Source organism: Budorcas taxicolor, chromosome 1 (assembly GCF_023091745.1).
Source record: "Budorcas taxicolor isolate Tak-1 chromosome 1, Takin1.1, whole genome shotgun sequence".
NCBI lineage: Eukaryota > Metazoa > Chordata > Mammalia > Artiodactyla > Bovidae > Budorcas > Budorcas taxicolor.
Genome location: NC_068910.1, coordinates 30629506 through 30701594, shown reverse-complemented (window position 1 = coordinate 30701594; position 72089 = coordinate 30629506). Strand labels below are relative to the sequence as shown.

Here is a 72089-nt window from a genome sequence, read left to right as displayed (position 1 = left end):
GATTTGCACTGAAGTGCCTGCCTCTGTACTCTTAACATCTATGCAATAGTGCATCTCTTGTCACAAAAACAAGTGCCACACAGTGTCAAAGGTGTTCCCATAGCACCTACCTAATCCTCTCTGTTCTCTTCTGCTGAACCCTGTTATCTCATTGGATACATGAAGTTGGTGGGGAGAGCCAACTCATTACTTACTAAGTTGTATAAATGGATAAATTTCTAAGTACCTGAGATTCTTTAGTCAGTTGAAAACAAAATAGTGAGCCAATGAGTTGTGAGAAGAGAAAAAAGAAGATAGAATTTCATTAACATTTGTTTCTTATATCATTCTTTTGAAGTTCATTCTTTGTGGTGATTATAATGTCTTTATCCATCAATGCAATAGCATGTGATGTAATTTATAAATAAATATACATATATTAGGAGTGCTTGAGCAAAACTTTTATACTGATGGGGAAATACTTTTCAGTAATTCCAGATTTTCTCCCTACCTGGGCCCTTCACTTGGCATATGCAAGTCAACCTGAAAACATGTATGGTCTCCTTAAAAGTCTATATGTACGTATGAGTTCACTTACTATGCATATTTAAATTCATTAGATCAGCACATTGTCACTAACTGCTGGAATTTATCTCAGACATGAAAGAATATATCATTTTGAGGTTTCATTCACAAGACAAAACCAAAGGCAATATAGCTGATCAATTCAGGGGCTTCCCTCATAGTTCAGTTGGTAAAGAATCTGCCTGCCATGTGGGAAACCTGGGTTCGATCCCTGGGTTGGGAAGATCCCCTGGAGAAGGGAAAGGCTACCCACTCCAGTATTCTGGCCTAGAGAATTCCATGGACTGGATAGTCCATGGGGTCACAAAGAGTCGGTCACGACCGAGTGACTTTCATTTTCACTTTCAATCAGTTCAGAGAAAATATCTGATTGCCTAAGGCAATCCACAAGGTTAGATGAGTGAGCCATTTGGATAGCCATTGAACAAATATTCACATAGCCTTGTGCTAGGTATGGCAGGTGCCACATCCATGTGGCTCTGTTCCCAGGTGGCTGACAGTGTAGCACAGTCATGAAGAGCTTGGATTCCTGGCTTTTTGACCTTGGGCAGGTTATACAGCCTCTCTGTGTTCCACTGTTCTCATTTGTACAATGGACATAATAACAGTACCTACCTCAAAGGACTGTGTTGAAGGGAAAACTAAATTAATACATTTAAAGTACTTGCCAAAGTGGCATCCCCAAGGCACCATATTCTCATTGTTGTGTGTGGTGGCTTATTCTATATGTAAACTTGGCTAAGCCTGGTGCCCAAATTATTTGGTCAAACATTATTCTAGATGTGAAGGTATTTTTGATGAGATTAATATTTAAATCAATAGGCCTTGAGTAAAGCAGATTATTTACAAAGTGGAGGAGTCTCATCTAAACATTTAAAGGCCTCAAGAGAGAAAGACTGACCTCCTCCAGGGAGGAGAAATTCTGCCGGCAGACTGCCTTTAGACTGTACCTGTAACATTTCTTTGGATCTCTAGCCTGCTAGTCTACCCTACCCCTGAAGAAGGGACCCACTCCAGTATTCTTGCTGGAAAATCCCATGGACAGAGGAGCCTGGCAGGCTACAGTTCATGGGGTTGCAAAGAGTTGAACACGACTGAGCATATACTACTCTATGGACTTTCGGATTTGCTAGCGTCTGCAAACAGGTAAGCCAATTCCTTAAAATCGATCTCATGATCAACATACACATGCGATATGTACCTACATTGAGACACAACATACACATATGTTCTACTGGCTCTTTTCCCTCAAGACCCTGCCTAATACACCAGAGAGTATTAAGCCCTTCCTACATATTCTTCAGCACTTCAAATAGGATCTCATTGATTCTTCATAAAAGCCACATGACCCTCATTTTACAAACAAGAAAACTGAGCCTAAGAGAGAGAAGTGTCTTGCCCAAGGTCATGCCAGTGAATCTGTGACAGAGTCAGAATTCAATGCCCTCCCCAACTCCTTCTCCTCAAGTAAGTGCCATCATAGCGTAATTTAAGATTAAAAGGTTAAAAGACTGGTTCTGAGTGGAGTGATTTGTGTTCAGCATACCCACAAGGCTAGGTGACATAGGAATAATTACATGGCTATTTCGCAGTCCTTCCCAAGCTTTTGAGAGATACTCAACGCTAAATAATAAATGCAAAATGAATTTTGCCCATCACTAATTGTAATTCTTGCCTGACTTGAACTGTGGAACTCCTTTAGCGAAGATAATTCACAACACTGTAGACAGAAGCCAACTAGACCTCAAAGAACATGGAGACCATCCAGCCCTCTTAGTATGAGGCTTACCTGGCAAGCTTTCCTGATAGCTCAGTTGGTAAGCAATCCATCTGCAATGCTGGAGACCCCGGTTCAATTCCTGCGTCGGGAAGATCTGCTGGTGAAGAGATAGGCAACTCACTGCAGTATTACTGGACTTCCCTGGTGGCTCAGCTGGTAAAGAATCTGCCTGCAATGCAGGAAACCTAGGTTTGATCCCTGAATTGGGAAGATCCCCTGGAGAAGGGAAAGGCACTCCAGTATTCTGGCCTAGAGAATTTCATGGACTGTTATAGTCCATGGGGTCGCAAAGAGTCGGACACAAGTGAGTGACTTTCACTTTCACCTTTCTACCTGACAAAGGGGAAAAAGGTTAGCATCTTAAGCTAAATTAGACAAGGTTTTAAGAAGACCAGCTGTGGTTTTTGAGAGGAAGAAATACTTTTCTGAAAGAGACCAGGGGATTAGGTGTTTGATAATGGACTTTCAGCACCTCTCTCCGCCATCAGTGGAGCACATTATGGATTAAGCAAATCCATTCAGGTCTCTCCAGTACATAGGACTCTGATTATTGAATGAAGCTTATCAGAGGGTACACCAAAGGCATTCAAACCAGTTCTAGAACCATCAGGGAAAACCAAATTAGCTAGCATTCACAAACAATTTCCTTTTATGTGCAAAGCTATTTCCAAAAAGAAGCTTCAGAGTTCAAAAAAGCTATGAGGGAATATTTTTGCAATCTGTTCCACTGGCTAACAGATAGAATTTAGCCTTCGCTGGTGATTCTGGTCTTTTTAATTATTGGCAATAGCAACACTTTACATTGATATGGTGCTTTTAACTTTAAAAGTTGGTCAGGCTCGTTTATCAGCTGATCTGCTTTGTTGTCCTGAGCTATAATTTTCAACAGATAGTCCAAGATAGTCGGCTAACACATCATGAAAAAGGGCATGCTAAGAAGTGTTGTCAGTGTCTTTTTCTATTTCTAAGCAGAATGCAGGTGATGACATGATCTAAAAAAAATGTTCATATCTGAAACAGTTTATCGAGTCCTCACTGGCATAAGATATGAAAGTAAGTGAATAGAGAATACTTGATAATGTTAAAAGAATGTTTAATATCACAACACATTATAAGTATTAAAATGAAAACCAAAGCCAACTAGGAATGATTGGGGTACTTTGGTGTACATTTCTCTCTGTGAATCTAAGTAATTGAGGATTTACTGTACGCTAATGCTTCTGCAAAATACTAGAACAGAATTAAAAGCAAGGGGCTTAGAACTAGCTTTTGAAAGTTTCATGCTGTGCCTGGTTATAGAAGGATCTTTTGGCTTATAAAACATATTCATATACTCACCATAATAAGTAATAGTTAGATCTGCAAACCCTTCAGCTATAAAACTTGCTAAATGGTGTTTAAAACAGCAGGAGAGCCTTTGTCTATACATCTTGTACTACTGTTTTGAATTGTATGAGATAAGATTATATGGCACAGTTCTAAATTATGTGACAGAAGAAGGCAAAAATTCCCAAAATATATGAGACTTCAAACTTATATTTAGATATTTCACTGTATAAAAAGACAAGTCTGTAAAATGAAATTAATAGAGATATGCTTATGCATGTTTTGAAAGTAAATCAAGAAACTAAGACTATGTGATATGTAATTTCCTACCAGGAATAAGACATGAAGATAAATTAGTCAATGAAAGGTGCCTGTATACATAAAGCATGTACTGGATTATACTCTTTCATGCTTGGAAAGGGCTTCCTTGATAGCTCAGTTGGTAAAGAGTCTGCCTGCAATGCAGGAGACCCTGGTTTAATTCCTGGGTCAGGAAGATCTGCTGGAGAGGGGATAGGTTACCACTCCAGTACTCTTGGGCTTCCCCTGTGGCTCAGCTGGTAAAGAATCCACCTACAGTGTGGGAGACCGAGGATGTTTGAAAAGAAAAACTCATTATCAAATAACTATAAATGGCATATGTCTATATCAGAATCAACTCTTACAAATTTTATACCAAAATTGTAAAAACTTCTTTCTCTCTATAATTAGTCTAAGTTCACACTTCAGTCTTCATCCATAGTATTTCTGTAATTCTCACTATTAAACTGTAGTCTCCTGCATTGCAGACAGATTCTTTACTGTCTGAGCTACCAAGGAAGCCCACTAACTAACCTCTTCCAAATATGGTGCTGTACAGTTCAAGCACAAGTTGGAGGCTTCTTTTGTTTCAGTATGCTCAGCAAAATTACTGTTGTTATTGCCAGAATGATGTCTCCAACTCTCCCTCTATGTATCTTCCATGAGAAGAAAAGACTCTTGTTGTTGCAATGAAAACCAGGTCCATAGCATTATACAGCTTCAGGGATAACATTCACATTTTAGTCTAAATGAATCTCTAAATCGTTTTTGTAGACTATCAGGTAATTGGTGGTGTCCTTGGAGTGATGCAAATCCCCTCAAACTGGCTTAAGCTATGTGTGTGTGCTCAGTTGCTAGGTCGTGTCTGACTCTTTGCCACCCCATGGACTGCACCCTGCCAGGCTCCTCTGTCCATGGCATGTCCCAGGCAAGGATATTGAAGTGGGTTGCCGTTTCTTTCTCTAGGAGATCTTCCTGACCCAGGGATTGAACCCACATCTCCTGCTTAGCAGGTAGATTCTTTACCATTGAGCCACCTACTTGAATTGAAAAGGAACTTAGGCTATAGAAATTACAAATGTGAGGAAGGTTACATCAAGAATACAGAGCTTCCCTCTGCTGTTGGACTTTCTCTCTCCACCTTTACAAGGGCCAGACACCTGCAGTTTCAGCCCTGGCTTTGTTCTCACAGTTCATGTACCTAACAAGACAGACCAGATTTGAAAATCTGAATGCTCCATCACCAGCCAGGTATCCACATGCTCTCAAATTAGCTGTGGACACAGAAGTGGTTTTGTGTGGTCCACTTAGCAAAAGAAAGAATCTCTGAGAAAGGGGTATAGATCAAGTGGGTAAGTTGGCCACTAAGGTATCTGTGGTCACATAGGTAATGCTAGACTTATCAAGAGATTTTATATTCTAAGAACATTCTCATTAGGTAGGAGTCACTGACCCTAAGATACTCCTCTATAACAGTAAACGTGTTCTTCATGAGTAGCTTTTATTATTTATTTTAAAACATTAGCTTCCCCTCCCTGTGAGTGAATTACAATTTCCTGCCCCACTGAAGCCAAATTTGGTGCTGTGGCTTGCCTTAGCCATGAAAATGTTAGTGAAAATGACGTCTGTTACATCTGAGCAGAATCTCTGACTCATCAGGTACTTTTCTCATTGCTCCTTTCCATTTACCAACATAGAAGCTATGTTTTAAAAGTTCTTCCTCTAGCTTACGTCATGGAAAGATGAGCCAGAACCAGATGTGATCATCTCTGCCATTTGAAGGGACTATTTATCCATTAATATTTAATGTAGTTATCTATATGATTGCATTTAGTTATAGCATTTTAGTATTTTTTCTGTTTCCCCTGTGCCTTTTGATCATGTTTCCCTTTCCTGTCTTCATCTGGTTATGTTGTGGAAGTTCTTGATCCTCTAATATTCTTACTAAGACTGTTGACGGTTTTGCTTTGGCAGGCAGTGAGCTTGGACAGACTAAGACTCTGAACTCTCTTGCCTATGAAAGACAGTAGCTCAGATTTCAATTTTCTTCTCTTAGCCTTTCTCCAAACTATTTCAAGTCTGCTCCCTGCATGCACTGTTTAGACCTCAGCGACTTGGGCAAAGTGTATGCCCAGAATTTGAGGCTCCTGTACACTGGCTCTCTCTCTTCTGGGATTCTCTCCTCACTTTCTAGCACGAGAACCTTTGGCTTTTGAGGCCAGAAAGACAGCAGATTTTCTAGTGGAATTTTAGGCCACCCATGCTGTGACTGCAGCCTGATGTCAGATGAAGCCTAAAAGAGGGAAACTTGTGCTCTGATGATCCTTCTTCCTCATTTTGACTCCCTACTGAAATCTGCCTGCTTTTGCTTACTCTCCAGGTAGTTGCTTTTTTATGTATCTTGTTCAGACATCAACCTTATTATCTGCCAGAAAAGTGGTCAATTAGGGACCTACTTTGCCTTCCTGGAGGTAGAATTCTCTAAAATTTACTCTAAGATAGATGTTTAGTGAGAATTAGAAAGAGGCTTTTCTGATTAAAAGCCATTGAGATTTGAGGATATATTTATTTCTGCAATTTAAGTTACCCTAAACAGACTAACTAGCCAGCCAGGGCAATCTGGAATATTACCAAAAATTTCACACTTATACTTGTAAAATCTGTTCAAGGACAAATGAATTTCCCCAAATCATTCTGACTTTATGAGTTTTGCTTTTTATTTATACCATTAAGATATTTTAAATGGAACTCTTTCCTTCTTAATTTCCTCTGCAATCATGAAGAATGATGTCCATAACATTTGAAAAACCTTCTTTATTCCCCATCTCTGCATTCCATCCTTACCACTGTAATCACAGGGTTTGGAGACCAGAAATCAATACCTAAATTGAATGCATATCTACCATACTGTGCCACTGGCAGAATTAGGCCTGGTAAAAATTATGAAATATTTCATTTAAAATTATTGTATGTTTAATTTCTGCTAAAACAGCTAACAAAGAAGGTTAAAGTAGAAGCAAAATTAGAAGTAGTAGAAGTAAAAGCAAATTAGGCAAAGGAATGTATTTTTGGAGGGGTTGCCATTTCAGTGTTTGTTTCCCCTAAAAATGATTCAGTAGAAAGTAGGTCTTTCTTCCTACAATATAGCCAAACAGGTCTTTGGTGTAGATATTGCATATTATATATGATGTTGCCTTCAATAAAAATGCAGGATTCTGATATGCAAGCTTCAAAATTAGATAACTTTCTCTCTCTTACTTGATTAAAATCATGAAAAAAGAAATATATGTACCCACACTTACGAACAAACACACTTCTTTTTTATTCCCTTGGCTGATTACTTTGCAGTCTAGGATCTAACTGGTGATAAAACTTCCTCATTAAAGGCTATAGGAGGGACTTCCCTGGTGGCTCAATGGTGAAGAATCTGGCTGCCTGTGCAGGAAACATGGGCTTGAACTCCTGCATCACAACTGCTGAGCCTGTGCTCTAGAGATGGGAACCAGCAACTGAGGCTGCATGAAGCAATATTGAAGCCCACATGCCCTAGAGCCCATGCTCAATAAGAGAAGCCCCCGCAATGAGAAGCCTCTGCACAGCAACTGGAGGGCAAGCCCTGCCTGCCACAACTAGAGGAAAGCCCACTCAGCAGTGAAGGCCCAGCACAGTTAGACTAAAATAAAGAAACTTATAGGAGACTTATAGATGAGGAGACTCTTTTTGAAATATACCACTGTCTCTGGGCACTGTTGACTTCCATTTAAATTCCAAATCTGAGTGACTGACCGTAGGAGATGTGTTACAGTCATCCTTACAACTTCCTTTTTCCTTGAACACTCATCTATAATTAGTTTTGTAAACAGTCTGGACTCATGTTTCTATAGCTCAACTCACTATTCCAATTTTATTTTATTTTTTCCTTTACATAGTTTCAGCAGATTCTTTCAACCTCTTATTCAACCAGTATTTTTTGAATGGCAACTTTGTGCCAATCTCTGAAGATGCAGGAATGAATAAGACAAAGTTTCAGCCTTCATGGTGTATTCATTCTGGAGGAGAGACAGATGACGAATAAGCACACGAATGATATCATTTCAAGTCGCAGAACATCCTGTTAAGAATGAGTAAAGCAGAGGAATGCAGAAGGCAATGGCAACCCACTCCAGTATTCTTGCCTGGGAAATTCCCATGGACAGAGGAGCCTGGTGGGCTACAGTCCATGGCATTGCAAAGTCCATGGACATAAGTGAAGCAACGTAGCATGCATGCACGTAAAGCAGAATAAAGGGCTAAAAACCCACTTGAGCTTTTTTTTGCCCAGTGATTTCTTAATCTTTGCATCATCACTAATAACCATGACTTTCTGAATGTAAGTAATCCCCACAAAGAGTTTGGCGGCTTACCCACTGGTTGCTTCTACACACCCCAGCTTGCTCCACTGACACTGCTCTAATGAGGACATCAAAAAGCTTGCTTTTAAATCCACTGAACACTGCGTGCTTATTTTCTGAGTTGACTGCTCTGCAGTCTCTGATACCAGTCCTCCTTTCCTCATAAAACTCTCCTCCCTGGGACCATCCCTTATCATGCTTTCTCAGCTTCCTTTGGACTTTCCTCTTCATCTGGCCATCTATTCATTATACACTGGCACCACGTCTAGATGCTCCTACGCAGCGGACAGTGTGTTTTCCCTTGTGAAAGTGCTTGTCACTCAGCGCAGTGAATGCTGTTTGTCTATTTTTCTACTAGACAAGAAGATATTCACTATTGTGTCTCCAGCACCTGGCGCAGTGGCTGACACATAAGGGTCCTATAAATATTTGATGAATGATTGAACAAATCATTTTCAAAAGGGATGATTTTTTCTTTCTTCTCATTGTGAAACTTCAGAGCAGTAAATACCATATAGTTTAATGGTTAGATTTTATGGCTAAGTATAATTTTGGCTCCAGAGCCAGACTGCCTGTGTTTAAATCTCAGCTCTCCCACTGGCCCAGTTTGGAGTGTTGTATGTATGTGTCACTTTGACATATGACCTGCCTCCTGAGAAACCTGTATGCAGGTCAGGAGCAACAGTTAGAACTGGACACGGAACAACAAACTGGTTCCAAATAGGAAAAGGAGTATGTCAAGGCTGTATATTGTCACCCTGCTTATTTAACTTCTATGCAGAGTATATCATGAGAAACACTGGGCTGGAAGAAGCACAAGCTGGAATCCAGATTGCCAGGAGAAATATCAGTAACCTCAGATATGCAGATGATACCACCCTTTTGGCAGAAAGTGAAGAAGAACCAAAGAGCCTCTTGATGAAAGTGAAAGAGGAGAGTGAAAAAGTTGGCTTCAAGCTCAAAATTCAGAAAACGAAGATCATGGCATCTGGTCCCATCACTTCTTGGCAAATAGATGAGGAAACAGTGGAAACAGTGGCTGACTTTATTTTTCTGGGCTCCAAAATCACTGCAGATGGTGACTGCAGCCAGGAAATTAAAAGATGCTTACTCCTTGGAAAGAAAGTTATAACCAACCTAGACAGCATGTTAAAAAGTAGAGACATTGTCAACAAAGGTCTGTCTAGTCAAGGCTACGGTTTTTCCAGTAGTCATGTATTGATGTGAGAGTTGGACTATAAAGAAAGCTGAGTCCCAAAGAATTGATGCTTTTGAACTGTGGTGTTGGAGAAGACTCTTGAGAGTCCCTTGGACTGCAAGGAGATCCAACCAGTCCATCCTAAAGATCAGTCCTGGGTGTTCATTGGAAGGACTAATTTTGAGGCTGAAGCTCCAATACTTTGGCCACCTTATGCGAAGAGCTGACTCATTTGAAAAGACCCTGATGCTGGGAAAGATTGAGGGCAGGAGGAGAAGGGGACGACAGAGGGTGAGATGGTTGGATGGCATCACCGACTCAATGGACATGGGTTTGGGTGGACTCTGGGTGTTGGTGATGGACAAGGAGGCCTGGCGTGCTGCAGTTTATGGGGTTGCAAAGAGTTGGACACGACGGAGTAACTGAACTGAACTGGATGTAGATTTCCTCATCAGAAAAATGAGGTTAATAATAGTCTCCATCTCATAAGGTTGTTAAGAAAAGTAAAGAAGTAGAATAGTTAAAGATATTGGTACATGGTTTGGCACACAGTGTTGAGTAATCATTGGCTATCAACTGTATTATTATTTGAAGAAGACACTTTTAGTATTACCTCCTAAATAATTTTGTAGTCCATTAAATAGGATGCTTCTGGCTAAAAAAGATACAAAGAAGTCCATCCTAAGTGACTTAAACAGTAAGGAAATATGTTATATGACATAACAGGAAGGGGTGAAACTATCAGCCGTTCAAAGATGCTATCGCTATCACGCACCTGACTCTACGCCTCTCTGCTCTGTCTTCCTCACGCTGTGCTGTGCTTAGTTACTCAGTCGTGTCCAACTCTTTTCTACCCTTTGGATTGTAGCCCACCAGGCTTTCCTATCCCTGGGATTTCTTTCAGGCAAGAATACTAGAGTGGGTTGCCATTTCCTCCTCCAGGGGATCTCTCCAACCCCGGGATGGAACCCGCATTTCCTGTGTCTCCTGCACCGCAGGCAGATTCTTCACACATGGAGCCATTAGGGGAAGATGTAACCTTGATTCTGGAGTACCTTGTGATTGCCACCAGGCTGTCAGTGGCGAATGGAGCTGCCTGCTGCTTTATTCTCAACCATCTGATGAGAGGGAGAAGCCACACCTCCAAGCATGAAATGTAAATCTTCCTTTCATTCAGATTGGATCAATCTTACTTGTGAGACCAATCAGAATCCTGGAGCATGGGGGCGTGGGGCACGGGGACAGATGACTTGTGATTGACTCGGATTCACCCCCAGAGCCTCGTCTTGGATTGCATCCCCCTAAGTCAGGAGACATGTACAGTGGTGAATACTTGACCAGAGTGTGGCTTCTATTAGGAATAAAAATAAGGGGAATAGAGACTAACTGGACAACCAGCAATGTTTACGACATGCACTATTGCTGTCAGAAAATGTGGAAGTGAAGTGAAGTGAAGTCGCTCAGCCGACTCTTTGCGACCCCATGGACTGTAGCCCACCAGGCTCCTCCATCCATGGGATTGACCAGGCAAGAATACTGGAGTGGGTTGCCATTTCCTTCTCCAGGGGATCTTCCCAACCCAGGGATCGAACCCAGGTCTCCCACATTGCAGGCAGACGCTTTAACCTCTGAGCCGCCAGGGAAGCCCTATTAATCACGAGGATGAGCTCTAACATGCTGCATTGTGCCTAGAAACTATGTTTCCAGATGTAAAAAGCAAACATATGTATATATTCACTACTATTGATTGAGAGATTATTTTGTGCCAGACACTATGTTAAGTTCTTTACATTTGCAATTTACTTCAAACTTCACAACCACCCTCACTCATTTACTTAATCAAGCAAATATTATTGAACACCAACCATATTTCAGGCACTCTCTAGTCACTAGACACATTAGTCAAAAAAAGACCAACCCCCAGCCCTCAAATGCCCCACATTCTATAAATGGGAGGCTGCAGCCAAAAAGGACTGAATTTCGCTGAATCACAAAGCGTTAATGTGACAGGTCTGGGAGTTGAATATGGGGAGTTCGGCTCCAAAGCCAAGAGTGGACTGTGGCAGGAAAATGTCTACATGGCCCTAAGGGGAATAATATAAATTTGAGAAAAGAGATTAACTGAAATTCAGACATAGTACTGAGCCAATCCTGGGCAGCTGAATTTAGTCCTAAGAGACTTTCAAGACTTGGTGGAGAGTTGACCTTAGAAAGGAGAAGTTCATTTCAGAGGAAGGAAGAAACAGAGGATAAATACAAAAGGGGGTTAGAAGGCTTCTCAGATACAAGGTTCCTGTGACACTTGGACACAGTGCCAGCAAAATTAGCCAAAGAACAGGGTTTGTTATCTTTGTGGGAGTCGTTACCTGTAGTACTGGGCTCATTTCAACCAGGGTTTCTCAACCTTGGCATTACTGACATTTGGAACTGGATCATTCTTTGCTGCGGCGGCTGTCCTGTGTGTTCTAGGGTGTTTACCAGCATCCCTATCCTCTACCAAGTGGAGGCCAATTATACCTCCCCGAAGTTATGGCAATAAAAGTATCTCCAGAAATTGCCAAATATCTCCTGGAGGACAAAATTTCCCTCGGTTGCAAGGCACTGCTTTAAGCCGTTACCTTTTTCATTCAAAAAGCCCTGGATTGGGAAGATGCCCTGAAGGAGGAAATGGCAACCCACTCCGGTTCTCTTGCCTACAAAATTCCATGGACAGAGGAGCCTGGAGGGCTATAATCCATAGGGTTGCAAAGAGCTGGACGTGACTGAAGCAACTTAGCACACACACATACATATACATATACACACTCACGTATATGTGTACATGTATATGTACAAATCACAGAAGAAACTCACTCTACGTGTACATTAGATAAGTTCTTTCTCACTATATATCTGAGTTTCCAGATCTACACACGGAGAAAGTTAAGAAATAAGACATATAAGGTATCTTACATAAGATAACTCCGAAGTTTTTTTTTTTCTTTTAAAATTAGAAATAATCCATGATTCACTGAAAACTTTTTTGAGTTACCCTCCCCCTTAACCAATGATTCAGTTTACAAAAGTGGGATTTGAATCAAATTTTGGAAAAATAGGTCTATAGAATGAAGCATACTCTTTTTCTTTCCAAAAATCTCATTGAGTAACATAATTATTTTAAGGTAGCAAATTGTCATTGATCTGTGTATTTTAAAATTCTACAAGGTGATTGTGCCATCACTGATTCACAGTGACATCATTATCTTCTGAAAGCATTCATGATCAAGTCCTCTATGTTTATTTTACAATTGACATGGCCACAGTCAAAGAGAATATGCCAAGAAAAGGTCAGTCAATGCTGAGGTGAATCCATTTGCATAGAGGAAAAAAAGGAGGAGGCTGTTTCCATGGCTTCTAAGAGAAGCAAAGAGAGAAATGTAAAAAATGAAAACTAGTTTGCAGTGGCAAACAAAATGAACTGGTCTATAAATATTTCATAATTTTAGCCTCATGAAGGCTCATTGTTTGGTGGTTAGCTTTATGATGAGTAATCATGGGTTGCTTTATGTTTGTTTCTAGCTTTTTCTGCTGATCTCTGTACCATCCATATCTGAAATAGCACCCACTAATTTCTTTTTCATTTACCTCATTCTGATATAGAGAGAATATATGTAGGGATGTACTATCCAATCTAAACATATAAAGTACATTTTTAGAGTCAAAGTCTGTAAAAATGAAAAGTGAAAGATAAACACTTCGGTGATGCTTTTCATTAGAAATAGAATAATTTTGAAGATAGCTTCCGGTTTCCCAAGAGGTTGAGAAGGTTCTCCTAGGAGCAGTTATGTTTCAGTTATCTTCTGTCTTGGGAAGACTGTATCACTCATTGGTAGCTGAGGTATGTAGAGAGTAATCCTCTTGGCGCAGAAATGAAGTAACCCCCTGGGCTCAGAAGCGGGACACCCATCTCTTGCTTTTGCCTGTGCACCTCCATCCTCTCTTCCTTTGTTACCATCACCTTTATCTTCCTCAGAGAACCACCTGTTTCTCACCTTAAGTTCGGTTGGTCTGGTAGGCCTACCCTCACATGTCTATCATCATCGTCACTCCTCCATATCACAAGCCTGCCCAACAACACAGCCCGTTGCTGTGGCTACAATGATGGGTTCAGAGACGAACATATAACCTCAAAGGGTCCACTGAAACCCAGTCTTAGGATCTCTGATAAAATTATTGGAGAGAAGGACTTGCCCTTGGTCCTTCAAATTTCCAGAGTACATAAATTCTTTCCCTTTGCTTGAGCCTGCTTGAATTCAATTTCATTAGTCTATTGCTGTTGCTGTTCAGCCGCTCAGTCATGTCCAACCCTTTGCGACCCCATGGACAGCAGCATGCCGGGCTTCCCTGGCCTTCACCATCTCCCAGAGCTTGTTCAGACTCATGTCCATCGAGCTGGTGATGCCATCCAACCATCTCATCCTCTGTTGTTCTTTTCTCCTCCTGCCTTCAATCTTTCCCAGCATCAGGATTTTTGTAATGAGTTGGCTCTTCCTATCAGGTGGCCAAAGTATTGGAGTTTCAGCTTCAGCATCTCTCCTTTCAGTGAATATTCAGGACTGATTTCCTTTAGGATTGACTGGTTTGATCTCCTTGCTGTCCAAGGGACTCTCAAGAGTCTTCTCAAGCACTGCAGTTCAATAGCATCAGTTCTTCAGTGCTCCGCCTTCTTTATGGTCCAACTCTCACATCTATACATGACTCCTGGAAAAACCGTAGCTTTGACTAGACGGACCTTTGTTGGCAAAGTAATGTCTTTGCTTTTTAGTATGCTGTCTAGGTTGGTCATAGCTTTACTTCCAGGGAGCAAACGTCTTTTAATTTCATGGCTGCAGTCACCGTCTGCAGTGATTTTGAAGCCCAAGAAAATAAAGGCTGTCACTGTTTCCACTGATTCCCTGTCTATTTGCTGAGAGGTGATGGGACTAGATACCATGATCTTTGCTTGGTGAATGTTGAGTTTTAAGCCAACTTTTTCACTCTCCTCTTTCACTTTCATCAAGAGGCTCTCGCTTTCTGCCATAAGTGTGGTGTCATCTGCATATCTGAGGTTATTGATATTTTTCCTGGCAGTCTCGATTACAGCTTGTGCTTCATCCAGCCCAGCATTTTGCATGGTGTACTCTGCATACAAATTAAATAAGCAGGGTGACAATATACAGCCTTGACATACTCCTTTCCCAATTTGGAATCAGTCTGTTGTTCCATGTCAAGTGCTAACTGTTGCTTCTTAACCTGCATACAGACTTCTCAGGAGGCAGATTAGGTGGTCTGGTATTTCCATCTCTTTCAGAATTTCCCACAGTTTGTTTCATTAGCACTTGCAGTTTAAAGGTTCCTGAGGGATTCAGAAGTCAAGTTCTATAGAACCTGGAACAGACTATGGGATCGTAGATGCTTGTGGAATGAAGCGGAAGAAGAACTCATGTTTGTTTAAGGATCTGTACGTTGCTGGCATAACTACAAAACACAAGCTAGGAAGTGATTAACAAAAAAGTCAGTGAGTATTTGGAGGGGGACACATAAGGGCTTCAGAAGCACAATGCAGTGTTTAAATGATGAACCTGGCTGATGGCCACAGGGACTTGGGTTTATAGAATTTTTAAATGTACGTATGTATTTTATACTTTCATCTTTAGATTATATGTGTCCATTTTTCTGAAATTAAGAAACTTGTGCAAAACCACAGAGCTTGTAAATGGAGTGATATAGTCCCTAGTTCACTGGGTTGGGAGGATTAAATGAGACAAAGCAAGTAAGGCTTTATGATCCTGCCAGACACATAGAAAGTACTTGAGGGATGTTAGATGTTGGTCTAATAATAACTGGGGATGTCTGGAGACTTATAGAAGATAATGCATTTTAAACATGTAGCACAATTTCTGGCATCTAGTAAGTGCTAATTTTAATATTTGTTGTTATCCTTTTCATCAGAACTAGTTCCTGTGTTTCCCCGACTGGCATGTCTTCTGTAGAAGTGGGTCATCCATGGTGTTTGTGGGCTCAGTGTTTTTGTCCTACCATTCAGGCTCCTGTAGCCTAATACATTTTGTTCAAAAAGGACAAGGGTAGAGATACTGGTCCATGCGCGCATGCTCAGTCGCGCCAACTCTTTGCACCCCAATGGACTGTAGCCTGCCAGGCTCCTTTGTCTGTGGGCTTTCTCAGGCAAGAATACCGGAGTGGACAGCCATTTCCTCATCTTTTGAATTCTTTTCCAGCCTTATGTTTCAAAGATCTTTACAGCAGTGTAGAAAATTTTAAATTTGTGTCAGTACTGTTCCATAGAGGAATTGCTAGCCATGTGTGGCTATGTAAATTTAAGTTAAATTGAAAATTTCCTTCCTCAGTTGTACCAGTCACATTTCAAGTGCTCTGTAAGCGTATGTGACTAGTCATGTTGTCCTGGACCACATGGGTATGGAATTCTTCCATCACTGTGGAAAGTTCTATTGAATTGCACTGTGCTATATGGGGAGTGATTGAAACCAAAACTGGAAAAGCCTAAAACCCTCCATTTATAGAACTGAGAGGGAATGCACTTTGGGAGGAAGGCTTCCTGGCTGTGTCCCAAAAGAGGTCACAAGTGGATGCCTCATCTTGAGTCAGTAATGATCATACAAAGTCTCCCTGAACCTTCAGACTCAGAGCCTGACCTGTCTGCTTCTGAAAAGAGAGAGCAGGGCAGTTATGATAACCAAGCCTCCTTGGTGTGAGTCCTGAAATTAGAACACCAGTCTGTTGATACTGGATATAAACCCTCACTGCCTAAGACCTTAGCACTCAGGCCCTCTGGCTCCCACACCTTCTCCTCCCCTGTTTAAGGAGAGAGCTCCAGCAATCCAGAGTGAGAGCAAGAACAGTGGCTTGTGTGACTGAATGTCCTTTTCACCAAGTTCAAGTGAGACCGGCTCATCACTGGAGACAGACTGCTACATTCCCAGGCTGGGTACCCTCAGGCCTCCTGATGATGGTCAGCATTGCTGAATTATACTTTGAGGCTGTTCCTTCTCTTTCTTTCTTTCCTTCTTTATATCTTTCTTCTCTTAACACCTTATTTTGAAATAATTTCAGAGTCACAAGACATTGCAAAAATAATACATAGAGTTCCTGAGTCCTCTTTACCCACTTCCCCCAACAACAGCGTCTTACATATTCAGAGTCCATTGTCAAGACGAGGGCATTGATGCTGACACATGATCCTTTTCCTTGAATAACGCAAATGTTTTACTGGGTCCTCACAGTGTGTCAGGCATATTGCCATTCATTTCCTGTAACAACCCTCTGCTGTAAGTATTCTTATTATTAGCTCCGTTTTATTGATAAGAGAACTGAAGCTCTGAGAACTTCAGTATGTTTCCCAAGGCTAGTCAGGTCATAAATGGCAGAGCTGGGACTAGACTCCATCAAGTCTGACTCCAGAGTAACATTCTTTAAATACAAATCAATGTTAAAAAATTTTAACAAGCAGGCCTCAAAGGTCAGACTGGAAGGCCTTTCAGCCTTTCACAGCCTACATCTCTGAGTTGATTCAGTGTCTGTCCAGTCTGCACTGCCCCAGTAGGGGGAGAGGGAGCTGTTGACTAGAGCCCCCAATTTTTTTTTCAGTTTTTTAGAGTGTCTTTTTATTGTGGTAAAAGTCACGTAATATAGAACATCCTATTTTAACCATATTTAACTGTACATTTCAGTTAGAGACCCAAAGTTTTGAAACAAATTACTAAACCCAAAATTTGCTCAAACTTTTAATAAATGTATAATAATATTTAATAAAAGTAAATAATAGCATTCAAAATATGAAGTGTACTGCAGGGTAGTTGTCTTTTTCAGACTCTTTAACTTCAAGAGCTTGTCAGTTGATATATCATGACTGATTTTAATTGGGGCAAACATTCAAAGTTTAAAAAAAGAACCTCACTAGGTCTGATTTTGAAAAAAAAAAAAAACAGAAAAATTACAAACACACATTTAGGAAGTAGGTAGATAATAATACAAAAGAATATGCAATGGTAATAGCTGACATTTCCAAAGATTCTTATATATGCCTTGTCCTGCGCTAGGCGCATAGATACTTAGATATGTTACTTCCGTTTTTTCTTACTGTATGATAGCAGCATCATTATCATCTTTGTAATATAATAGCTAACAAGGAGAAAGAAATGGCACCATTATTCTTGCCTGGAGAATCCCATGGACAGAGGAGCCTGGTGGGCTGCTGTCCATGGGGTCGCACAGAGTCAGACACAACTGAAGCAACTTTGCATGCATGCATTGGGGAAGGAAAGGACAACCCACTCCAGCGCTCTTGACAAGACTGAAGTGACTCAGCAGCAGCAGCTAACAAACCAAGGTTGGGTGTATACTGTATGCCTTGCGATCTGCTAAGCACTTTACATAGTCTCACTTAATACTTTCAATTCTTGTTATTGCTACCTACCAGTCATTTTCTGCCTTTTAGGTGGGTATAAGGATGCCCATAGCTGACATTTATTGAGCTCTTGCAATGATGCAGTCAGTGGATCACATGTGTTCCTCGTTCCATTTACTTCTCATTGCAGCCCTCAGGCGGGAGGCATCATTATTCCCATTTTACAGATGAAGAGGCTGAGACTCAGAGCCACGAAGTAACCAAGAGCAGGTGAAGGAGCCCTGATTCATATGCAGATGTGTCTCTCAAGTGGCTAGGGTCTACACTCCACATGCCTTCAGGTTTTAGAAGAGAAGATTTAATGTGGACTGCAGCCCTTTGGAGGGGAGACCATGCACAGCTTTGACTTTGAAGAGTGAATAAGCAGTGAACCAGGTGAGCAACAACCCTACCGAAGCAAATGCAGAAGGGATGCTGGTGGGTGCTGCTACTTGCGTAACCTCAGGAAAGAAACCTGCCTGGTTAGAATTCCAAGGTGAGACTGCTGGCCAGGAAGGCTGGGTTCAAGTCACAGGGAATCTTCCACACTTTTCAGAGGAGTGTGGACTTAATGAGATGAGCTCTTCATTTCAGAAATCAATTTAGGGCTTTGAACATGTTAATGGTAAAACTGTGGCTCTCCACAGAACCATCTGGAAGCAACATGCAGTGTTGGCTGATTCTCATTGCACTCTTCTCCCTACAGGGATACAGCAGGGTTTCTGGCAAAGACAGTTGCCTTCTCTTTCCCATCACAGCTGCCACTGCCCTCTCTGCATGTAAAAGTAAGAAAATCAGGAAGAATTTTATATGGCAGGGTTCTGATCAAAACTTGGCTATTCCACTAGGAAAAAAAGTTTGAAATCTACTGTTTTACACCAACAGTGTATCTGCGTTCAGTTCAGTTCACTCACTCAGCCCTGTCTGACTCTGCAACCCCATGGACTACAGCATGCCAGGCTTTTCTGTCCACCAACTCCTGGAGCTTGCTCAAACTCATGTCCATCAAGTCGGTGATGCCATCCAACCATCTCATCCTCTGTCGTCCCCTTCTCCTCCCACCTTCAATCTTTCCCAGCATGAGGGTCTTTTCCCATGAGTCAGTTCTTTGCATCAGGTGGCCAAAGTATTGGAGTTTCAACTTTAGCATCAGTCCTTCCAGTGAATATGCCGGACTGATTTCTTTTAGGATTGACTGGTTTGATCTCCTTGCAGTCCAAGGGACTCTCAAGAGTCTTATCCAACCCCACAGTTCAAAAGCATCAAACCTTTGGTGCTTGCTGCTGCTGCTGCTGCTGCTAAGTCACTTCAGTCATGTCCAACTCTGTGTGACCACATAGACGGCAGCCCACCAAGCTCCGCCGTCCCTGGGATTCTCCAGGCAACAACACTGGAGTGGGTTGCCATTTCCTTCTCCAATGCATGAAAGTGAAAAGTCAAAGTGAAGTCTCTCAGTCGTGTCCGACTCTTAGAGACCTCATGGACTGCAGCCTACCAGGCTCCTCCATCCGTGGGATTTTCCAGGCAAGAGTACTGGAGTGGGGTGCCACTGCCTTCTCCGTCTTTGGTGCTTAGCTTTCTTTATGGTCCAACTCTCACATCCATACATGACTACTGGAAAAAGCATAGCTTTGACTAGACGGACCTTTGTTGGCAAAGTAATGTCTCTGCTTTTTAATATGCTGTCTAGGTTTGTCATAGCTTTTCTTCCATGGAATAAGCATCTTTTTAAATTTAATGATTGTAGTCACCATCTGCAGTGATTTTAGAGTCCCCCAAAATGAAGTCTCTCACTGTTTCCATTGTTTCCCCATCTATTTGCGGTGAAGTGATGGGACCAGATGCCATGATCTTCGTTTTTTGAATGTTGAGTTTTAAGCCAGCTTTTTCACTCTCCTCTTTCGCTTTCAAGAGGCTCTTCGGTTCCTCTTCACTTTCTGCTGTAAGTGTGGTGCCATCTGCTTATCTGAGGCTATTGATATTTCTCCCGGCAGTCTTCATTCCAGCTTGTGCTCCATACAGCCCGGCGTTTCTCATGATGAACTCTGCATATAGGGCTTCCCTGGTGGCTCAGACGGTAAAGCGTCTGCCTGCAATGCGGGAGACCCGGGTTCGATTCCTGGGTTGGGAAGATCCCCTGGAGAAGGAAATGGCAATCCACTCCAGCACTCTTGCCTGGAAAATCCCATGGACGGAGGAGCCTGATAGGCTATAGTCCCTGGGGTTGCAAAGAGTCGGACACGACTGAGCGACTTCACTTTCACTCTGAGTATAAGTTAAGTAAGCAGGGTGATAATACACAGCTTTGACGTACTCCTTTCCCAATTTGGAACCAGTTTGTTGTTCCATGTCCGGTTTTAACCATTTCTTCTTAACCTGCATGCAGATTTCTCAAGAGACAGGTAAGGTTGTCTAGTATTCCCATCTCTTTAAGAATTTCCCACAGTTTATTGTGATCTACACAGTCAAAGGCTTTGGCATAATCAATAAAGCAGAAGTAGATGTTTTTCTGGAACTCTCTTGCTTTTTGATGATCCAGTGGATGTTGGCAATTTGATCTCTGGTTCCTCTGCCTTTTCTAAATCCAAGTTGAATATTTGGAATTTCACGGTTCACATATTGTTGAAGCCTGGCTTAGAGAATTTTGAGCATTACTTTACTAGCGTGTGAGATGAGTGCAACTGTGCAGTAGTTTGAATATTCTTTGGCATTGCCCTTCTTTGGGGCTGGAATGAAAACTGACCTTTTCCAGTCCTGTGGCCACTGTTGAGTTTTCCAAACTTGCTGGCATATTGCGGGCAGCACTTTCTCAGCATCATCTTTTAGAATTTGAAATAGCTCAACTGGAATTCCATCACCTCCACTAACTTTGTTTGTAGTGATGCTTCCTAAGGCCCACTTGACTTCACATTCCAGGATGTCTGGCTCTAGGTGAGTGATCACACCATCGTGATTATCTCAGTCATGAAGATCTTTTTTTGTACAGTTCTATGCATTCTTGCCACCTCTTCTTAATCTCTTCTGCTTCTGTTAGATCCATACCATTTCTGTCCTTTATTGTGCCCATCTTTAAATGAAATGTTCCCTTGGTATCTTTAATTTTCTTGAAGAGATCTCTAGTCTTTCCCCTTCTATTGTTTTCCTCTATTTCCTGTGTCTGAGATCAGTATACAAATCAGACTGGCTACTGATTAAAATAATATAACACCAAATCCGTGTACAGATCTCTATATTCGAGATCAGTGTACAAATCAGACTGGCGATTGATTAATTTAAAAATAATGTGACAGCTGGAATCCCTGGGTGCTGGGATTAGATTTGGAAGTTTTCATCAGCTTTGAGGACTGTTAGACCCTCAGGAGAGGTGGGGTTCTAAAGCCCCATCCCCTCTGCAATGCTTGGATGAACCATCCAAAACTCATCTGATCACACTCCCTTTCTGCTCCTGTATCTCCACCTATTAAAATGAGGGTCTGTTAAACAGCTGCCCAAGAGAAAATGGGAGAAAGATTGCTGTAGTAAGATCATAAAAGTGTCATTGCTGTGGATCATTGGCTAGGGCTCAGAAATACTTTCATTATGGTGAATTTCATCTATCAGCTCAAAACATTTTACAAGTAAACAAATGAGTTACCAGTTTACCTCCTAGTCTTCTTCAAGTGAGAGTTTATCCCACCAAAAGTAGTTTTTCAACAACCACCCCCGCCCACCAGCCTATGCTATCCTTTTTGCTAATTCATAAGCCAAATGTTGATCATACTTTTATATACGTTTAGCAAACCCCAACTCCGCCAAACTGTGTGAACAGCAATTGACCCCAGTAGACAGAGATCCAGGGTGCTTTAACATGATGCACAATTTCCTGATCCTCTCTCTTACTGTAGGAATGTAAGAACCAGCAACTGTCATGACTCAACATACATGGCATGAATATACATAACATAGTAACATAGTCTTCTGTTTTTTGGAAATGTGTTTATAACTGTTTTGTGGATGGGTTCCCATACCTCAAACAGGTGTAAGTTTGATAAAAGAAACAAAGAAAAAACATCAACAAAAAAACCTGAACTAGGAGGCAGGAGAAGCATGACCTACTCCCAGCTCAGTCTCTCTCTTCCTATGAGGTGGCATCTTTTTATTTCATCCATTTCCTCATCCATAAAGCAAGTTAGAAGAATTAGAGTATCTGAGCATTTCTTTTATTTTTTAATGAGCTCATCTAAGACTGGCTACATGTTCAAAACACTTACTGTAAAGTTAGTGGATTTTTGGTTAAGGCTGTCTTGTGCTCAAGACAGGAGTTTAACTTTGCCTAAAACTTTACATCTGATATGTGCAAAAACTTGTTGTTCGGTCACTAAGTCGTATCTAACTCTCTGTGACACCATGAACTGTAGCACACCAGGCTCCCCTGGCCTCCACAATCTCCCAGAGTTTTCTCAAATTCATGTTCATTGAGTCTGTGATGCTATCTAACCATCTCCTCCTCTGCTGTCCCCTTCTCCTATTGCCTTCAGTCTTTCCCAGCATCAGGGTCTTTTCCAATATGTCGGCTGTTCACATCAAGGGCCAAAATATTGGAGCTTCAGTTTTAGCATCAGTCCTCCCAATGAATACTCACGGTTGTACTCTACCCTAAATATTTTGTAAATGCTCTGTTGAACCAAGTTGGGCTGGTATCTTCTTACAGGACTTCTCAGGGCTTTTAATGAGTCCTTACAAAGTCTTCAAAATCATTTGATTATAAAACTCAATATTTTTCTAAGAAAGAACACTCACTGGTTAATGCTGTGTTAGAGCCCTCAGCCTCCAACCTTCTCACTCTGCTGAACTTTCTGCTTAAAATTGCAAGCAGGATGCCTTTGACAGACTACTTATGAGATCAGAAGTACAAGTCTTACCTTAGACTTCTCATAGATAAACCTATAAAGCAGAAATGTTGACTGCCTCTTTCCTTTTTAAAAAAATTATTTATTTGTATTTATTCATTTATTTGGCTGCACCAGGTCTGAGTTGCAGAAATGAGGTCTTTGATCTTCATTGCATCATGCAAGATGTTTTGGCTGCAGCATGAAAACTCTTAGTTGTGGCATGATGGACCTAGTTCCCTAACCAGGGATTGAACCCAGGCCCCCTGCATTGGGAGTGTGGAGTCTTAACCACTGGACCACCAGGGAGGTCCCTGATCACCTCTTTCCTTTACAAAAAAAAGAAAAAAAAAAAAATATATATATATATATTAATCTGTTCTTTAGGGAACCCTCAAACAGAAAGTCTAGAATTATACCTGTTTTCTGCCACTTTGTTTTTTAAGTCTTGATCTCCCAGTTGAGAGAGAGAAAAGGTTTTAAGATGAGTTTGAGAAAAATTCACAGCATAGTCACTAATTCTTCTGGTTGCTGGTACCTAAATTACTTATGCCAATATTTAATTAAAGCATATAATAAGGAAGAATAACATTGAAGTTTTGGGCATAAAACCAACTTGGGTTGAAACTCAGCTCTACTACGTAGAAGTGATTATAATTCTGTGTAACATGGTTAATCTCTCTGAATCTCACTTTTCTTATCTGTAAAACAGGGATTGTAAAAGCTGCCCCATAGGGTAACTGAGGGTATGATAGAAGATGTGTTGAGATTTATTGAGCTCCAACCATAGGCAAAATATAAGGAAGCTAGCTTTACATTTAGGAATGTAGACTGTTAACTGGTTTGTGCCTAAAATTCCTCTACCTGGATGCCTTATTGTTTCACATCATTTCCCTCAATAGAAAAATAAATACGATTCAAATTTAGAGGAGAAAAACAAATTGCTAAATAAAATTTAGCATAGGATAGCAAATAAATGTTGATCTAAAATAATAGAGAAGTAATTACCTAGCCCTGTTTTCTATCTTAAAAAACAGTCTTTACTGTGTGAGACTTGCTCTTTCTCTCTGGAAAGTACCAGATATGCTACAGATTTGCATAACAATCCCTCCCTTTTAATGAAATATGTGATATATAAGCTTTAGCCTTAAGGCCCTTCTTCAATGCTAAAAATGAATATTAAAGACTTTCAGCACCATAATGAATAAAACTTAAATCTTTGAGAACCCAATGTTCATCCTGACCCCTCATATTATTTCAAATGTATTTTGTACTAATTGTTTTGGGAAAACTCTTTCTCCTAGATTAATATTTCAACTGTTTTAAAATAGGTAAACTTTATTGTACATTATCACTTGAATAGAACAAATAATTTTAGTGCCTCCATAGACAATTGGCTTTCAAGTTGAGGCATGGTGATTTATTTTTAAAAATAAAGAGAAATCATCAGCATTGAAATAGATTAAAATAGATGTCTTACTTAGAATTATAAAAGCAATTCCATTTTCATATGTCACATTTAAAGCACAGTTATTATTTTAAAAAGATATTTCAGACTGATGGGTTTATTAACAAGAAAAGCCACTGTGTAATAATAGTACAGTGATAAAGGATAAAGGATGAAAAAACAAGCAGGATATCATCTATTTTACTTTTCTGAACCTGTCTCAATGAAAATCATTTACACAAAGACAAATGGGACCCAGTTATTAAGTTACCAGGCTCACGTATTATTCTGTAATACTTGGAAGTCTTAAGAATATGACACACAAAAAGTAAGTCATCAAGCAAGCTGTAATCACTTTTAAAACTGGAACTTCATATACAAGGGTCATGAAAGAGCTCTTCATATATACATATATATATGAAAAGGTTTTAGACCCCCAGCTCAAGACAGCAGATTAAGCATACATTTATTGCCCTGTGCCTCAAATTCTACTGACAAATATTTATTGAGCACCTACGATGTACCGGGCAATTGAACTGAAAATACGTCTAACAGGGTGAACACGGCAGTGGTCTATCAGGAAGCTAGCACCTGGGGCAAATTCCCAAACTCAGGAAGCAGAGAATTAAACTGAGAAACCAGAGAGAGCGTCAAAAGTGCAGCCTGTAACAAGCTCAAGAAAATTTGGTGGTAATGAATTTGCCCTAAAATGAAAGCAAGCAATAGAGAAACTCCACACTCCTCCTTATTCCCTATAGCAGGAATCAGCAAAATCTATAAAGGGCCAGATAATAAATGTTTTTAGCTCTGTGGGCCATACAATCTTTCTCTCGAAAGCACTCCAGTCTTCTCTTGCAGGGTAAAGCAATCATAGGCAACATTTAAGTGCGTTGTGTAGCTGTGTTCTAATAAAACTTTATTTATAAAAATAAGTAGTAGATCAGAGTTTGCCAAGCCCTGATCTAAATTTTTACCATAGTGTCTATATTATATAGAAATGGACAAATAAAAAATAATTTAAAGGGGATATATATGGCCAGAATTTTATCTCTAGTCCAGCCTCTTCTCTGCATCCCAGGTCAGTCTGGCTGCCCTTTTCCACATCCAGGTAATTCCTGCACCCCAGCATATCCAGTGTTAGTGAGTTATATGTAATGAATCCTTGTGATGAATCTTGCCCTTTCCTTTTCTGCTCTTTATCTCAATTAATAGTAGGCTCTGCCTGTTTCACTGCTTGAATGAATCAGTTCATTTCTCTCGCTCTTTCCTGTCAACAACAGTAGCAGAAGTCCCCTAGACCACTACACTATCCCCCCATCAGGTCCATGCTCATCCACCCATTTGTCTATCCTCTATCCATCTACCCATCCATCCATCCATTCATTCATCTATCCAATCTCTTCTCCATATTTTCAGTAATTTGTTCACCAAAAGTTTGTCGAGTGCCTTCTACATACCAGCCACACTTCCAGATACTGGACTTAAACTGGTGAACAAAAGATACATATATATTTTTTTTTTAATCCCATTTTGTGGAGCTTCTATTCTGGTCTATGTGTGAAGACGGTGGAGCAAGACAATAAATATAAGATACAAGCAAATAATGTAGTTCTAGAAGGTGTTAAGTGCTAGAGGAGAAGGCAAAATATGAAAAGGAGTAGAGTGAGGGCCATCTGGAGTGCTGGGGCAGTTCAGTTCCGTTTAGTTGCTCAGTCATGTCTGACTCTTTGCAACCCCATGGACTGCAGCACGCCAGGCTTCCCTGTCCATCACCAACTCCTGGAGCTTGCTCAAACATATGTCCATCAAGTCAGTGATGCCATCCAACCTTCTCATCCTCTGTCGTCCCCTTCTCCTCCTGTCTTCCATCTTTCTCAGCATCAGGGTCTTTTCCAATGAGTCAGTTCTTCACATCAGGTGGCCAAAGTATTAGAGCTTCAGCTTCATCATCAGTCTTTCCAAGGAATATTCAGGACTGATTTCCTTTAGGATGGACTGGTTGGATCTCCTTGTAGTCCAAGGGACTCTCAAGAGTCTTCTTCAACACCACAGTTCAAAAGCATCAATTCTTCAGTGCTCAACTTTATGGTCCAACTCTCACATCCATACATGACTCCTGGAAAAACCATAGCTCTGACTAGACAGACCTTTGCCAGCAAAGTGAGGTCTCTGCTTTACTGTGCCAGGGCAGTTGTGCACTTATCAAGGTGGTTGGAAGAAGCCTCTTTGAGGTGAGGATTGAGCAAACGCTTGAAGGACTGAGTCAGTTGTGTTCCTGTCTGCCACGAGGAAGGGCAGCCCTGACAAAGAGAAGTTTCAGACAAAGTTCCCAGAGTGGGAACCTACCTGTTGTTCTTGGAACCTCCAGGAGGCCAGTGTGGCTGGAGCAGAGCTGGCAGGAAGACACTCAGCCATCATATCATTGTAGTAGATGAGGCAAAGACCTAAACTCTGTGAAGGGGACCAGAAAACACTACAGGTTTTGAGCAAAAGGTCTCTCTTAAAAGAAGAGTTGAGGCAGCTGGGGGGATGATGGGATGTAGAGGGCAAGAGTGAGACCAGGAGGCTAGTCAGATGGCAATGCCAGTCATCCAGGCTGGAGATGATGATGGCTGCAAACAAGAAGGGTGACAGAGGGCAAAGGGGTCAGATTCCAGATGGAATGGACATGGTGTGTGGGAGAAAGAGAAGCTCAAGTATGCACCAAGGTCATCCTCGGGAGGGCAGAGTTGCCATTGATAAAAGAGGTTCGGGGTGGGGGCCACAAGGAGATTGGTCCTAGACAAGTGTCTTCTTTTCAAAAGCAACTTTTCATGCCTGGTCACCCTTATATTTTCCCTCTTCCCTGGTCTTATTCCCTTCCCTTCCTTATATGAAGAGTAAGATCCTCAGTGTTCCCTACATAAGGCTCTGTACTGGGGCCCTACTCCCTCTCTGGCTTCACGTTTATACGAGATTTCCCATTAGGCTTGTTCTTTAGGCCACACTGGCTTCTTTTCTGCTCCTTGAACGTGGATACTCTTTCCAGTCTCTGAATAAGCAATTCTTCTGCCTGGAATGCCCAGTCATTCTCCCACCACCAACCTCCTGCTGCCCTCATTAATCTCAGTTAAATCCTGTTCAAGCTTCAGATCTCAGCTTTGACACCATTACTTGAAGAAAACCTCAAGGTCTCCCCATGTGCTCTCTCGCAGTGCACTCTCATCTATTTCCTGTAATGATATGATTGTATAGTTACTCGATTCATGGCCTCTCCCCACTAGACTATACATTCCCAGGGGGCTGGATTCGCATGTTTTGCTCACCGCTGTACCTCCAGTACCTTGCACAATATTTAGATTTAGTAAGTACTTAGTAAACGTCTATTGAATGAATGAATTGCAGTTTTCCTTCCACCTTAAAGAAAATATCAGCTTATACGTTTACTTTTTTTCCAGAGTGTTTTAGGGATATTATAGCTTAGGGATATTGAACTTGAAAAAACACAAAGGAAATAATACATTATCATTTAAAATAATTATTAATATAATTTAAAGTTCATTATGTTTATTACCAAGCTCAAGCTCATACTGCTTCGTGCATGACGGGACAGTAAATTGAGAGACCAGTTGTTGGGGTAAGGAATAGTGACTTTATTTGGAAAGTCAGCAAACAGAAAAGATGGTGGACTTTGTCGCAAAGAACCCTCTTGCCTGAGTTAGAATTTAGGCTTCTTTTATACTAAAAGGGGAGGAAGTAATTTCAAACATTTCCTGATTCCGATCAGCCTCCAGAGGAGATAAGTTAATTTCTCCCTGCAGTCATTCATGGGTGGGCCTGGTCAGGATGTTTCCTGTGAGCTAAAGAAAAGTATTTCAGCTGATACTCATTACCCGGGAAGCAAGGTTCCCAGAGATGGACCATCATGTATGTGTGTGTGAGTATTAGTCATTCAGTTGTGTTTGACTCTGTGACCCCATGAACTGTAGCCCACCAGGCTCCTCAGTCCATGGGATTCTCCAGGTAAGAATACTGGAGTGGGTTGCCATTTCCTTCTCCAGGGGGTCTACCCAACCCAGGGATCGAACCTAGGTTTCCTGCATTGCAGGCAGACTCTTTACCATCTGAGCCACCAGGGAAGCCTTTTATGTATAGTTTAAACTTATTGATGACATCCCTTTAGTGGTTAACTTGTAATAGAATGCAAAGGTTTTCCCCTATTACATGCTCATTAGAGAGAACAAACCACAAATGATCCCTTTCCTGTAAAATATGGTGCTGTTCACCATATTTTATGGTTCTGGTTCTCCTCAGAAAACAGAGGGTATTACAGACTCACATTCATTGTCTGTCCGTTGAAGACGGACTAAGTCTTTTTTTTTTTTTTTTTTGGCCATTAAAACATGAGCAGAAATGATATATGCCAATTTCAGAGGCTTTTTTTTTTTTTTCAGATAGAGGCATTTGAGAGCCGGTGTGCCCCCCTCCCAGGTGGCTCAGTGGTAAAGAATCAGCCTGCCAATGCAGAAGGAGCAGTTTTGATCCCTGGGTTGGGAAGATCTCCCACAGTAGGAAATGGCACTCTACTCCAGTACTCTTGCCTGGAAAATCCCATGGATGGAGGAACCTGGTGGGCTGCAGTCCACGGGGTCACAAACAGCTGGACACGACTGAGTACATGTGCACTGTGCACCCCTCCAGCCTCCCTCACCTGGAATAGAAGCTTATTCTCTCACAGTTTTGGAGGCTAAAGGTCCAAAATGAAGATGTCAGTAGGACTATGCTTCTTCTGAAGGCTCTAGGGAACAATCTTTTGTGGACTCTTGCAGGTTCTGCTGGTGGTTCTAATCCCTGGTATTTCTTGACTTGCACACGCATTACTCCAGTCTCTGCCTCCCTCTTTACTTGGCCTTCTCCTTGTGTCGCTTTGCATCCAGGTATCCCTCTTCTTCCTCTTATAAGGGCACCCGTTGTTGGATTTAGGATTTAATCTAATCTGGTGGGCAAGACAGAAAAAACTGTGTTGGCTGAAGCTGTCAGAGAACACCAAAGGATAAGAGTTAATAGGAGGCTATGCTTAACAGGGCTCCTAGTATTTTCTAAAGACTGTGCTAAACATGTTATAAGTATTATCCTCTTTAAACCCCATGAGATTGGTATTTTTATCCATTGTACAAGTGAGAAAACAGAGGTTTAGTGAGGTTTTTAAGCAGCTTGCCCACTGGTCACTGAGAATTCCAATCCAGCTCAGTCTAATTTACCATCCTGAGGTCTATGGACTTTCCTGTACTGCTCCTTCAATACACCTGTCCCCTTGACGGTCTACTACAAAACAGAATCTAGGTCTTGAACTACACAAAGTTGGGTTTTCTTTCTATAGCTATCCCAAGGCTGCACTGATCATGTGGCAAAATTAACAGAAAGAGAATAGTCAAACTAGTCTTCAGTTTCTATTTCAACAATGGCTTCCCTAGCTGATTTTTATGAACTAGTTAAACTCAGCTTTCCATCCTTCCCTTTACAAGATGCGCAACCAACTTTCAGACTTCAGTTTTTTAACTTGGCCATGGATATAAAGATCCGTCATATCAGAGGCCTTCATTTCTGCTCTAAGCATTAAAACAATTAGAAGAAACAGCAGGATCAAAAGAATCAACACGAAACCAAACCAATCCTAATTTTAAGTGTTTCCAACTTTGTTTCAAAACATCTTTATGAGGATTATTTTCCAAACAGCAGTGTGTGAAGCCTTCTACTTTTGAAAACTGACTTTACTATGGAGACATAGCCTGTTTTGTACGCCTGGAGAAGCAGGGAATACCCAAGCTGGCATTCAGCAGTAACAAATATAAATTAGACCATTAAAAAAATTTGTAGGAATGTTAAAATCCATGTTGACTGGTTTTTACATTTAGCCGGCAGCATTTCCATGCTACAGTTGGCATGGAGATTGGAAAATGAAAGTTTCCACCGATCTGTCACTTGCTACTGTTTCCACTTACTTTAACCGTGAATCCAATTTTTACAATTTTTTAATGTTAAAAAAAAGTTTGATGCTTTTTTGTTTTCTCTTTCAAGACATTTCTCAAACATAAAAACATGCATGAAAAGGGTTTTTAAAAATCAGTCAAAAATTTAGTTTTCCAAATACTCAGCTGTTTAACATTCGGATAATTGCCTTAAAAAAATTTTTTTTTCCACATTTAGTCTGAATGCTTTGGCATGGGGGGAGCCCCACAGTCTGAAAGTAACTTTGTCTCGACTCTCCCCACTGCATTTATTATAGAAACTGGAAGACACATGTGCTTTTCAACAGGGCCAGGGAAAGCTGAGGTTTCAAGGAATAAAGTCGAGCTTCCCAGAACTTTGGTGGAAACAAGTTTGGCGTGGTCACACCAAGGTATTCTCGAAAGAATTTCCTTGAGGATAAACATGCTGAGATTCTTGAAGCTAGACTCGAGGTCACAGTGGAAGGGGAAGCTCTCACTGGTCCTCTCACAGGGGTCCTAGAACCCAGTAGGCACTCAAGTCATATTGACACTAATGAACGAATCCCAGTAGCGTCGCATCGCGTCTTATAAAGACTGAAAGATGATTATCTTGGACTGGAGAGAGCGAGCTGCCTACCTAGAGCGTAAGGCGCCTCAGGCTGGCATCCGGAGCTTGGCGATCTCATTTCGCTTTGGCATCATCCTGAACTGCTTTGCCTGAAGCTGGCGCGACGTTAAAGGGAAGAAATGAATGCGAAGAAAATCAGAGAGCAGAGGGTAGGGAACAGATGTGAGCAGAAAGGGAGGACAGTCCTTGAAAGAAATAAATTGGACTCCCGCAGCTGGAAGGACAAACCCCTCAGTGTCGTCAGGGATGTGGGATGAGGGGTAATTTTGCCCTCCCTTTGTTCTTTCCCCCTCTTTTTCCACGTTTCCAGGTTGTTTGTTCGATGTCTGTCATTTCTGTTCAGTTACTGGACCCTAAGGACAAACCAAGTGGCTGTAGGTGGCACACAGAAATTAATACATTGAGCGGCTTTTGGGACCTCCCTTGCTCCCCCGGTGTGTCCACAGCGCCCAGCACCTTAGTAGGCACTCCCTAGACATCTGGAGAGCAAATGAGCTGCAAGTTTGCAGCGCTGAGTACGTGGAGCTGGGGAAACCAGGACAGCAGAGGGGGTGTCTGCGACCACAAAAGACGTGCGGGCGCGTGCGGAAGGCAGCAGCGGCGCGAGGCAAGGGGCTAGCCGCGAGCGGGGCGCCGCGCGGGGGGCGCTGCCTGCGTAGCGCCCCGAGTGGGGGCGCCCGGGACTACGGCGACACGTGCGCGGCAGGGACGCGAGCAGTCCCTGCGGCGAGCGGAGCCCGGGCAGGCGGGTGGGCGCGGGGGTGTGCCCGCGCCATGCCCCCCGCGCGTGCGGCCGGCCGGGCGGCTGCGTGAGTCACGGCGGGGCTCGCCTTTATAACCGCCGGCAGCGTCGCGCGAGTGGCCCGCCCGGCGCTCTGCGTTCCGCGCTCCAGCCCGTGCGTCCCCAACGGCCCCCCAACAGCCGCCCAGGCCCGAGGGCGCCATGAGAAGCCCGCGCTGCGCCCGCCTGCTGCTCCTACTGCTGCTGCTGCCGCCGCTGCTGCTCACACCTCCCGCCGGCGACGCCGCGGTCATCACCGGGGTAAGCGGCCGGGGCGCACCTGTCCCCCCGGGATGCGCGCCCTCCTCCTGCCGCGGGGTCGTGGGGGCGGGAGACGGAGTGCGGACCGCCACCGGGAGGCGGGGGCACGGGAGGGTTATCCCGGACCGGGACACCTGCCCCACTCGCCCCCTGGGGCACCGGGAAAAGCGCCCTGATCCCTAGGCAGCGGGCGGCCAGGACATCGGGCGCTCCCTGGAAGAAGTGACCACAGTCGCTCCCCACCACCTTCTCACGCTTGCCTGCCCCTCTGTCCTCGTGTTTGGTCCTTTTTTTCTCGTAAGTTGAAAGAAGTTTCCTTTGGCAGTTTTCTCGAGCACTTTCCCCCGGCTTTTCCAGCCTCTGTCCTTGAAATTTAAGTGCTTTAAAATGCAAAGGGGCAAGACCAGTACCCCCAGATCCTGGGAGACTTAATTCTGCGGTTGAGGAGTTTGCTCGCCAAAGCATCCTCTACAAAATCCCTTTGAAATAACTTGGTTCAAGGTCACGAGTGCACTTTTGAAAAGCAACGTGGGTCCTTTCTTCTGAGTTCCAGCGTTTTTCATTTCCCCCCCGCCAACGTCCTGAGCTTCTCCTTGTAAGTTTTCCGTCTCCTGTTCCTGATAAAGCACCTACAGTGCTTTGGCTTAGTTATGGAGGAGGTGACCCTGCGGATATTTCAGTTGAGAGAGATGGCATCATTTGTGGAAGCAGGAACTAGCTCAGTTCTCTCCTAGGTCCACCAACAATTTTCTTTGTGTGGATCCGAAGGATAACTTTACAGCACAAAATGAAAATGCCTAGTTTATGCCAACAATGCAGAATCGCTACCATTTCCTGACTGTTCAACTCTTCTAAGTCTGAAAGTATTTTACATCCCCATTACATTATTTCAAATATCCAAGTTCACATAATAGGGTTTAAAGAAAAAACTTTTATGTTTGAAATGATAGTACACAGATAATGAAATACCGTTTAAATGTAAGGGAAGTGTCATTGTTTTGAGAAAATTAAGCACTATTGTCCCCATGTGCTTATAGCACATTGAAAGTCCTTGTATTATAACAGTATTTGGTTACAACCAATAGATATTTGGGTTATGGCCAAGAGACACTTAATTAATAAGTATTGTGATATTTATCAGTATGGTTTGTAGAGGTTTTTACAGGTATAGATGTATTTGAATAGCTTTGTCAGTCCATGTGGTTGAAAAAAAGTTTCTAATACATGAGAATTGAAATCTGATTGGTTTTTCCCCATCTTCCCCTGCTGGCTCTTTAAATTTCTCCTAATCCTCTGAGCCCCAAATTCCTTTGTAATATAAGTATCTTTTTGTTCCATTCACAAGACAACACCAGTTGAATAGATTTGCAGTGGGTTAAAGATGAAGGGCATTAAGAAACAGCTGTCTAATTAAAAATATATAAACCTATGCAAGTCTTTGTAAGTATTTCCAAGAACTGAATCTTTTTTGTTACAAAGTGAAATTTTATCACATTGAATGTTTATCTGTTAAAGTTTAAACTGGCCTTATACGATTATATGTGTTGTTTTTCTTGTTGCAAAACAGTGCTAGAAAATAAAAGAATCTTTAAAATTTCTCTAAAACAGCATGGCAATAAAGAAATACAGTTATGTTTCCATGACAGGAACCATCTGGAGTCAAATGAAAAACCTAGTAACTTATCTAGATATGTCATCTCTAGGATGTTTAAAATCCAAGTGATTGATTGAAATTTCAGAGATTTTGGCTGGATTTTGATTGTCTTATTAAAAAAGCTAGTGGGACTTCAGAATTCCTGGTCTTGAGCATCTGTTGAAATAAAATATTGCCTAAAACCTCCACCTTAAATATTTACTTTTTGGGGAGTAGTAATGTGGTTATTTTTGAATTGATTTATATGTCCACATAGATTTGTTAAAACTGTATTGAAAAAGATCATATAGTGAACATCTCATTTATGGAATGTAATGGGTACGTATGTGTGGTTTCTGATGTTCAGATAAAAACTGGAAAAATGGAACTGTTTTTATATTTTCCTATAAATGTCCAAACATCCCAAAATGAAAATTACAGTTTTTATCCAAGACTTGTTTTAAATAGCCCAAGAAAAAATTCTAATGGGGGAAATAAATAACTCTAAAACAATATAGCTGATTACTTTAATAAAAAATAATGAATAAGATCTTGTATCCCCATATATTTGTGTTTTGAGAAGTTATAGCTGTCCCCAAAACTAAGAGCTCTGAAGAAGTATCTTAGTTGTTTGCATTAAATCTGTGCTTAAATTTGTCTAAATTATAGATTTCTTAGCTTCTTACATATATACTATAGGATGTTCTCACCTTAACACTAACAAAACAGATTACTGAACACCATTCAAACAAAGCATCCTATTTATGGATGGTTCTAGGAAAGAACAATAGTTCTTTGGATCTATTTTCATGCAAATAAGTTTACACTTCATTATTTACTTCTGTTTAGTCAAGTGAGGAAATTCCTCCATAGTTGATTCTTTGATTATATGTGTTTACACTTTTTATATTAGGAACAAGTGTCTTGAGTATTCACTATTGATAATTGCATCTGTCACTTGCATTTCTAAATCTGATGGATCTCAGAATAGTTTCATTAATCTTATATTGTACACATATGTATACCCTAAGCCAATAATTTCCTTTTTTGCAAGTTACTCACCTGAGAAAAAAAAAGGGTAACATAAGGCAAAAGTCTTGGTCTGCCCATTCTCAGCCTATGAAATTTCTTTCTTTCAAAAGGAAATGGTGAAAATCAAGTCAGAGGTGTGAGAAATGTCAAATCTCGTGAACCAAAATGCAAATATTTGAAAGAGAAAATGAGTTATACTTTTAAATTTACATCAGTATTTTTACGGATCTGGAGCATTTCATGATAGATTTAGAGACCATTTAAATCTCTTTTTTAAATTGGGCCCACTTTATTCTATAGTTAATAGTTTCAAAATCTTGTGATTTGGTTTATGTATTTCCTTGTGGCCATGTATGGTAAAAGACCAGTATAAACTTCAAGTTCAAAGCTGTTTCATCCATAAAGCACTAGAAAAAGAGAGCTGATTTTTTTTTAAGTGTTGGGGTTTATAATTTTCATATTGTGTGGGCCATTATTTAGGCTTTTTTTTTTTTTTCATCAAGTGGGAAAATCTCTGATTAGATTTTATGGTAAATATGTTCAAATAAATGATTACAGTTTTTTTAAACATGTAAGATTATTAAAATCATAGCTGTGAGATATTATAAGAGCTTCTTTTTTTTACTCCTAATTTTAGCCTGAGTCGTTCTGATTATCTTTATTTATCTGTTTGTTTATTATATTTCAGGCCTGCGACAGGGACCCCCAGTGTGGTGGAGGCATGTGCTGTGCTGTTAGTATCTGGGTTAAGAGCATACGGATTTGCACACCGATGGGCAAAGTGGGAGACAGTTGCCATCCGATGACTCGTAAAGTTAGTATATATGTGTTCTTGTTGGTTCTCTTACATTTCAGTTACTCAACTTGAAGCAAGGCCTCTATGACATGAAATGTGCTAGAAGTTGGAAATCAGAGAAGATGAAGTGGAAAACCTCTTCCATTCTCCTCTCCATCTGAGAGAAGTGTATTCTTACCATCCTTATTTAACTGATCATTCACATATCTTTGTTCTCATGGCGTTAGAAACATTTCATAAAAATAATTTGAAACACTGAATTTTGCTTTACAGTTTAAGGATATAAATATATATTACTTTTGGATGTATGAATATATTTTATATCCTAAAAGACCATTTATGTATATATATTACCATTTATATTATATACATATATGTGTGTGTATATATAAAATACTGTGTATACTTCTTTGCTGAAATCAGAATAGGAAAGCTCTTGAAAATAGTTTTAATGTCAGACCTACTGAAAAGGCAGAAGCACATAAGTTTGTGCTTTGGGTTTGCAGAAAATGATCCATGATGCAATCACTCTTGTATTTGAACTTGAAAGTCCTACATTTTGAGTCTCTCCACAGGATGCAATGTTCACAACCCTGGAGATTCATGATGTTTAGCTTCCCAATTTATTTTACTGTCTAACAGCTCAATATCACAATGACCTAAACACCATTTTTGGAAAGTTATTGACAGGAAGTGGCAGGAGTGAGGCAGGATCAGATGGGGCTGCAGAGGTTGTGTTCTCAGGTGTTGCAGACCCTCCTGTCTGCAGGGGCCAGGGAGCTGTGTGGGACTCCCTGAAGTGGGTGGGTGGCAGGTAGGAGGGAGCAGAGAAGTTTGTGGAGCCTGGAGAATCCGTGTCCTTCAGACACAAAATGTTTGAAACCCGGTATGGGTCCAGCCAAATCCCCCAGGGGTGCCAGGCTGCAGATGCTCTTCTTGTGCCGTCAGTACATCCTCACTTACCAGCAGCTACATGGGGTCCAGGGTGCAGGGGTGGGTAGGGAGCAATATGTGTGTGCGTGAGGGCATGTCCCAGGCCTGGGGGCTTGTTGGAGGGGAGTTCAGTCCTCTGCAGTGTTCTCTCTCTACCCATCACATCCTCTAAAAACAGGTTAAATGTTCTCAAAGCAAACTGAATTCTGCCTTCTGCCTTCTTCTTTTCCCCACGTGTGGCTTAGGGTTTAAAACTGAAATGGAGCCAAGTATCTTTCCCATACTTCACAGTCACAGATAACAGCTAAGGTTTTGACTCTATCTGAATGAAATAAGGAAATAAGTTGGGGTTTCACTCAATGTGCTGCAGTGGGGACCCTGGTTGTTTAGACCCATCTGAAGATGGCCTTGGGCTCTCCTGTGGTTTCCTTGAGAAACACTTCCTGTTGCATTGGTACCACTCCTCACCGTTGTTTGACCGCTTGAGCCGGTGCTGTCGTTTGTAAGCATGATATGCACCTTTTATTCCTGGCCATTTTGGGACAGGAAAGGTTTCAAAACTGTTAGTTGTCTGGTTCTGTGCCAAACCACTAACCCCATTCCCCTTGTGGGGGTAGGGAGGTGAAGCCTGCCCAGCCGCCTTTGGCACTGGTCTCAGTTTTTTTCATCAGCCTTATCCAACACGAGTCGTCTTTTGTCCGTGGGAGTCGCTGTCGCTTCAAAGTTGACTCTTAATTCACTGTTCTTCCAGAATTAGTTGTCTTTGTACATTGTTAGTATAACCTCAGGTACCCCAGCTGGTTTGCTAAAACAAGTCAAGAATGACACATTCTGGGTAACTATTTTTGTACAAATAGCAGTTGCTACTTGCTGTATGCCCTGGTGCACCAGATCCTCGATATGATACTAAATGTTGTGGATGTGTTTCTCATTTAATACAAGTCTGTGAAGTAAGGTTTGGTTTTCTCCCATCCTCTGTACAGCATTCAGCCTCACAGGGGCTCAGTATGTGGCTGAGGTCCCAGGTGATAGGTCAGAGAACAGGCTCTGAGTTTTGCTCTGTCCGTCACTCCACTGGGATCTACTTCAGTGAAAGCTGTGGTCGTGTTTAATTTGAACTTTTTTTCAGTGCAGTTAGCCCAGATGGGTTTGTGTAGGGAAGATGCTCCCTGAGATAGCACATAATAGTCCAGAGTTGAAATCTGCCTCATCCTGTAGTTCTGATGAGGTTTCCAAATATTGAGATATTTTGACAAGAGAACCAGATTCTATTTTCCTGGTTCCTATAGTTTCTAGTTCAGGTTTAGCGCAAAGTCAGTTTTGAAAGAAAACAAAATCATTCTCCTGCCATAAACCCAGGAGCATCTCTGTGCTGTGTTTTTAATCACACTTTTGATAATAAAGTCTAAGATAACAGATTATGGTTTTCATAGTAAAATTAAGTGATAAAAGAACTGAAAGTACTGAAAAAGTAAGATGTTAATGTCAGATCTGACTTACCCCCATTCAGATAACCACTTGAACCATGTTTTTAGACCTCAATATTACAGCTGTTCATATTGGTTATTTTACTGTCTGGAAAATACATTTTCATAATTCATTTCAATAACCTAGTTCTTGTCCCAAAGTTGTTACTTGTTCTGAGTGAAATTAACTTATCCTGATGAAAACCTAGTTCTTCCAGAGTATCTTTCAGCTATATTATATTCAAAGCAACTTAAAAAAAAAAACCCCATTTTAAAATAAATATGTCCTGGTGAGACTCTGCTCTAAAGTTTTACAGTTCATTAGTAGATGGTAAAAATAAAGATGGACACTGTATAAAAGTTCTTTTAAATAGAATGTGTTCATTACCTTCCCCCCTCCATTTTCTTTTTGCTTTCTAAAAAAAAAAAAATAGATTAACTCTTATTGTGGTCACAGAGACTGGTGTATTAGAAGCACAAGACTATGAATAGGTGAGGACTATACCTGCTCTAATTTTAAACTTTCCATTCTAGTTTGGCTTAGACATTAGCCACTGATATTTATTTTGATAAAGTGTACAGTATTTGATGAATGAAATTAAGACCTATAGGTAGAAACTATTGAATTCATTTTACTATTTTGTTTCTGATGTATCAATTAGCAGTTTAGACACTGCTAGGCTACAATTTTGTAATTGTAAAGTTTTTAACTTCACATTTGATCATTCAAAAATACAATAAAATATAAGTCTACTTGAAAGGAATAGGATGCATGCTTTCTAAACACATTTTTAGGTAGATAGTAGTTATAACGTGTATTAATTTTTTTAACAACTCATTTTTAATAATTAAGAGTGCATTATTAAATCACATATCTACTGGGAATACTTTGCTGTTTATTGCCTTCTCCAGTTTAGGAAACACTAGTTTCCATTAGTACCCACGCTTTTATTAACAGAGCTTACAAAGATTAGTCATGTCCATCCTATACTGTTTACTCACGGGCTTTAGAAGTTTAGAAGTTTATGTGATGAGTACTTTAATTCCTTATTATTTTATTAAAATATTAAATTTAATCTATATTTCCTTCAAAAAATTAATCTTATTTTTAAATTTTGCTCCATTTTTTATGTTAACATTTTTTTAGCACTTGCTTTGGTTTTTTATTTTTGTTTTTGAGCTGCACTTTAAAACTTGATTAATCCATTTTCCTTTTCTGAAGAAAATAATTTCCAGTTAACAACAGGACTTCTGAGCCTGGGCTCTTCTGACATTTTAGACGGGATGGCTCTTTGTTGTGGGGGTGGCCCTGGGCATTGTAGGATGTTTACTAGCGTCCCTAGTCTCTACCCGCTAGATACCGTTGCACCTCATCCAAGTTGTGACCTCCAGAATGGCCTCTAAATGTCCCGCCGGGCGTTGCAGGGGGCTGGAATCACGCCAGGTGAGCACCACTGTCTGATGCTTCATTTACTTAGCCTTACAAGACACAGCATAGGAGGTGCCGCATCTTCACCTCTAGGGAACTCATCAGCCACCCAAGCACACAACTTCTTTTGCCTTCATCCACACAGGTGCTGGTGGCTGCCACACAATTGCCAGGATGTGTGTGTGTCGGGGGGCCCTTTGACCCGTAGAAACTACCGCTCTATTTCTTGCATATCTTTTATGCTCCTCTAGTCCCAGAGACTCAAGGTTCCCCAACTCAAGTCCAGTTCCATACAACCAAGGAAGCTGGCCCATCATTCCCTGGTTTTCTTTATTTTTTCTGGGGACACTGTGCAGTGGGAGGCCCAGGTGTGTGTCGGGTCCACTTCCGTCAGCACAGGCCCCAGGTTAACGTGATGCTCACAGGAGGGGAACAGATCAATAATTGTACATTTAGGGTTCTGAGAATATATGTACTGTGTCAAGTTGCTTCAGTCGTGTCCGACTCTTGGTGACATTGTGACTGTGGCCTGCCAGCTTCCTCATTCATGGGATTCTCCAGGCAAGAGTACTGGAGTGGGTTGCCACTTCCTTCTCCAGGGGCTCTTCCCGACCCAGGGGTTGAACCCACATCCCTTACATCTTCTGCACTGGCAGGCAGATTCTTTACCAGTAGTGCCACCTGGGAAACCATGAGCATATGTGCCTATTCCCAAAAGACAAAAAAAAATGACAAGAAACCACACAGTGGCACTCATCAGAGCTATTAAAACCAGAAACTGTGGCAGTGTGGGATTTGTCATTTTTATTTTATGCACTCATACCATTTGACCTTTTTGAACTATGTACTTCTATTGATAAAGTGGTAAGAAAACTGGTTTTAATAAGGAAAAAAATTATTGGGCCAGTGCTTTTTATGTCACGTGACTCAGCTTTTCTTCAAGTATCCCATTGTGCTTCCTTCTTTAACACAGTTGACTCTGTTTTGAGAGATAGCACAAATAATATTTTGGTTTCATATCAGCACTGTTTCTCTTTAAAAATGCTGCAAATGTGTTGGACATCATGCCTTCTCACGAGTGCTGAAGGTTCTGCCTTGGTAACTCCTAGAATTTGCTGATTGGAAATCTGTAGTATTAGAAACATTGGCTTGAGTACATAGTTGATCCTAAAGTAAGCCGTCATGTTGGTACTGAATGATTAGCTCCTTGGCTGTATTTATACGTCTAAAGATGCATCTTCTGTGAACACCTTCTTGTGCATGTGTGACTGTCAAACTGCTACTACGTTTGCCATACATGAATGCAGAAATAGCAGTGAATGGGCCAGTCAAGAAATGGGCAGGTATCTACGGGGTGTTCACCATGTCAGAAATTGCAGTGTGTGCGATTGAGAGGATGTAGATGGAGGAGAAAACTGCTACAGGCTCATCCAGTGTAGAAAAGCTCAGATGAGGGAGGGAGAAACACAGGCTGAATCTTGAAAAAGGATAAAAATAAGAAAAGGGCACCCAGGTATAAAGGGACCTGCCAGTCTAATCACTGTGTTAAATTGAGTTGCAGCAAATCTAGGTTGATGTTTACACAATCATGATGCCCTGGGTAAGAAAAAGAATAATAGACATTTTTGAAGGTTTCACAAAAACACTTGACCTTGAGAATACATTGCCAGGGCCCTTCCTAGACCCTAGAGGGGCCCTACATAGGCAAGAGCCTTTGGTTTCTGAGTTTGGTGACATTGATCAGTGCCAGGCAGAGAGATTTAGGATGAAGGTGGAGCCCCATGACCTGAGAGGATCACCTCTTTACCCCTCAGGGAGGTCACAGACTATGGTGGCATTGGGGTAGAAGACAAGCATTTGACACATATATTTTTGAGTGTGTCCTTTGTACCAGGCTGAACGTTAATGCACTCAAAACTAAAAGATTCTCTTTTGTTCCCAGGGCCTGGAGTCTGGGCCTGGTGGTATTTTGAAGAGGATGGAGATGGGTTTGACTGTGAAATGTTTCTTCTGTGGCTTGATGACCTCGGTCAGGTGTGTTGCTTCACCTCAAGAGGAAGCCACTTAGCTTGTGTCACAGGGAGGCAGAAATCTGGCACCCGGCTTTAACATGGCACTCAGGCATCACGCCTTTCTGTGGCCTGGCCTGTGGCAGGCTGCCAGTGCGAGTTATTTCTCTTTCCTGCTGCTTTTGCTGCTGAGAACGCACATGGCAGGCCCAAGAGTGACCACAGTGTCGAGGTGCACAGAGCATCAGACTGAAGCCTTGAATTTGTAGTAGCTGAAACTGTCTTACTGAGTATCTGTCACTGATATGACACTCCATGTTGGGTAGAGACCTTTCTTGTTTGACTCATCGCTGTATCCTCAGTCCCTAAAACAGGGCCTGACGTGCTGGTGACATGCAGTCAGTGTCTGTTGAACAAATGAATAGGAGACACCTGGTTGGTGTCCTTCATGTGTAACAGTTGGACATGCTTGTTACAGGTAGCACTCACTTTTCCCAGGCTCTTGTTCCTTGCCGCCCATGCTTGCTCCTCTCAACCTCAGCACTGTGGACATTTGAGAACAGGTAACTCTTTGCCATAGGAGGGGTCCCCTGAGTTGTAGGATATTTAGCAACACCCTTGGCCTCTATCCACCAGATGCCCCCTCCCTGCACTGTGACACACAAGAATGGCTCTGGAGATTGCCAGCCGTCTCCAGGGGCAGCATCACCCCAAACTGAAACCCACTGGTTCATGCAGTAGTTTGGGGCTCAGTGAAAGGAATCTCTCAAAATCTCTAGGTCAAGGTCATGAGTTAATTATGTCTCATGTAATTGAGACATAATAACTTGTAATTGTCCAAGCCGTTCCTGCTGCCCTCGTCTCCTCTGATATATTCTCAGGGGCAACAAATGAGCCGGCCTTCCGTGGACCCTTTGATGCACACAGTGACAGAACCATTCTAGCCCGTGTCTGCATGGGACCGATGGCCATGTGCCCCCATATAGACACTGCGTTTAGAGCCTCGACAGCAATGCTCTCGCAAAAGGACAGAGGAACTGGGATGGTCCTGCCTGTTCACCATGTGCCACCCCCACCTGCCTACTCTTCCCTTTGTATTTATTGATCTCAACCATCTCCCTGGCCCTTCCAGAACCATTTTGGAAATGGAAGGCAGGAAAGAAGAAAGAGGAAGAGAAGAAAAAAGAAAAAGGTAAGGAGAACATGAGCATGGTAGCATCCAAAGATAATGCCCACAGTAATTAGCCTTGACCACTGCTGAACACCCATAGAATTGGACCCATCCAATCAGTTCAACCTGAAAACAAGGTTAGAATGGTTCTGCCACTGTCTGCAGACAGCCTTTTGTTCAGCCTTTTGTTTGATGCAGAAAGAAATGATTTCGAAGGCATCTGAAAGATGCATCTCAAGATTTTCTTGTAAGGATAGATCACTTGTGTGGGGCAGCCTCTTTTGGTGGAATAGAATAGGAAATGCGCTAGAATGATACCAAAGGAAGCATTTGAGCTGGGAGGCAGGAAGGATGCATTTCTGTGCCGTGTGTCAACTGTGGAAGGATCCCCTGAAGGCATGAGATTGCAGTAGCTGTCCTCTCTCATATTACCCTCAATCGGGTAATTTGCCATCTCATTTCATTAATAGCAACCACTTGCAGGCCTACAGTTTCTTCCTATCCCTTGCAAAGCAGGCAGATTCTCGAGGGGGCACCATTCCTATGGGAATCTTTGCCTCTAGAAAGCATACATGTTTTGTGAGTCCTTCACTTGCCCCTGGCACAGAGAATGACCACACCAGTTGCTAGTTGACCCTCCTCAACCTAGCTTCACCCAGGTTCGAGCAGGTTCTTAGAAACAGCAACCGAACTGTGCTTGGTTCAGTTCAGTTGAACTGTGCTTGGTTCAAGCTTCACCAAACTGTGCTTGGTTCAAGCTTCACTCAAGTTCAGGTGAAGTCACCGAAGCACCGAACGTCACCCAAGTTCAGGTGAAGTCATCCAAGCACCAAACTTCAGGAAGTCACCCAAGCACCAAACTGTGCTTGGTTCAGTTCGGTTGAACTGTGCTTGGTTCAAGCTTCACCCAGGTTCAAGCAGGTTCTTAGAAACAGCAACTGAACTGTGCTTGGGGTGAGAGCAACCTTTTGCTGCTGGCTCTCCTGCCTGGGGTTTGCTCTGCTGCATTTCTGCAAATTGGGCTGCCTCCTTCCCTGATTTTGTTGGCTTACAGGATCTCAGTTCCCTGACCAGGGATTGAACCCAGGCCACAGCAGTGAAAGCACCAAATCTTAACCACTAGACTGCCAGGGAACTCCCTCACATCTTTGCACAAATCTATGAATTTATACATTTCTCATCATCAGTGAATTTTTATTTGCTTATTGTATGCATGTGGTCGTGCCCATAAAGTTATGTTCTCTTCAAGGAGCTTCAGTAGCAGGACACTCTAAAAAAGAATTGCATGAGAAAAAGTAAAAGACAGTGTAGCTTGCTGATTCAATGCTTGGTCCTTCAGGTCCACTTGCCAGCCAAGCTTCAAATTCTGGATATGTGACCTCAGGCAAGTTCCTAACCTCTCTGTGCCTCCGTCTCTCATCTATCAGATGGATGTGATTAAAGTGTTTGCCGTCTTCACAGAATGGTTGGAAGGCTGTGAAAGGATAATACATGAAAATAGATGCTGTTGTTTGAAGAATAGTTAATATTTAATAAACACTAACTTGTTATTCAAAGAAATTCCTTAAGAATAGTTTTTTTCTTTTTAACATTTCCTGCTCTAACTCAGTTTTCTTTTTTATTTTAGGTTCCGTTTTTTGGGCGGAGAATGCATCACACGTGTCCATGCCTGCCCGGCTTGGCCTGTTCACGGACTTCGTTTAACCGATATACTTGTTTAGCCCGGAAGTAATCACTTTAGAGGAGATGCTTTTAATGTGAACAGCCACACAATGTCTAAAGCCTGTTCACCTGTGATTGTGTCAAACAGATAATATGCCAGAAAGAAATGCTATTGCTTCCTCAGTTCTCTAAGTCACATTTCCCTCTTTGATTTTTAAATGATGTTGTACTTTTTTTTTTTTTGATTGAAAGGGGATTTATATTTTGAATAGAAACATAAAGTGCAGGACATTATGGAACAGTTCTCATTTCCCTGTTTGTGTTTTCATTTGGCTTTTTAAAAAAAATGTCAATAACTCACCCATTTTCACAGAAGTGCAGAGAATACAAATTTGTTATTTTGTTACAGAAATTTTTTTTCCCTAAACATACCCTGCCCCCAGCCCTGCCCCACCACACACACACACACACACACACACACACACACACGGGGTCTCTTTCCTTCATTCCCCAGTGAGTTTTAAGACTCTTATTTTATTGTTTGGCATTTCCCTCCCTGACCCTCTAGCATTTTAAAGTGAGGATCCATATCCTTGAGCTTGCTGGCAGAATTACTGATGAGAATCAAGCTTTTTTGCCTGATACTTAAACAGTGGAAAGAATGTGTAGTTGAACCAGATACCCTAAACTTCTCTTATAGGAAGTAGAGATGGGGCTGCTTCTGAACTTTGACTGAACCTGCTTGTGTAAGTGGGTGCCAGGTCTGCGGTTGACCAGTGTAAGGACAGAGAGAATGGGAAGTCAAATTAATTTAGTCCAGATTTATAGATTTGGGATTTTTTTTAAAAAGACATTTCCAGTACAATATTACATTTATTTCTTTTTCTTTTTATAAAGATTTTGTTTTAACAAAAGTCTCCTAGTTAGAGATGTTCCAGAAAATGTCACTTGAAGAAGATGTATTGATTTTAATCTGGCATAACACTAGTTACCATGTTAAAATCAGTATTAAGTTGTCATTCAAAATTTATCTGTAACCCGAAGGTCTGTTGTGATGGATTGCCTGATCCTGTCATTTGTACATACTACTATTGCTGTGTAAAAATTCTGTATCAGAATGACAGTACTGTATATCATTTGATTTATTTTTAATATTATATCCTTATTTTTGTCACAGTTGTCAGTTTTTATTACAAGCGGATTTCTATATAGTCCATATTAAAAAAATGGGTAAAGACTCCAGAGTTGGTAATATAGCCCTAACAGTGTGTACATTTTCCTTTTACATGCAGGAAAGTTCTGTTTGCATGAGTTTTATGGTAGTACAAAAATAATGTATAAATCAGTGAGGTTTGGGGGAATGAAGGAAAATTATGACATGCATAACTAATCAAAATGGACTCATGACATATCACTGTCTTGATTCAGCAAATAGTAATGGGTGTTGATCATCAGTGGTTAGGCAGGGTGCTAGGTCCTGGCCTGTGGTGATGCCAGTGTAGCCTGGCCTTGAAAAAAACCCAGCAAGTATTGTAAATGGATTCAAATTTGCAAATAAACAACTTCTGAAATGTGTTTAACTGACTAAAGTGGCCATGCCAACCCGCTAACCCACAAAAAATAATTGTTCATTTTATAGTCATTTATTCAGCCGGGACTTACAGTTGCATATTACATATAACTTTTCCCCTGGGGTAAGTTGTGCTGTAAGTGTATTCAATTTTGCTGTACTTAGTACCATACTTGGTCGTAGAAGGATTATTTTTGGTTCAGTTTAGTTTGCATTCAAGAAACATTCCTCAGTGAGTTTGTTGGGGAAAAAAAATAGTCTTCAAGTGGAATTATGGGTAATTTTGCTCAATTTTGCTCAGTGCTGTTTTCACATAATGTTCCACACATCCTTTTTCATAAGTGGTGAAAACTTGATTGGTTCAATCATCTGTTTTCCCCCGGGTTAAAAGACATGTAGCTTTTATAAAAGTTTACTTTTATATATCAACTTAATATTTTAAATCAATACCTAAAAACTGCGTATACACAGCCAAGAGAATATTATGTGAATCAGGTGTAGAAAACTTAGAACTGAACCTACTGACGTACCACCATTCAAAGAAAAACAGAGCTTTGTCGTTTGTTACCTCTCTCGTTGGTTATTATTTTTATTGAGGAGTGTGCTGTTCTATTTGGTTATTACTTTTTAACTTGTTACCAGCACTTATCAAACAGTTGTTGCAAAAAGCTTGTGGTCATGTTCTTTAAAATAATTCTGTGCAAAGCACTCAAAGCCTTGTGCTATAATATAAAGATGGTATGGTGGTGCTGCTTCTTCCAGTCCCTAGGACAAGCTCTCATGGAAGCTGGAACTTCATAGGCCAGAATTTCTAAAAGTAAGGCAAGGTGAGAATTTATGCAAGAAAACCTAAGTCAGCAATCTAGTCTGATACAAATGTTGTGAGTGGATTCCATTCTTTCTAAGGTAGAAATAGATCTTATGGCAGAAGCTACTGACCAAACTCAAATGGATCTTTGGATTTCTTGGCAAAGAAATCCATCGACTTTCATGAAAACTGTTCAGCCTTTTTCTTAAGAGCAGCAGTTTTTAAAAATTTTATTTTAATTGGAGGCTAATTACTTTGCAATATTGTAGTGGGTTTTGCCACACACTGAGATGAATCAGCCATGGGTGTACATGTGTTCCCCATCCTGAACCCCCCTCCCTCCTCCCTCCCCATCCCATCCCTCAGGGTCATCCCAGTGCACCAGCTCTGGGCACCTTGTCTCATGGATCGAACCTGGATTGGCGATCTGTTTCACATATGATAATATACATGTTTCAATGCTATTCTCTCAGATCATCCCACCCTCACCTTCTCCCACAGAGTCCAAAGACTGTTCTATACATCTGTGTCTCTTTTGCTGTCTCGCATATAGGGTCATTGTTACCATCTTTCTAAATTCCATATATATATGTTATTATACGGTATTTGGTGTTTTTTGTTCTGATTTACTTCACTCTATATAATAGGATCTGGCTTCATCCACCTCGTTAGAACTGATGCAAATGTATTCTTTTTAATGGCTGAGTAATATTCCATTGTGTATACATACCACAGCTTTCTTATCCATTCGTCTGCTGATGGACATCTAGGTTGCTTCCATGTCCTGGCTATTATAAACAGTGCCACAATCAATGTTGGGGTACATATGTCTAACTGTAGAAATGTTTGTGCCAGAAGTGTTCCCCTGCAAATCCTCTCATTTAACTGAAGACATCTTCCTTTCCAGCATTCAGTGTAGTGTTTTGTTGGAACTTTAGCAAACCAGACCAGTGATAGATGAAACATATAAACTTTATTCTTCCTTGGTTCTAACATCAGAAATCTCACCCTGGCTCTCTTCTTACTTCATTTTTTAGAAGATTATAAAGTTGGGGGCCATTTCCATGTTAAAAGCAGGATGGTTTTGCTATGCAATGAAGGTTACTGTCTAGAACTGACTAGCAGCCTTTTACGATCTTTCTGTTTCAACCTATTGCGAGTATCTCAGGTAATATCCTCCGAATTAATCTTTCTTTCATTCTTTGGTCCCTTCTGATTTGTTAATCCTCAGCACTCCCTTCTGCATTAAAAAGAATTGCTTTTCTTCTAGTATTTTTTTTAACATGTCCCCAAGATGATAATCTTTAACAGCGTAATCCTTAAAGTGTATTTTCCCCTATGTCCCCCCAACCACTTTCAGAGTATACAGTTCCCCCGGTGAGAGGCACTAATCAGGGTGCTGTTCTTAAGGCACCATTCTCTTTTCCATCATCCACCATCTTTGGAGATTCCGATTTGATGTGTCTTGGATGAGGTCGGGATGTTAGGATTATGTTTTTAAAGGTACTCATTTCCCTCTAAGGTGCACGCATGGCTGAGGGCCACTGACCAAGCAAGCGTAAAGGAATATGTTTCTGTAGAAAAGCCGCTGCGTCACTAATGCTGATTTATGAGATGCCTGTCTAATTAGAAGTCGCACATGTAGTGAAATGTCTTTGTCTTTTCTTGCAGCCCTCAGAGTAGTTATGATCTCCAGACACAAACGAATGCATTTTCTTTTTCCTGTCCACCCCTTCCATATACTGCTTCTAGAGGGAAGTTTGCAGAAGGGTCCCCCTGGAGCAGTTTAATCTCAGTTACATAGATCATTGGAGGAGTCAATTCAAAGTTCCTTAGAGTAAGATTAGGGAAGCAGGCCTGGGTCCAGCCTAGCTGGTCCCTTGGCTTTCCTGCGGACTCTGTGGTGGGGCGTGAGGCCCAAGCTTCTTTCTCTTACTCTGTAAATGCACCCTCCCAGGTGACTCAGCTTTTGAACCTCTAAGCAGACACTCCCCTCTACCTGTCCCACCTCCCCATATATCCCAGGATTCTATTTTACTGGGCCCCTAAATCATCACAATGCTTTAGAAAGTCCAATATTGCAGCAAACTGTAATAGCTCACTCTAGTAAGCATATCAATCAAACAGGTATATCACAGAAGATTGAAAGCAAGAAAGTGAAAAATCGTGGTACGAGCATGATTTCTGATGATAGAATGCACTGGTTTACCTGTAATGTATACATAAAGAGCATGCCTCTTTGTGCCCACAGGGGATTTTCATCCTTAACGAAGCCTGAATTGTCAGCCAGGCAAAACCATGGCCTGATCCTTGGAGTTGCGACTGAGAAGAATATTTCCAGGCATTTTCTTACTGTAACCCAGAGTTTCTCAGCCTTGACGCTTCTGACTTTCTGGGTCAGTTGAGTTTTTGCTGTGGAGCTGTCCAGTGCATTATGGAGTGTTTAGAAGCACCCCTGGTTCCTATCCTACTGGATGACGGTAGTTCCCCTGAGTTGTGACACCCAAAAGTGTCTGGATATCAGCAAATGTCCCCAGGGGTTAGGGGCTGGGGTAAATTGTCTGTGAGAACCATTGGTTTATCCTGAAGATATTTTGTATCTGCTTGTATAAGGTTTTGTTTCAGTATTGTGCAAAGTTTGAAATGACAGTATTAAAAAAAAAAGTTAAGCCTCCCAGTGGGGTTTTACAAAATTGGTATTCTAAAAATTAAAAAGAGAAAGCCTATCATCTTGCATTCAAAGTCACGGAGAGGTAAACATTTTGTATACTTGAACAGTGTCCATACTGTTTAAAGAAATATCAGTTTTAGGTCAGCTCTTCATTTTACTGTGTTTCAAGGAAGACATTTTTATATGAAGTCACTCTTTAAAGCTTGAGGGGAAGGGCTCCGGTAAGATAATTTGAGATGTAACATTTCACATCTTCAGAGTGCACTAACTTCCACATTGTTGGGATCCAATTTTTTTCTCACCTTTTTGAGAGAAGTAATTTATGAAAAATATTTTTGTAGCAGAAACTCAGAGCTTCCCAGGTAGCACTATTGGTAAAGAACCCACCTGGATCAGGAAGAAGCCCTGGGGTGGGGCATGGCAACCCACTCCAGTATTCTTGCCTGGAGAATCCATGGAGCCGAGTGGAGCTATAGTCCATAGGATTGCAAAGAGTCGGACATAACTGAAGTGACTTAGCAAGCAGAAACTCTCAAAAACTTTATAGGGAGTATTGGAGAAAATTGCGTTTTATTAAAGGTAGGTCTGAATAGCCTTTGAGAAGTTTCACAAGTAGAGTTTTCTCGGCACAACTTGGAACAGGTCTGTCACAGGTCTGTCACAGGTCTGTCCCTATGGACAAGGCTGAAGTTGACATGAGTGTCTGTGGTTCATTCTTCAAAGCAAACAAACAAAACAATCACTTGTTATTGTGGAATTTCTTAAACATCAACAAAATTAAACAAAATTGTTTAAGGAAGCCACACAGCTCCATCATCTAGGGTGTTATCAACAGCAGCAACTCAATGCCAATATCGCTACAGCTCTACCCACAGCCTACCGCACCTTCAAACTGTCACCTCTCCTGTCTTGTCTTAAAGCAAATCAGTTTGGTCCCTTCTCCAGAGGGTCCATGGTGGGATAAGATGGCCATAGCCTGGTATGTCAGCAGTAACATCAATCCTTTTTCTTTAAGGTGGCTCTCTCCTTAGATATTGCCACGGTCCTTTCACTGATCAACCTTTCCTCCTAAACATTTCCACTTAAGATATATTTTTGAAATCCCAAGTTGGAGTTTGAAATGGAAGAATAAAACATTTTCAGACCCAGGACATGAATGTATGAATAAATATTTATTCTTGTATAAATTTTAAAAGAAAATATTTGCTGTTCAAAGTAAAAAAAAATTTCAGAAAAATATTTGCTAACTATATGTCATGATTGGGTTCTGGGAAGTTAAATGTTGCCTACAGTCATTAGTCTTTCAGACAACGGATTTAATACTCTCATCAATTTTCCTGGATTTAGTTAGGGGAATGGAAGTTGTGGCTGGTAGACTTCAATTGTCTCCCACAATTCATTCATTTTCAAATTCTCTTTTTCTTTTCTCTCTTCCCTCTCTCTTCCTGCCTCCCTCCTTTTCCCCTCTACCCTTGCCTCTCTCCCGAGAGGTTTTAGCTGGGCACCTGGGCCACTCAATATGACATCTCGAGATCAGCAGCCCTTGCCAGATATGACCATATGACTGAGTTCTTAGCAATGGAATGTGGGCAGAAATGATCTGCCTCACTGGCTTAAAAGTAAATGGCACTCCATCAGGGAGATGCAGCATTGAATCTGTCTACTTTGGAACCAGAGAGGGAAGGCAGGGCTAACCCACCAGCGGGTTGCAGAGCAACTCCTGAGGAAGTCACCCAGCAGCCCAGAGAAGCAGTTCAGCCATTCTGATTCAGGGACTCTGCTAAAACACTTCCACTTCTACCCTAATCAATACAAATGGAGTCATCCTTTTCAAACGAGCATCATTTGGTTACAGTTAAAACTTCGTTCTGTGATCTTAAACACTTGGTTTCTGCGTTCTTGTTCAGTGGTTGCCCTGCCCCGCAAATTGGTTTGGATCTTGGAGCTGATGCTGCCGCACACACTGGGAGGACGTGGCAAGACTGATGACCCACATCACGGGATTGCCTGGTGAGAACAGAGCAGACGTGAGACAGGCCAGAGTGGCACCAGCAAGGCAGTTTGGCTGGTTTTAGTTTTTACTGAGACCAAGAAAGGCAGGGCTGGGTGAAACTTCCTCCCCACTGGGGCTGGCTAGCCCAGGTGTGGGAAAAAGTAGAATGTGGAGTGTGAGGCATGGAGAGTGGTCAGAGTTCAAACATCCAAAGCGGAGTTTTCATCTTTATCTCAGTCCTGAAAAAAATATCATAATGAGAAACTGAAAACCAAATAGAACAAGAATCTTCAGATCAGAAATGGATAAACTTACATTCTTTGGTCACAAGAGCATTCACATTCCACATGCTAAGAGAATGTGTGGAAGTATTTCTTGCTGCCTCTGTTTCAAACTCAAATATGTCATCTACCCATAAGAAATTTGGGAGACAGGGAGAATCCCTGAGGCTCATTACAACAGTACATTCTCTTATGACATTTAAATGAGTTTAAATCTCACCAAGAGGTACTAGAAAAAAAAAAAAATCTTAAAATGACAAACTTTCAGTGAACAAAGCTGTTCCTCCTACAGTAAAGTAAAGTCATATGCCACTAGCAGAAGATAAGCCTTTGTATAATTGTGTTCCTTTCAATAGAGGCAGGTATTAAATGTATATCTAAAAGTGTTCAATGTCTTTATAAAACTTATAAAGTAACTTACAAATTAAAAAAAATCTTTTGTTAGACCACATGTCACCCTGCTCATAAAGGATTAGAACAGTTATGCAAATCAGGTTTTAGAAATAGCTCTGGTATCCCATAATTCCTCAAGCTAGATATGCAAATGAAACGGATTGTGACTGTGGGTTAAAAGAACTACACACTGTACAGTTAGACTCTTGAGTATACCGCTCTTTGGAATGAATACCTGCGACAAGGGTTCTCTCCTATTTGTTCTTCCTTTTTTCCCTTCTACTAAGAACATTGCAAATTGGTCAGGATTCAGGAAGTATAGGGGGAAAATATATGGGGGGATAAAAGGAAAAAATAAACTTGTTAAATGAAAATGGCAAGGAAAATTTCATCTCCTCATGTATTTTAAATTTTATGATCTCTAGAAAATATTTTAATAAGGCATGTATTAAGTCAGTGTTGCCACTTTAGCAATTTTTCAAAGCCTTTCAAAATTACAGCACATCTGTGCATCTTCAAGAAAATGAAACCATTTATTGCACCCTCCAGGTTCCAACACAGGTTCCAACAGTGTGTACTTCTCAGATAGCATATCCTGGCAGAAAGTTAAGATTTCTACCCTAGAGAGCGACACAGACTGGCATAACTCAGCTAATGTATTGGGTGATGTTTTTAAATATATTTTCTCCTCTCAGTTTACATGTTTTCCACCTAGAGTAGGTTAGCCACTTAAAACTTAATTTATGAATGACTAAAGTATTCCTCCTAGAAGCCAAGTGGTAATAGCTTTAATTTGCCTGTCTCCTTAACGTTACTGAGAAATAAGAGAATTGCATTTATGCCTTGACATTGCAACTTCAAACATTTATGTATGTTTTCTCTGTATAATTTGAAGTGACTTGGAGTCTTCAGGCTTTCAGATATAAATTGAAAACTGTTTATTTATCTTAAATGCGTGCAACCAATATAACAGGGTGAACTGAATATACTAAGACTTTTCTTCTCCTTTTCCCTTGAGCTAAAGCACAAAAATACCCCTTTGTGTAGTGGGAGCTGCTACTTCCTTTGGGAGGGGAGAGGAGTGGTCTTCTTGAGAGCTACCTGTTTGGTTTTTATTCAGATCTGATATTTTTAATCTAATCTGCTGACTCTCCCTGCAAAAAAATTTTACGTAACAAACTTGCTCCATTATAACAACTACATCCCATGTGAGCATTCACATAGAATTGGAACAGAAAACTGTGAAGAGAGAATTCATGTGGTTTTATTTCCCTTAGAGAAATTTATTTTGAAAATGGACCCCAGAGTGAGGAGAATGTGGGATTCAGAAAGTTGGAGAAGATGCAAACTGGACAAATTTTTTTCCATCTTCTGATTCTTTTTTCCTACTTCCCTCATTGAGCAACCAGAGATAGACTGCCTAGGGCCCTTTCTGGGCAATTGGCTATGAGGTCTTGTTATCCCAAGCTTTTTAACTAGATCTCTCTTCTGGTATAAATTATGTTCTGCCTTGATTTATGGTTTGAGGCACATTTGCCAGGTTTCTCCAGTTAGCTTGCTACCTCATCAGCAAGCAAATTGGACCTTTCTTATCTCCATGTTTCCCTGCATTGCCCAAAACAGAAACCAGCTTCTTAGTGGCTTGTAGTACCTATGGATTAGATGGATTCATTCAGGTGGTTTTCCAGATTGCTATAACTAAATTTATCATATCAAACGCTTAAAAATATACTGATCATGGTAACAGTTTTTATAAAATGCAATTAAATAGAACCAGTCTTGTAACAGGTATTTAAAAAAATCTTCCAGATGTATTTCAACCTAAGAGATAGTCTAATCTAGTTCATTATTTTTTCCAGAGCCAGGCTGAATGATCTGATAATTGGAAATGTGAATAAATGAGTCTAATTTTTAAAAATTTGTGAATAGAATTCCAGGATATCAGGCATATCTGTCAAGGGAGGTATCTCTAAAATCTAGAGATATGAGGTTCCTTCTTTGGGTAAGCAGCTCAACAATGTTAAATGAGATACCTGCTCTTTCTATCTTTCTGGCCTGCTATTTTCCCCATGTTGACAGTATCTCTTCTCATGGTTGCAAGAACGCTGCTATGGCTCCAAGCATCACATCCCCAGCAAAAATATCCCGAAAGGAAGGAAAAGGAAAGGCAAGAGAGCTCTGTTCTTGGGATGAATTAGACCCCAAAAGTCTTGTCCAAGTTGAAGAAAAAGCGTAAAGAACTCCTTGGACTTAGATCAAATTTGCTTTTAATTCTTTTTACTCCAGAAACAGCTATTGAGAATAAACGATGCAAAAAATATTGTTGTGGGTCTAGAATATGAATGGGTAGAGACAGCTTCTCATTACCTCTTTTGCCCCTCCCAGAGGAAGTCTTGCATTTCAGTGGTCTTGGAAGGTCACACAGAGTGGCACACCTGCCAGGGGCATGAAAAATGGTATATTGGGTCTGCCACGTTTTATAATTTCACCCACCGGAACTCACAGACAGCTTGAAATGCCAGGAAGCCAGTAAACCTGCTACTCATTCCACTGTGGCACTCAGATCTAATGACTGTGTTTGGAGACTTAAAAATCTTTTAGGACCTGCATGGGGACAACATCTCTCTCTCTGTAGAGGTTGTTGTTGTTCAGTTATGAAGTCATGTCCAACTCTGTGACCCCATGAACAGCAGCATGCCAGGTTCTCTGTTCTTTACTATCTCATGGATCTTGCTCACACTCATGTCCATCGAGTCAGTGATGCCATCCAACCATCTTTTCCTCTGTCATCCCTTTCTCCTCCTGCCTTCCATTTTTCCCACTATCGGGGTCTTTTCCAATGAATTGGCTCTTTGCATCAGGTGGCCAAAGTATTGGAGTTTCAGCTTCAGCATCAGTCCTTCCAATGAATATTCAAGATTGATTTCCTTTAGGATTGACGGGTTTGATCTCCTTGCAATCCAAGGGACTCTCAAGAGTCTTCTCCAACACCACAGTTCGAAGGCATCAATTCTTCATCCCTTAGCCTTTTTTATTGTTCAGCTTTCACATCCGTACATAACTACTAGAAAAACCATAGCTTTGGCTATATGGAGGTTAGTTCACCTTTATGTCTAAAAGCTCACCCTATGTGTTTGAAAACATAACAGCAGTTGAGCTGGGAAAAGAGGGAGTAAGAACTTTGGACACAAGAAACAATGCACACAAAACAAGTTGGTGTGACCCAGTGTGATCTGTTCAGGGCACTGCCAGCGACTTGGAGTGGCCGGATCTCAGGCCTGAGCAGGGAGTGGGAGGAGGTGAGACCAGCAGGGGAGTCAGGAGCCTAGGGACGCACCAGGATGCAGGGAGTATACACCGTGCACCCCGAGAGCCCAGCAGAGTGGTGAATGGGCTAAGAAGGCCTTCCAGAAATCTTGGATCTGAGTCCAGCACAACCCTGATGTTTACCCAAGACCAAGGGTACAGCTATACAGGTCAGTTATGCCAGCACCATCCCAGTTAACAAATATTGTGAATATTGCCTCTGCCCTAGAGGAGGTGGTGAGGGATTCCCCACACAGAGAACGGGGACGGGCTTCCTAGTTAGAGCTTATGCAAAGACAACCAGAGAAGGGAGAAATGGAAATACAAGGGGAGGATAAGGCCAGGTTGGTGGAGGGGCCAGACCATGGTAGGCTGCCTGGGGCAGACCAGAAATTTGCACTTGAGCCTATGGGTCATGGAAAGACAGTGAAGAGCAAAACCAATCCTACCAACCCAATGATCCCTTCCTGAACCTGGGACCTTGAGCCTCTTACAGGCAGGGGACTTGAGGATGTAGCTGGCTGATGATGAAACCGAAGACTTGGCCGAAGTGTCAGTGTCATTTTTTATTTCTTTCCAAAGGAGGGAGAGAGGAAGGAAAAAAGAAAGGGAAGGAAAGGAAGAAAATAAAGAAATGGGAGGAAGAGGAGGAATAAGAGAGGGAGGAAGGAAAGCAAGCAGAGGAAAAAGGGAAGAAAGGAAAGGGAAAGAAAAAAAGGTAGGAACCAGTGCAGCAAGACTGACAAGATTTGGCAAAACATGGCTGAATAGTGGAAATGGACATTACTATTTATTATGATGATTATTAATGTTATTTTCATCTGCATTTTACTTGAGATACTTCATTAAAAAAAAAAAAAAAAGACTGGTCAGGTGGAAATCTAAGTAGATAGAAGTCTTCCTGCAAAGTGATCTGGCTATATGGTATCAAAAGACCTAAAAATGCTCACTTTTGACCCAAGAATTCCATGCCAGGATATGCAGAGAAAGATATATAGACAAGCCATCTATTTTCTTTTGCTTCAAGTATAGACATAACTCATTTGTTTCACTCAGGGAGGAGCGGGAGTGTTTATGCTAAATAAAATTTTCAATTAAAGAAATGAACTATATTAATGGAAAGTGAAGTGAAATCGCTCGGTTATGTCCAACTCTCTGTGGATCCCATGGACGGAGAAGCGTGCTAGGCAAGCTCCTCTAGGCAAGAATACTAGAGTGGGTTGCCATTTCTTTCTCCAGGGGATCTTCCCGACACAGGAATCAAACCCAGGTCTCCTGCACTGCAGACAGACTCTACCATCTGGGCCACCAGGGACTCCTATTTTAATGGAAGTCTTTCCCAAATACATTGTACCTATCCTGGTACAATGAGGATTCTGAAACACAACTAACCTTTTCCTGATGATTTCTTTATTAATGTGAATTAATAATCAAAGTACAGGCTTAATAAATTCAATGTTGAAAATAGCTTTTGAGGTGCGAGGGGATTTTTGCTCCTGCACAGTATTCCCCTGGACAGCTAATTTCTCTGCCTCTCTTGGTTCTTTCTTCTTCCTTTACAGTTGGCTGTCATTTCTCACTACCTGTCACCTGATTCCTCATTAGAAATCTGTCATCCAGTCAGAACAAAGCAAAACAAAAGCAGATCAAGTTTGTACACAGGGTAAATCCATGTTCGAGCAGAGGCCTGCAAGTCTGCCTCCAACTTCTGAGAATCTTGTTAAAAATGCTTTTTTCTGGGCCGCATCTCAACTCCTTCTAATAAGCATCTCTGGACCCTGCAAGTACTTAAGGTAGTTATTATTATGAATGTTGACATTTGAGAATCCCTGACTTATAGTTTCTCCTATGAAACAATATCCATGAACTCAAGGCCATATAGAGCCCACGGGATGTCTCTGTGCCCTTGAGCTGCTTGCCTGTGGGGCTGCACGGGAGTTAGCACCGACGGACCGGCTCCTGTGCCATGGCACGTGCTAAAAGTTCTGAATATCACGTGGGCTTAGTGACTTCTGGTTTCTGAACTTGGATCACTTAGGTGGGTGGAGGGTTGGATGAGGAGATAGGTACTTCCTGGACCTGACTTTAGGTAAGCCGAGATATCTGATGAGTAGCCCCTGGGTAATTAATGTCTACCTGGTCTATGATCTGGCGATAGATAGGCTAATAATTACTCATGTCTTCCAAATATGAGACTCTCTGCATAGACTGATTGATAGTTACAGAAAAAATAAAATAATGCTGACCATTCACCTGGATAAGCTGGCCACACCCACTTCTTATGACTTAATCCATCTTGGACTGAATATTTAATAGTTTATACTATGCCCAATTGAAATGTCAATATATTTACTGCACCTATGTTAATTATTATTTTATCAAAGTGATTACTCTGCTCATACTCATGTTTTATAGATTCATTAAAAAGTTCTAAAACTATATATACTGTTTCTTTAAGAGAAGATCTGAAGATTTTTATGTTGCATTTTAAGTAAACAAGCCTCTAAATGTCTTTGAAATTATGGTGAACTAAATAGTATGCACTAAAAGGATAATAGAACATGAGTACCTTACTTAGAGGTCTATTACCACCTGTCACAGCCTCAAACAACAACAGCAACAAAAACCCACTCCAGAATGAAAATACTGGTATATTTATATAATGCAAAGAGAAATACAGATATAAACCCTCAAAACGGAAGATACATTGATAAAAATGTAGCATTGTAAGCGAAAAAATATTGTACAGTACTTGCAGAATTTATCTTTCAATTTAAGGTTACAATGTGCCTAACAAATAAATAGTACTTAAAATTATAGTTCTCATTATTAATTTAAAATAACCATCAGGAGAACAGCACAGCTTAACCTAGCAAACATTTTAAGGAAATGCTTTGTCTCACAGTAAGAGTATCATTAGAGTCCATTCATTTATACCATGAACGAAAGAAGAACAATTTTCAAAGTGGAAATCAGTTTCATAAGACAGAATAAAACTGGGCTCCTCAAAGCAAAAACTGTTTCCATAAAGTTTTTAAATTTTTATTGGCCAAAAATACCTGAACAGTTTTGATGTAGTACTCTGCTTGTCTCCGAGAGCCCTCCCAATCCATCAACCACAATCAGTACATACAAAAACATGCAATACTGTTATTTTCTCCACACCATTACTAACCAAAACACTTTTTACTCTTTTGAAAGCTACAATTTTACAGAAATGTTGCCACTCAAGAATTGGTATAATACAGAGAGCAGTTTGTCACTGACAGGCATTTCCTAGTGTATAAAGCAAGGTAGGAAACAAATCTTACTTGTGTTGTTACTTATTAAAAATGACTTCCTTGCTACTCTCTCCCATCTCTGCTCTTTAAATTCACTATCAATACTGAACAAAGTTCTCAACGCCTTCCAAGAACCAGAGCAGTCCAGCTGACCCCAGGCCGGCAATTCAGAGGGAACTCGAGACAACTTTCCCTCTGTCTCCTGCTTCCAACAGAAGACCCTCAAGAAACTGAACTGGTGAAGCCCCTCTGGGTTCCTCTACTTCACTGCAAAATGTAATGCCACTTGAGGTTGTCAAAAATAGCTTCTGTAGAAAACTGGCCATGGTCTTTAGGAAAGGTTGCATGAAGAAAATTAGCCTTTATTTAAAAAAAAAAAAAAAGTAACACATGGAAGAAAAGACATCAGTACAAGTACAAAGACTCCAGGATCTACTGTCAGGATGAAAATATATTTAGGAGGACAATCGCAGGGGCTGGGGTGGGGCTGGGACTTCGAAACCCTACCCCGGTACAATTGGAGTCTGTACAATCCAAGTGATGCACTTCGAGAGTCGTTTTGAAGGCAGCGTAGAAAATTAAAAAGGGGGCCGAAGGGGCAGAAAAGACGTCACTGTCCAAGCCAAAGAGAGAGGCCGGGCTGGGGTGCAGGTGGCGGTAGTGCCACTTATAAACCGATGCCTTTCAAGTCGCAGGGGAGGGTGGCCTGGGTGGCCTGGGGGCTCTGGCAGCAGGGGAACTGGGCGCGGAAGCAGTCCCTGAGCTCCCTGTTGAAGAGGAAGCACACGACGGGGTTGATGCCGGCCTGCGCGAAGGTCAGCCACACGGAGGCCGTCAGGTAGGCCTGGGGGACGGCGCCGGGCCGCACCAGGACCCGCAGGTAGCTGGCCACGACGTAGGGCCCCCAGAGGAGCAGGAAGAGCAGCGTGACGGCGTAGAACATCTTGCACAGCCTCTTCTCCGTCTTGAACTCCTCGAGCACGAGGAGGCGGCGCGCGCCACGCCCGGGCCCGGCCGGCCGGATGCCCACGAGGGCCGGCGGCGTGGGCCCGCGGCCGAAGCCGGCCGTCCAGTTGGCGGCCGCCTGGCCGGTGGCGCCGGGGCCGTGGAAGGTCCAGTCGTGGCTGACGGCTGGCACGAGGCGCGCGGGCCGCATCTTGCGGCGGTCGTGGATGAAGAAGAGCAGGCGGAGGTAGACGAGGTGCGTGGCGCCCACCACCACGGCCAGCAGCAGCAGGAAGCCCAGCGCGCCCGGGGCGCCGTCGGGCCGCTGCTCCAGGGCGCACGGCGCGTCCTCGTCGTCGCCGCCGCCGCCGTCCAGCACGGGCGGGAAGGCCGCGGCCAGCGCCAGCGCCCAGGCGGCGCACACCAGCATGGCGGCGCACGGCCAGCCGGCCAGGCGTTCGGCGTAGAAGCGGTGGTGCGCGATGGCCAGGTAGCGGGTGACGCCCACGCCGAGCAGCAGGAAGGCGGCGTGGAAGCAGAAGAGCGCGGCCAGGAAGGCGAGCAGCTTGCAGCCCAGCGCGCCCGGCGGCGCCCCCGCGGCGGCCGCGGCCCGCCGCGCCGCCAGCATGACGGCCGGGAGGCAGGCGAGCGCGCGCAGCCCGTCGGCCAGGCACAGGTCGAGCAGCAGGTAGTACGGGGCGCGGTGCAGGCTGCGCTCCCGAACGATGAGCAGCGCGAACAGCACGTTGCCCGCCAGGCTCACGCACAGCAGCAGGCTGAGCGTGGCCAGCTTGAGGCCCAGGGCGGCCGCCTCCCCGCCGCCGCCGCCGCCGCCCGGTTCGCTTGCGTTCGCCATCGCGGCCTCCCCGGGCCGGGCGCCGCGCTCCGCTCCGGGGCCGCCCCCGGCCTCTCCGCTCTGCAGGCCTGCCTGCCGACCGGGGCTCGGCCACCTGCGAGGGGGTCCCCGGCGAGCTCCCGGGCCGGCGGGGCTCAGCCCCCGCCCGGCTGACCCCTCCTCGGCTCCCCGAGCTGCCGCCGCGCCGCCGCCATCTCAGGAATGGTGCGCGCAGGAGGCGACGGCCACTCCCTGCGCCCCGGGCGCCGCGGGCTTCACTGCGGGCCGGGCCGCGCCGCCGCCCGCGAGCCCCGGCATCCGCCGCCGCCGCCGCCGCCGCGCCTCTGGGTTCTGCCCCCCGCCGCCGCCGCCGCCGCCGCCGCCGCCGCCGAGCCCCCTCCCCTCCGCCGCAGCGCGCCGCGTGGCCGCCGCCGCCAGCCCCGCCGAGGCATCCCGCGCCGCCCGGGCCGGGCTGGGCTGGGGGCGCCGCCGGCGCAGCTGCGGGGCCGGGAGGCGGCCGGGAGGGAGGCAGGGCCCAGGACGCGAGGTGGCGACAGGTCGCGTTTGGCCCCAGGTAACGGGGTCCTGCGGCGGCGCCCGGCGCCCGCCCTGGGGTCACGGTGGCCGTGCGCGGGGTGGTGGGGGGAGCTTGCCTGGGATGCTAAGGTCGGGAGGCCTCTAGGATTGGGGCGGGGGCGGTGGACAGATGGATCTGGACTGAACTCTTTACCCGCAAGCTCATAGTGATCAAGAGTCCTCACCATCATCGCCACCGCAGCCCTGTAACCTCTAGTATTCAGGTCAGCACTGGCGTGGGTGCCCGTGTTCTGGGGAGCTTTGCCAGCATTATCTCCCTCCGTGTTCACAGCAACGACAAAGTTGGTTCTATTCTTAAACCCACTTTCTGTCTGAGGAAGCAGGGGCTTGGAGGTCAAGGGAGTTGAGAGCTGGAAAGTGGTAGAGCTGAGATTCAGATTTCACTCAACCTGATGTCCAGGGCTGGACTCTTGTCAGGAGCGACTCTGAAGGCTACCCTGCTCTCTGCCTCATTCGTGGTCCCAGCGAAGACTTTTGCTAGGAATAAGAAATTCAGCATTTTCCCTTAAGTGATTTGGAAGGTTAATCTCCCGCTGCCTTCCTCCCAGGGTAAGAGTTTTCTGGGTTAGCCTGAAAGGCAGCCTGTTCCTGTCCTCAGCCGCTCCAGATTCACTCCCGTCTTTGCAGGGGCTCTTCCCTCTGCCCGGGCCAGCCTCTCAACAGGTTCCCCATCGTCTGGGCCATTCTTCTGCCCAGGCTAGCTTACCCTGTACCACTGCCCACTCATTTTCTTCTTGGCGCTTAATAGTTATCATTAATGTTTCAACTAATTACTAAGCTTCCGGAAGACAAGGGACTGTGTCCGATATTTTCTAACTCTGTATCCCCAGTGGCTGGGATAGAGGAGCCAGGATTAAGACATAGGTTCTTTCTTAGGTACACTCATGGGTTGTTTTTTGTTTTGTTTTTTGCTTTTATGCAGAATGTTATTTATTGGCATGGCTGGCACCTTGGCATTTCCAGGATGATACAAGATCATAGAAAGCCTTGTCAGGCTAAAGAGTCGAAACTTCAGTCTGTAGGCAGTCGGGAACCCTTGGAGGTTTTTGAGGAAAGTGGCATGATAAGAAAACTACTGATGTGCATCAGGAGGATGATTTTGGCAGTAGTTTTTAAGAGGAATGACTGAGCAGTCAGTAGGTCTAGTCCAGAGCCTTAGTTAGACTCAGTGAGCACAGAAATCACTGGGGATACTGTATGATTCAGGAAGTCTGGATGGGGCGGAAGAGGCTGCCTTTCTAATAATTTCCTGGGCAACACTAATGCTTCTCATCTACAGACCACACTTGGAATAGCAAGCACCTAGGGCCTTTGACCTTTTGTAAAAATCTAAGTGATGGCCAATGAGGGCATGACTTAGGGTCCCTAAGTGGCCAGGGATGAGTCGCTGACCAGGCAGGTCTACAAATATTCGATTTGTTTATAGACAATAGGAGTAGATTTTGATGGTATTTTGGTTAAGAATTACATTTTGATAATAGTAGCCAAAAAATGTACAGGAGTTTATTTTCCTCATGAAACAAGAAGTCTGGAGGTCAGTGGCTGCCGACATTGAATTACTTGCTGAAGGACTAAGTCTCTGAAAACCTTTTAGCCCTTTCCTCGTGATCAGTAGGCTGTTGACACCCCAGCCATTCCCTCAGCATTCCAGGCAGAAGGAAGGAAAAGTAAAGAAGACCAAAAGTGTTCCTGCCATCTGAGTGGGTGCCCTCTGAAGAGTTTTCTAGAAGGCTTACATGACGACAAGTCAGTGGTTACCACTATCAGCATAGGATACTGGGGAACGATTTCGCTTTTTAATTTTTTGAGCCAGACACATAGCTGCAGAGAATGAGATCCAGCCTTGATGTGGACATGTGCACTCGGGCTGCATCTGCCCAGAGGAAGGGATGCCTTCTTTTAATACACACAAAGTCACCAGCTCCAGTTCCTTTATGACGGTGTTAATGGCAGCCTGTGTTTACTGAACACATGCTATGTGCTGTGCAGTATGCTGAATATGTGATGTGTGTTGTCTCTTATAATTAGGGCCATTTGTGGTAAATACTACTGTGGTTACCGTATTGTAGATGAGACGGAGTGGGTAAGTAACTTGTTCAGGCTTTCACCTAAAGTAAGCGTAAGACCTGGGATTGGAAGAGAGAATGTTTGACTCTAAAGCCCGTGCTCATAACCAGCATATGTACTGCCCCTTTATTGTAATGGCAAAGAAAGTTATTAACTTTCTAAAAACAAGCAACCTACTGATATTCATGTGCAGGTGTGTGTGCATGCTGAGTCGCTTTAGTATAGTCTGACTCTTTGTGACTCTGTGGACTTTAGCCCACCAGGCTCTTCTGTCCATGGAATGCTCCAGGCAAGAATACTGGAGTGGGTTGCCATTTCCTTCTCCAGAGGATCTTCCCAACCCCAGGGTTCAAACCTGGGTCTCCTGCATTGCAGGCAGATTCTTTACTGCTGAGCCACCAGGGAAGCCCAACGTTCATAGACACAGAACTAAAGCCCCTTCAAAGACGGGAGAGATTTCAAAACCGTCTAATACAGCATTTGGATTGTAAACTCATACAGGACTTGGTGGGCAGTAAATCCAGGTATTCTTGCTCCTCAGTTAGTACCCTTCCCACGTTGATGAAATCTTCACATCTAATGAACACATGACATTTCACTAAACCTCTTGGAATCTCAAATGTTCCCATTTATAAAAAGAGAAATTGGACCAAATGATTTCTGAGGGTCCTCACCTCTGAGGTGTAGTGTGTATATGAGAAAATGAAAATTGCGTGTTTGTATAATCCTGAGTGCTAAGAGGTTTGTTTTTCAGAAATGGACCGAAGAAAAGAGACATGAGTTCTCTCTAATTTAGATTTCTCTGGTGTTTCATACTTCTGTCTGTGACTTAATGTACTTCTCTTTGGGATTTGGTTTAGTCATCTACCCTGCTTCAAATAGCCGAAGCAGCAGTAGAAAATATAAAAATCGTGACTGTCAAAGCATTTATATGCCTGCTTCTTGCATTGTTACCATTTGTTCGGGAGATTAATACTTAAGGAAGCACTGTTAACATTTCATTGCCGGAATCAACTACTTGCCTTTTATTGTTTCTAGGAAGCTTCACACAAGAATTTAAAATAGTTTCTTAGGTACCAAGTTGAGTTGAATGCCAGCATCTCAAAGCATAATAGCTATGTGGGATTTTTCACTATAAGAAAAATTTTGCTTATAACATTATTTTTCCTTTGTCCATAGATAGAAAAGGTGAGATTTCCACCCCAAAGTAGTGCTGTTACTTCTTTGCTGCACGGGTAGATGTTGTGTGTGGTAATGGAAGTCTGCTGTTGGGAAGACTGGTTGACAGGCCTTGACAGATTCAGTCAAGGCCACAGTTCCCATAATCATGGGAGACTGGCTGACATCTCCTGTCCAGCCTCAGGCTTCTGGCTTCTAGTCATCTACCAGGGCACACTGAACATCAAGTTAGAGAAAGTTGGTTTGACTTAATTGCATCCCAACTCTTAGAAAACATGAACCAAAGTCTCTGCCCAGTTGGTATTATCAGAGGATAGCCATCAGTTTGGCCTCTTCATGGGAGTCAGTTCTGACTTCAAGACTGAAAATGAGCTTGGAGTTAAGTATACCTTAGTTCATATCCAAGTCCCACTAGTTATCAGCATGTATCCTTAGGAGCTTCCCTGGTGTCTTAGACGGCAAAGAATCTGCCTGCAGTGGCTTCCGTGGTGGTTCAGTGGTGACGAATCCACTTGCCATTCAGGAGATGCAGGTTCTTTCCTTGGATTGGAAAGACCCCCTGGAGGAGGAAATGGCAATCCACTCCAGTATTCTCACCTGGGAAATCCCACGGACAGAGGAGCCTGGTGGGCTATAGTCCATGGGGTCACAACAGAGTTGGACACAGCTTACACACTAAACAACAACGACAACATCCTTAGCCATGTCCTTTGCCTCCTTTGAACCTCAAAGGCCTTTTTTCAGGGAACGCTCCGTTACATTCAATCCATTTGCAAAAAGAGTGTAGCACAATGTGTTCACCCAGGTGGTGTGTAATAAGTGGTAAATACGTTTTCTGCTCCTGTGTGCGTGCATACTCAGTCATGTCTGACTCTCTGCAACCCGCCAGGCTCCTCTGTCCATGGAATTTTCCAGGCAAGAATACTGGGGTGGGTTGCCATTTCCTCCTCCAGAGGATATTCCCGACTAGGATAGAACCCATGTCTGCTACATCTCCTGAAGGAGCAGGTGGATTCTTTACCACTGCACTGCCTGGGAGACCTTTTCAACTCGTACCAGACTATAAATGCCTTGGCTAACTATGGCTTGACTGACTTTTCTATTCTCCACTTCAACCTAGCTTAGGAGGATGCTGTATATATATCTTGATATTTGTGTGGCAGATGTGAATGTCAGCCCATAAAATCAAGGGTGCCAGAAATGCATCTGCTTGTCTGACTGAGTTACCGTTTTGCCTTGATGGTGAAGAAAAAGAATGGAACCTTGCTGCTTCTGGGGTTTCATCAAGGACCTTTTCTTCTTCAGGATGTGCTATAATTCCAGGCTAGCACCCAGATTGCCCAGCACACAGTCGTTCAGGGCAGTGTGTGTATATGTGTGAGAGGAAAGTGATGTTTCATCACTTTCTTTCTGTCCTTATAAGCCATTTTGGTTTGGTGGTTCTTAGCTGCCTCATGTCAGATTTGGGGTATGAGAATCTGGAATAGTATTGTGTTAGTTGTCTCTCAACACTACATGTGGGAAACCTCATACAAACGCACCCTCTGTCAATGCTCTCTCTCCTCCCTTCTGCCTTCATCTCTGGGGACTGCCTGCCTACTCCAGCACTGGAGAGTACTGTTCCTTCTTGTTTTTATGGAGAGTATAATTGGTCGGTTCTCCTGGGAATTGGTGGTCCCAGAAAAGTCAGGAAGCTACCTTCTGTAAACCTCTCCTTGGCAAGGAAGCCCTGGACCCTGGTATGTGCTTCAGTGAGGGGAAGGATAGGGAAAAAGAAAGGAAGAAAAATTATCAGATCCTATCTCAAAATACTGTCCTTGCTGTGTGTGTTTGTTAAATGAATGACTGAAGATATCATTTATGTGTATATGCGTGGCATATTGTCACACTTCTAATAAGCAAAATATGTTTTAATGAAAGCTCTTTTAACATTTTCGTCACATGCAAAGAATGATGTTGGACCCTTCTGTGTGTGTGTGTTAGTCCCTCGGTCCTGTCCGACTCTTTGTGACCCCTTGGACTGTAGCCTACCAGGCCGCTCTGTCCATGGAATTCTCCAGGCAAGGATGCTGGAGTGGGGTGCCATTCCTTTCTCCAGGAGATCTTCCCCACCCAGGGATCAAACCCTGGTTTCCTGCATTATGGGCAGATTCTTTACTGTCTGAGCCTTCAGGGAAGCCCTCGGATAAGGCTGGACCCTTACCTCTCACCATATACAAAAGTTAACTCAAAAGGGATCATAGACAGAAATGTAAGAGCTATAAAACTTAAAAGAAAACCTAAGAGTAAATTTTCACAACTTTAGGCAATAGGATAAGCAAAAAGAAAGAATAGATAATCTGGATTCTATTACATTTTTAAAGTTCGTATTTCAAGTAACTCCTTCAAGAAAGTGAAAAGACAGAATGGGGGAAGATACTGTCAAGTTATATGTCTGATGAGGGAATTGTATCTAGAATATATAAAGATGCCCATAAATCAGCGATAAAAAGGCAAACAGTTCAGTTTAAAATTGGGCAAAGGATTTGAATAGGCATTTCTTTAAAAAGGTATGTAAATGACCAATAAATACATTTAAAGGTGCTTACCATCATTAATCATTAGAAAAATGCTGATCAAAACCATAGTAAAATACCACTTCACACCTAGTGGGATGGCTGTTACCAAAAAGACAGGGAATAACAAGTGTTGATGGTGATGTGGAGAAACTGGAACCCTCATGCAGTGCTGGTGTAGAAATGTAAAATGATGCAGCTGTTTTGGAAAATAGTTTGGAAGTTTCTCATAAGTTAAACATAGAGTTACACATGACTGAGTAGGGTATATACCCAAGAGAAGTAGAAATGTGTCTGCTGAAAAACTGTACACAGATGTTTATAGCAGCGTTTGTCATGCTAGCCAAGGTGGGGAAGCAATCCAGTTGTCCATCAGTGAATGGATGGACAAGATGTGAATTCTCCTATATGGGAGTGCTCGTCACTCTAAAAAAGGGATGAAGTACTGACATATACTGTAGCATGATGAACCTTGGAAACATTGGGCTGCGTGGAAGAAGTCACACAGAAAAGGTCACATATTGTACAGTTCCACTTACATAAAGTGACTGGAGTAGGCAAACCTATAGAGACAGAAAGCAGATTCGTGGTTGTCATGGACTTGAGGTAGAGGGATTTCAAGAGTACCTGCTAATGAGTATCGGAGCATTTGTTTTGGGGTTGAAGAAATTGTTCTAACTTAGGTTGTAGTGATGGTTGTATAACTGAGTATCCTAAGAAAAAGAAACAGTTCATATTAAAGTCAGGTCACTTTTGTATCCTTGTTAAAGGCATGCTGCAGGTCTAGACTCCGCATTGCTTTCTAAGTGAATGCAGGCCTTTAAGGTGTGAATTCTTGGGCCCTTCCCTGGGTTTGGCCTCAGAAATCAGTGTGTCTTGCCATATGGTTATGTGTACAAGGGTTGTGTCTTGGTTTGCTTCAGTATTACATATTTTGATGCTGAAATGAGAAGAGGGATTAAGAGATGCTCATTTAGTCGGTAGCTTTACAGTGTAGTGTCTCCCCGTTGGAAAAGCTGCTACTGTCTTTAGATTCAGCGGTGCACCAAAGTGAAAGTGAAAGTCGCTCGGTCGTGTCTGGCTGTTGCAACCCCATGGACAGTCCACAGACTTCTGCTGGTCAGAATACTGGAGTGCATAGAGGTATTTTGCATATACTGTCCCATTTACTTCTATAAAACTCTGTACCCCTATTTTACAGATGAGGAACCTTGAGTCTCATGTTAATTAGCGAAGTTAATTATAAAGTCTGTAGTGGTAAAGTATGGTTAAAATCTGATCTGCCTGACCTGAAAGCCTGAATTGTTAGTAAGTACGCATACAGGGCTGCATTGACTAAAATATGAGGGAAAAACCTATCAATACCTTCTAAATAAATACTAAACTGAAGGTTGTATTATTTGGTACCGAATTGAGAAACCATTCTGCTATGAATTTGAACAAACTCTCGGAGATAGTGAAGGATGGGGAAGTCTGGTGTGCTGCTGTCCATGGGGTCTCAAAGAGTCAGACATTACTGGAGCCACTGAACAACACCATTATGCTATAGGCAATTTTTAATCGCTTGAAAATGAACACTTCTAACATTTAGAAGAAGCAAAAATCTATTCTTGTCACCACTTAAAATTTAATTTTTGATATTTATGTAATATTAGAACATTTTTTTCAAAGAGTTACAATAAGGACTCGAAGTGAGAGAAAAGCTTCTTTATGTGGCTCTTCTCTTTTCCATTATTTAATAGCCACTTCAGCTCCCTCTAGTGGTTAAATCGTGTTGTGATCTAAAGTTTGCTTTTCAGAAGGTGGACTCCATCATCAGGACAAAGATGACAGATTAAAACCCATTCCTTACATGTCCTCTTCCTGTGTATGGAATCATGATATGAATAGTACATATCAGAGTTACTACTTCTGTAATCCTCCCCCCCTCATTTACTCAAAAATCAAATTGTTGTTGTTCAGTAGCTAAGTCATGTCCCAACTCTTTGTGATCCCACGGACTGCGGCATGTCAGGCTTCCCTGTCCTTCACCATTTCCTGGAGCTTGCTCAAACTCATGTCCGTTGAGCCAGCGATGCCATCCAACCATCTCGTTCTCTGTTGCCTGCTTCTCCTCCTGCTCTCAGTTTTTCCCAGCATCAGGGTCTTTTTCAATGAGGCAGCTCTTCCATCAGGTGGCCCAAGTATTGGAGTTTCAGCTTCAGCATCAGTCCTTCCAGTGAATGTTCAGGATTGACTGATTTGATCTCCTTGCAGTCCAAAGGACTCTCAAGAGTCCTCTTCTCCAGCACCAGAGATCAAAGGCGTCAGTTCTTCGGTACTCAGCCTTCTTTATGGTCCAGCTCTCACATCTGTACACGACTACTGGAAAAACCATAGCTTTGACTATACAGACCCTTGTCCACAAAGTGGTGTCTCTGCCTTTTAATATGCTGTCTAGGTTTGTCATAGCTTTTCTTCCAAAGAGCGAGTGTCTTTTAATTTCATGGCTGCAATAATGCATCTGCAGTGATTTTAGAGCCCAAAATCTGCCACTGTTTCCATTTTTTCCCCATCTATTTGCTGTGAAGTGATGGGACTGGATACCATGATCTTAGTTTTTTGAATGTTGAGTTTTAAGCCAGCTTTTTCAATCTCCTCTTTCATGTTCATCAAGAGGCTCTTTAGTTCCTCTTCTGCCATTAGGATGGTGTCATTTGCATATCTGAGGTGGTTGATATTTCTTCCAGCAATCTTGGTTCCATCTTGTGAGTCATCCACCCTGGCATTTCACATGATATACTCTGCATATAAGCTAAATAAGCAGGGTGACAATACACAGCCTTGACGTACTCCTTTCCCAATTTGGAACCAGTCTGTTGTTCCATGTCTGGTTCTAACTGTTGTTCTTGACCTGCATACAGATTTCTAAGGAGGCAGGTAAAGTCATCTAGTATTCCCATCTCTTTAAGAATTTTCCAGTTTGTTGTGATCCACACAGTCAGAGACTTCAGCATAGTCAATGAAGCAGAAGGAGATGTTTTATGGGAATTCCCTTGCTTTCTCTGTGATCCAACAGATGTTGGCAATTTGATCTGTGATTCATCTGCCTTTTCTAAACCCAGCTTGCACATCTGGAAGTTCTTGATTCATGTACTGTTGAAGCCTAGCTTGAAGAATTTTGAGCATTACCTTGCTAGCATGTGAAATGAGCACAGTTGTACGATAGTTTGAACATTCTTTGCCATTGCCCTTCTTTGGGATTATCTTCCCTGGTGGCTCAGATGGTAAAGAATCTGCCTGCCATACAGGAGACCTGGATTCAGTCCCTGGATCCGGAAGGTCCTCTAGAGGAGGAAATGGCAACCCCCTCCAGTATTCTTGCCTGGAGAATTCCATATACGGGACAGTTCATGGTGTCACAGAGTCAGACACGACGGAGCGACTGACAGTTTCTTTGGGATTGGAATGAAAACTGATAGTGTATTCATTATTGTTATTTTTTTTAGAGAATTATAGAGACTATAATTTTTAAGATACAGATTTTTAGAGTACATGCTTAAAAATTCTCTAAGCAGTGGGACAGAAGCCCATAAACACACCTTTAGGGATGTACCTACTCTTTCTTGATTTTCTGTTTTACTAGTTGTCAATAACTTTCTTATAATGAAAAATGAAAGTTTAACTCACCCTCTATACACGCACACATTTACACATGTATAAATTCTTCCTCCCCCGGCCTCAAGCTTTGCACTGTGTTTCGATTTAGATGAAGTGTAGAATCTTTTACTGGCCAGAATTATTACCACTGTTAAGGAGAATATCTACCAAAATAAAAGGTGGGCTTACCTTAGAGACAAGGCAGACAGATTTTGATGGTGAAACAAGCCACATAAAAAGTATTGACTTTGGCCCATTTCTCCTTAGACTTGCATATGATTTTAAGAAGATCTGATTTCAGTGTCACAGACATTGTGATTTAACAGCTACATTTCTGACCCCCTTGCTGCCACCTTTCTGGCACTCTCTTAACAGGCATAGAACTCTAATGAATACAAGTTAGTTAGAGTCAGCCTGGCATCGGTGAGGTGTGGAGTTGTTCCACCCCATGTAGTGTATTTCACAGCTGTCATACATCGTAACTACATTATGTGAATTGTACTTTTCCCCCCCGCCCTTTAGTGCTAACAATTGTAGGTTTCCCCCCCTACAGTAACATGTGCATGTAACCCATTTGACCTCAAACTTTTTGACAGAACCATCCGGTTTCATTCACTACAGCCAAACTCATCATCTAACCAGGTGGTTGTATTTTTGTCTTTGGAGGCATTCTCTTCGATCTGATCTGAACAGCTGTCTGCACAGCTGTTGCCCTGGCATTTCCCTACAACATCATCTTGGTCTCATCCCTACCTTCCTGCCCTTCCCTACTTACTTATGTCAGAGCACCTGTTACCCTTAACCCATATCTTTTTCTTCTTTCTTTTTTCATTTCTTTTTAAGTGATTTATATATCTCAGTAAGATTTTATGTATCTGAAAATGCACTTCTTTAACCTTCCTACTCGATTGATAATTTGGCTGGAAATAGAATCTTCCTTGGTTGAAAATAATGACTCATGATGTTGAGCATCTTCTCATATGCTCATCATTTTGAATTGTTTTATGAATTTGATTTTGATGGCATATCTAAGAAATCCTTATCTACACCATGATCACAAAGATTTTCTTTTGTATTTTCTCTTTAAATTTTTATGTTTTATGTTTCATATTAAGCTAATTCTTACAAATGGTATGAGGTATAGGAGGTATGGATTGAAGTTCTTTTTGTGTATGTATGTGTGTATGGATAGCCAATTGTTCCATTATTCTCTGTTGAAAACCTACTGTTGTTCACTTAGTTGCCTTTGCATTTTTGTCAAAAATCAATTGTTCATATATATGTGTGTGTGTCTCTTTCTAGTCCCGCTATTCTGTTCAGTTTGTCTATACCTTTCTTGATGCCATTACCTCACTGTATTGATTATTGTGGCTTTTTAATAAACTTTTAAAGTCAGGGAGTGTTATTTCTTCAAATTCATTCTTCTTTTTCAGAATGTTTTGGCTGTTCTCAGTCATTAGCATGTATATGTAGGTCTTAGAATCAGTTTGTCAAATTTTATAAAGAAGGCTACAGTTGAGATTGTGTAGAGAGAAATTTGGGGAGAATTAAAATCATAACAATACACCATCTTCTTGACATACGTGATCAAGGTAAGTTTACCCATTTATTTAGGTCTTAAATTTTTTTCAGCAGTCTTTTGTTGTTATCAGTGTACAGTTCTTGTACATCTTCATCAGATTTATCCATAAGTATTTTATATTTCTGATACTATTATAAATGGCATTTTAAAAAAACTTCCATTTCTCATTGTTCAATCCTAGTATGTAAATGTGTCATTGATATTTGTGTTGATCTTGTAGCCTGAAGATTTGCTAAACCCACTTATTAATTCTAGCAGCTTTCTAGGGTAAATTCCATCAGGTTTTTTATGTAGGTGATT

General features: G+C 42.2%; 2 protein-coding genes across 2 annotated transcripts; one reads left to right on the top strand and one right to left on the bottom strand.

The window, feature by feature from the left end:
* The first annotated feature begins 31830 nt into the window (after positions 1-31830).
* PROK2 (prokineticin 2) lies at positions 31831-44157 on the top strand. The gene is made up of 4 exons (XM_052648838.1): positions 31831-31956; positions 35310-35435; positions 42387-42446; positions 44053-44157. The coding sequence occupies exons 1-4, from the start codon at positions 31858-31860 to the stop codon at positions 44155-44157; spliced, it is 390 nt and encodes a 129-aa protein (XP_052504798.1). The 5' UTR covers positions 31831-31857.
* Positions 44158-57841: 13684 nt separating this feature from the next.
* Positions 57842-60191, bottom strand: GPR27 (G protein-coupled receptor 27). Its single transcript, XM_052636099.1, has one exon. The coding sequence runs from the start codon at positions 60189-60191 to the stop codon at positions 59058-59060; it is 1134 nt and encodes a 377-aa protein (XP_052492059.1). The 3' UTR covers positions 57842-59057.
* Between the last annotated feature and the right edge of the window lie 11898 nt (positions 60192-72089).

Bases quoted from the DNA above. Each gene is read 5' to 3' on its own strand.
- GPR27 (XM_052636099.1), bottom strand. From the start codon at position 60,191: ATGGCGAACGCAAGCGAACCGGGCGGCGGCGGCGGCGGCGGGGAGGCG.
- PROK2 (XM_052648838.1), top strand. From the start codon at position 31,858: ATGAGAAGCCCGCGCTGCGCCCGCCTGCTGCTCCTACTGCTGCTGCTG. The intron at 31,957-35,309 runs GTAAGCGGCCGG...ATTATATTTCAG, and splicing joins ACGCCGCGGTCATCACCGGG to GCCTGCGACAGGGACCCCCA. The intron at 42,447-44,052 runs GTAAGGAGAACA...TTTTTATTTTAG, and splicing joins AGAGAAGAAAAAAGAAAAAG to GTTCCGTTTTTTGGGCGGAG.